The sequence below is a fragment of the Terrapene carolina genome, unplaced genomic scaffold, assembly GCF_002925995.2.
Source record: "Terrapene carolina triunguis isolate 2854851 unplaced genomic scaffold, T_m_triunguis-2.0 Scaffold58, whole genome shotgun sequence".
NCBI classification, from domain to species: Eukaryota; Metazoa; Chordata; order Testudines; family Emydidae; genus Terrapene; species Terrapene triunguis.
The window spans coordinates 96027147-96099235 of NW_020664409.1; the positions used below are offsets into that span (position 1 = coordinate 96027147).

At 44.7% G+C, this 72089-nt stretch overlaps 1 protein-coding gene across 2 annotated transcripts; it reads left to right on the forward strand.

Annotated features, from left to right (window-relative positions):
* The first annotated feature begins 13872 nt into the window (after positions 1–13872).
* Positions 13873–39157, forward strand: MYC (MYC proto-oncogene, bHLH transcription factor). 2 transcript variants are annotated; one of them, XM_029913270.1, is made up of 3 exons: positions 13873–13892; positions 36004–36694; positions 38063–39157. In XM_029913270.1, the coding sequence occupies exons 2-3, from the start codon at positions 36019–36021 to the stop codon at positions 38605–38607; spliced, it is 1221 nt and encodes a 406-aa protein (XP_029769130.1). In that variant the 5' UTR covers positions 13873–13892; positions 36004–36018; the 3' UTR covers positions 38608–39157. The 2 variants fall into 2 exon arrangements, with proteins under 2 accessions (XP_029769130.1, XP_024065371.1); XM_024209603.3 differs by lacking the exon at positions 13873–13892 and adding an exon at positions 34764–34806.
* Positions 39158–72089: the final 32932 nt, after the last annotated feature.

Below are 72089 nucleotides of genomic sequence, written 5' to 3' on the forward strand. Positions count from 1 at the left end.
CTGGGGCCACACACACCCCGCGGGGCAGGAGGGGGCTGCGTAGGGCACCAAAATGGCTAGGGAGGGCCCTGTTGGAAAAGGCCAGATCCAAAGCCTACTGGAGTCAATAGCAGTCTTTCCACTGACTTCAACCATTTTTGTATCATGTCCTAAACCAGTGATATTCAGACTGAGGTTCGCGAGCCTCAAATGGTTCTTTATGTGTTTCCCATGGCTCTTTGCAGCACATGATATTAAAACAGTATGTGACTTAATTATTAACCAACCTAAGTTATTAACCAATCAGAATTCTTTTACTATGTTATTAACCAATTGTAGTTGATAAAATAATACTTGGTCAGTCGTTTTGCTGTGAGAAATTGAGGAGTACAGAGTAAATGATGGAAGTCCTATTACTAAAGAATTCGCAGATTTACCTGAAGATAAGGAATGGAAATGTGAGGAAAGTGACGGAGAATCGTCCAGGTTTCCTGGTGGTATAAAGGAAGTGATGATAAAGAAGAATGTGGCTCACATGAAAAGAGAGTAATGACAAAGAAAAATCTGGTTTACATGAAAAGGAGAGAAACAATACAGAGGAGTCAGCCTCGCATGATGACAGAAACAGAAGTGAGAAAAATTGCACTCCACAAATCAATACATCAGATCTTGAATTATGGCCGGCGATCCTAAACTCTGTCGATATTGATCATACAATTTTGAATGGGCCGGGGAAAATAGAGGATATTATGTATCCAGTAAAAGAGAAGAAGCAACACTTCTCAAAGTCACACTGCGAAAGAGTGCTCGTGAATGGTGAGAAACTGAATCGGCGTTGGCTAGTTTACTCGAAATCAACTGACAAAGCATTCTGTTATTGTTGCAAAATATTTGACAAGAATGCCAGATCGTTGCCAATGCTTTCTGGGTACAATTACTGGCATAACTTAGCTGAAGCTCTGAATCAACATGAAAAGTCACCTGGCCATTTTATCGCCTACTCCAAATGGATGGCGGTCGAGTCCAGGATCAAGCTGAATAAATGCATAGACACAGAAAACCAGCACATTATTAATGTAGACACCCAGCATTGGAGGAAAGTGCTCGAGCATCTGATCTCAATTACCCTCTTCTTTGCTAAGAAGAATTTGGCTTTCCAGCACTTGTTGAATAAGTTTCTCACTGAACATAACAGTAATTTCCTTGGGAGATATGATGATGTCATGCGTGAGCACCTACGTTGAGTAGTTCATAAAGAAGTTATGGACCATTACTCCAGCAAAACAATTCAAAATGAATTGATTGAAAAGATGTCATTTATAGTAAGATTTGTTGACGAGAATGGTTGTATCCAAATAAAGGAACATTTTATCTCTTTATCTGTAAGTCTGTGGATGACTCTACTGGAAAAGGCCTAACAGAATTGATTATGAACATTTTGAATGAGAATAAAATAAAGCTTCAGGACTGCCACAGCCAAGGCTATGACAAGTATGCTGAGTTGGGAACCACTGCACTTTTTGTCCCAAGTTCACAATTATTCTTTTAGTTGAGTTAATGTTGAAAGCTTAGCTCAATGATAAGAATGCATTTCTTTTGTATCTCAGGAGTAAAGCACTAACATTTTGTCCCATTCTAAAGGAATTAGTCTGTTAAGAAATCCATTTTCTATTAAAACAAGCATTAATAAAGTGTGTCTAGATACACCCTACTAATTACCAGCATTTCCTGTGATTCCATGCATTATTCACACACACAAAAAACAACTCATTAAGGGGTGGAGAGATAGCTGCGAGGCTCATTTACAGATTTGGACTACACACATGAACATAGAGGCGCTCCCCTTTTCATTAAGCTGGGAGCCAGATTGGAGACATCACAAGGAATTTTGCAAGACTTCCTTCCCGCACAGATGAAAAAGATTGCTAATTATTCTGCTGTGAAGTTGAGACCAGGGAAGACAGGAAAATCCAGGATAACAAGGTTATCCACACCCACAACTTTTACTAGAGGACAAACTCACAGGCAACTTTTGTCCTACCTGCCAGTTGCTCCTACAAAACTATTTATTGCAGCTGGATCTGAGACCACTATGAGAAATTGTGGGGAGAAGGTATAGTCATCCAGGACCCAATCCATCTCCCACTGCAGTCACTCATCCTAATCCTCAACTGGTGATTTCAATGGAGCGGATTTATACCAGGTGAGGATCTGTCCCAACTGACTTCATATTCTATGGCTTACAAAGCATCACACTTGTTTGTGGCACTATATAAATGAGAAATAAAACAACAACAAAATGATAATGAAATGAGTAAGTCCAATGAATTACATAGTTAGAAATGTCCTCACACACACAGGGCTCTTGCTCACATGCATACCAGAAGGCCTAGATACTCCCCAGGGGACACAGGTACTTTTAGTCTGGCAGCTCTGGAGTGGTGTAGTTTCAAAGACATACCTGGCATGTCCTTCAGCACAGAGGTGGTTAACCAGGACATCAATAACCTACTCAGCTCAGGACTCAGGAGATTCACCTCAGCTGCTTTCTCCCTTGCAGTTGGATTCCAGAGGCATGAAGCTGGTTTCTGGCTGAGTCCTACTATAGGAACATCCTGGTGGCCTGGTGGCCAAGGAGGCGGACTCCCGGCTGCCTGGGGGGGTGAGAGGCACAAGCACCTGAATGTGAATTTCTTTTCTGGCTTTGGCTCAACTCTTCTATTTGTTTGCCTTGGTGTCTCTAAAACAATCAGCATTAATCTTTCCTTGCCACCGTTGCTAGAACAGTTTAAAGAGTGAAAGGAGACAGCAGGCCAGAGAAGTGGGCAGTACTGAAGTAATAATCAGTTTGTTCTGGCAGCAGCAGACTGTAGACTTGATTCTCCTCTGAGTCGGGTTCTACATTACGTAAGCAGGGGAATGGTTCCACTATCGTGGGGACCTTTCCTGGCTTATCCACTTCCCCGGTGGGATTGGCTGGCGAAAGGATCCGAGTCCTCGCTCTAGGGTTACCAACTGTCTAATCACACAAACCGAAACACCCTTGCGCCACCCCCTGTCCCACCCCTTCCCCAAGGCCATGACCCTGCCCTGCCCCTTCTCCGATGCCTGCTCCCCCGCTCACTCCAGCCCCCCTCCCTCTGTCACTCACTCTCCCCCACCCTCACTCACTTTTACCTGGCTGGGGCAGGGGTTGCGGTGTGGGAGGAGGCTCCGGGCTGAGCCTGGGGCAGGCGGTTGGGGTGCAGGAAGGCATGCAGGCTCTTGGAGGGAGTTTGGGTGTGGGAGGGGGCTCTGACCTAGGGCAGGTGGTTGGGGTGCGGGCTCTGGAAAGGAGTTTGAGTGCGGGGGGGGCGGGTTGGGGTGCAGGAGGGGGCTCCAGGCTGAGCCGGGGGCAGGGGGTTGGAGTGCAGGAGCGGGTGAGGGGTGTGGGCGCCGGGAGGGAGTTTGGGTGCGGGAGGAGGCACAGGGCTAGGGCAGGTGGTTGGGGTACAGGCTCCGGTCGGGTGGCACTTAGCTCAGGTGTCTCCCGGAAGCAGCAGCATGTCCGGCAGCGGCTCCTAGGCTCAGGGGTGGCCAGATGGCTCTGCGCGCTGCCCCTGCCTTCATGCACCTCCCCCACAGCTCCCACTGGCTGCGGTTCCCTGTTCTTGGCCACTAGGAGCTGTGGAGTTGGCGCTCGGGGCAGGGGCAGTACACGGGGAGCCGCTGCTGCACATGGCGACCACTTCCAGGAGCGGCGCGGAGCCAGGGCAGGAAGGGAGTCCTCCTTAGCCCGCTGTGCCACCAATATGACTTTTAACGGCCTAAAATCTCCTGGATTGGCTTCAATAGTCTCCGGGAGATCGGGCCTGATTCCAGGAGACTCCCAGCCAAACCGGGAAGGTTGGCAACCCTACCTCGCTCCCACTTCCTTTACCCAGAGGCCTGACTGACCTTGAGGGCTCCCCTTCCACTCTCCTGTGTGGCAGAGTCCTCATAACTCCAGGATTCCTGGGAGACTCGGCCCCAAACCTTGTCGTGGTCGCTTAGGACAGGGGCTACGGTGTCCCCACTGCGGGGTGCTCTCTCTGCACTGGACGCTTCCCTGACCCACTGATCATTACATAGAGTTCAAAGCAAATACAATTTATTAAACAGCAACCAATTTAAAAAAATAAGGAAAAAATGGAAAAGGTTAAAAGAAAACATCACCCCACTCTGTGGCACGGGGTCATCACAACCAGCGTCTCTGGAATGTCAGGGAAGTTCAGTCTGTTTCTCACAAGTCCCAGGCCTCCTTCTCAGGCCCTGGCTGGGCTGCAGGGTTGCTGTGGGTCGAACACTTGCTCTGACGGTGGCCACACGCCTTCAGACTCTAGGTGGCAGGACCCTTCTTCCCAGCATCAGCCCCTCCATCGGGGTTACGATTCCCCTCCAAGCTGTTTTTCTGGGCTGTTTTTCTGGCCCCTCTGGCTCTGGTTGCTGCAGTTCTCCTCCCAGCACAGGTCTGCTCTTTTTGCTGCTTCTGTGACTCTGCTCCCAGCACTGACCTGCTCCCTGGGCTGCTTCTCTGGTTCTCTCTGGCTGGCCAGGCTCTGCTCCCAGCTCAGCATAGGCCCCTGCTATCTCCTTAGCTCGGCCCCACTCTGTTCCATGCAATTCCAGCTCACACAGAGGATGGGACCCACCCTGGCCTCCTGACTCCCTCATTAGCCCGCCCACCCTGTCAATCAGGCTGACCTGGAGCATTGGCCTCTCTGCATTGCTCCTGGGGACTGTTTGTCTCAGGGTCCTGATTTCCCATCGACCCTTCCCCTTTCTTTTGGTACAGGGAGCTAGGCAACCAAAAAAACCTCACTGAGTTTTAGTAAGGGGCCAACAGTTCCTTACAATTAGAATAGGTTTGCCTGGATAGCTAGTTAAACCTGGTTTATATAGGCACAAGCCAAACCATATAAACCAGGTTTAAATCAATATAAGAGTATCCACACACAAAGTTGCACTGGTTTAATTAAATCAATTTAAAAATCACATCTTTAGTTAATTCAGGACAATTTTGTGTGTAGAGCCGCCCCAAATGTAAGATTATTGCAGCATATTGTGCAGTCACTAGATGTCTCTGTGTGTTATACAGTGTTCCAGCCAGGATGTGGTCCCTGGTAAACAAGAAAGTCAGAGCTGGAACTCAAGCTGTGTGGAAGCTTATTTATTTGTGTCTATAGTTAGTGGTTGGTTTCTTTAAATTAATGTCTTTTGTTTAAGAAAGACTGTGATTCTACATAACATGACACCAGAAGTGACCAATGATTCATCTATTTTATTGTTTACAGGAAGTAGGCACTGGTTCATGCTTTATATGAAGGCAGGGAATGAAACATAATGTGCCTGAACATTTGTAAAATTGACGGAGACCAAATGTATTCCCGATCTCAGTTGTTGATCAGTAGGGCTCTACCAAATTCCTGGCCATGAGAAAGGCTTCATGGACCATGAAATCCGGTCTCCTCCCATGAAATCTGGTCTTTTGTGTGCTTTTACCCTATACAATATTTTGATCCATGTGTAGCGGGGTGGTTACCCCACTCCTGCCCTGAAGGGCTTAAAACAGCCCTGGGGGAAGGTTGTGGCTGGGAGCTGCTAAGCTGGGCTGATTGGGAAGCAGCTGCAGCTGGGCCACACCCCAATCAGGCCTCAGCTGGCCCTATATAAAAAGGCTGTGAGCCAGAGGCCAAGTAGTCCCTCTCTGCCTTCAGAGGGGGAAGGGTCTGACTGTAGTGAGCTAGAGACAGACTACCTGAGTGGAGCAGGGCTGGGGAGCTCCAGCCTGGAAAGCCCCAGGCTGTGGCCTAGTAGGAGGCCAAAGGGTACTGGGGGTTGCAGAGGGCAGCCCAGGGTAGGCCAAGGCAGCAGGTCCAAACCCAACCTTGCCTGTGATGAGTGGCCTATACTGCAGTCTGCCCCAGGGAGTGGGGGTAGTTGGTGACTGGCAGTGGCCTTATTTTGAGGTGAGGTAGGAATAGTGGGTGGGGGTTGCCTGGGGAGGGGAGACCCTAGTAGTGAGGGTTGTACTGCCAGGGGGCAGCACCCCAGATAAAAGGGCACTGGGGTCTGGGAGGACATGGGGGGGCCAGAGGACAGGCGGACCACTGGCCTGCAGGGGGTGCTCCAATGCTGAAATGAGCTAATTCCCGGAGATGACCAGCAGGAGGTGCCGCAGGGGTGAGTCCACTCCTCTACACCATGCAATATTACCCTATACAAGATTTCACAGGGGAGACCAGTGTTTGTTAATTTGGGGGTCCTGACCCAAAAGGGGTTGCAAGGTTATTTTGGGGGAATCATGGTATTGCCACCCTTACGTCTGCACTGCTTTCAGAGCTAGGCAGTCGAAGAGCAGCAGCTGTTGGCCAGGCGCCCAGCTCTGAAGGCAGCACCCCGCCAGCAGCAGCGCAGACGTAAGGGTGGCAATACCATACCATGCCATCCTTCTGCGCTGCTGCTGGCAGAGGCTCTGCCTTCAGAGCTGGGATCCTGGCCAACAGCCCCCACTCTCTGGCCACCCAGCTCTGAAGGCATCACCACAGAATAAGAGTAGCAGTATTGCAACCCCCCTATAATAACCTTGCAACCCCCTCACCCCAACTCCTTTTTGGGTCAGGACCTCTACAATTACAACACTGTGAAATTTCAGATTTAAATGTCTGAAATCATGAAATTTATTTTTAAAATCCTATGATCGTGAAATTGACCAAAATGGACCGTGAATTTTGTAGGGCCCTATTGGCTCTGAATCATGAAGACTGAAGCTAGATGATCCTTATGGCCATAAACTCTATTACTATGTAATTGTCACTACTCTTCTGAGCATAAATACAGACCTATCTTCTGTATTTCTATAGCTCCCCTTCCCCAAAAGTGGCCACTGACTTTGGCTGCCTCCATTTTTAGATGCCCAGGTTGAGGCACCTGGTATAAAGCGGCTGCAGTGTTGGGGTGAATCCCTGCCTATGTCTGTAAGTTATCCACACTCACCAAATGCCAGATCAACGCAAGTCACACTGCTAGCCTGACCACTTACACCTGCCTTCTCAACCAATCAGGAGGGGGTGACTACCAGGGTGTGGGTTATGGCTCCCTAATCTCTGCCTGGTCCCTACCCTGGATGCATCTTAGAGCAGCCTGGAGGGTGCTATAATATACACCAGCTGGCCAGAGTCCCCAACAAAATGTCCAGCAACTGACCATAGTTGGCATGGCATGTGCTCTGGATATACCTCCTCCTCACCCCGGCATGTGTCTTGCATCAGTGGCTGTAAGGAGGGTGGTGTAAGATATAGCCACACTGGATCTAGAGTCTCTGGGGCCTCCTGCATGGTGGTAGAACCTGAGCTTGGCTAATATAGCCAATCTCTACTCCCTTTGCCTGCACAGTACAAAGGGAACAGTGCAGGACAGAGAACCTGCCCTCCAGTTTCACTCATACCTTAGTTTAGGGTGTGTCATTGCTGAATCTGGCCGTGGGTCTCCTCCTCTCACTCCTGGGCCTTAAATCAGATGCACTCTTCCACCCCACAAGCAGATAAACCCATACTCCAAATTCACCTACCCATAAAACGGTGGCATAAAGGATAAAAGCAAAGAGATGAATTAGAATTTCCTTATCCCCAAATCCCTGCAGAAATCTCTTCTTTTCAGCATCTGTGAAATATACCTTGCCATTCCAAAACTGACCAGCAGACATTTGTGATTGTGGGCTCAGACTAGTATCCACACAAACATGACTCTTGCTGTGTTAAGGTCATAGATTTTAAGGCCAGGAAGGACTGTTGTGATCATCTAGTCTGATTCCTGTATAATGCAGGCCATGGAATTTCACCTGGTGAATCCTGTCATCATGCTCAGAAGTTCTGGTTCCTTATTTTAGCTTGTGGCGTGTGTGATCCTCCTTCATTTCAGTGGGATCTTTGACTGCAATAGTGAGGGCTTCCTTATATTTCTGTCCAAAGCAAAGGGTGAGGAGTGATGGACAGGGCCGGCTCTGGCTTTTCTGCCGTCCCAGGCAAAAAAGCCTCCCCCCCCCTCCCCGCGGGGGCGGGGCGGCCGGACCCCGGCGGGAGGCCGGCGAGCCCCGGCGGGGGCTCCGCTCTCCCCCCGGCGGCCGGGGAGAGGGGGCGGGGGGGGGGGGGAGGGCGGCCAGAGCGCCCGGGGGGAGGGCGGTGAGCCCGGCCATGGCCCCGCTCTCCCCGGCGGCCGGAGCACCGCGCCGCCCCCCTCCAGGTGCTGCCCCAAGCACAAGCTTGGTGGGCTGGTGCCTGGAGCCGGCCCTGGTGATGGAGGGCAGTGGTTTCATTATTATTCTTTCCCGTCCCCAGCCCCTCCCCCTCAAAAAAGAGTTAGCATGGAGTTCTCTGCAATTTGCATCTCAAACGCTGGCATTTTACGAGAGCTGCTGTAAAGTGGAACATGCCGGGTGACGACTCCGTACGGGAGATGTCGCAGCTCCCAGTGGACTTGTATTAAAAAAAAAAAAAAACACAAAGCCATAATACACGTAAAACTCTAATGGGCCTTCAGAATTACCTCATCTTTTATTTAGAGGTTATTCCGCCCTTGTCTGTCTTTATTGCCCTTTATATGACTGAAGAGAGGAAGCAGGACAAAATGAGGCAATTTAGGTTACTAAGTGGGACTGGGGTTTATGGCCAAAGTTAGGCACTGGAGGAAGAATATTGTTTTCCCCCCCTTTAGTCATCTTTATTTTAATAGATCCTCTGCCCCTTCTCTGTCTGGCGATAAGGCTGTTTACAAAGAGGAAAATACAAGCGGGAAAGTTATAGCGGGTAGCTGAATGCATGATAAAAATAACACCCAACCTTTCAGTAGTGGCATCATTAGTACTATTAGAGGGAAAACGCCGGCACGGATTCTGTTAGAAAATCTGGCGTGCCCCTACTATAGGTGGCTGTGAGAATGGTGGTGTAAGATCTAGCCACGCTGGCTTTCACTGCTTTCAGGGGGTCTGTACCTCTGAGGGAAAAAATCACTCAGGATTATTATTATTTATGTGTATTATCATAGTACCTAAGAGCCCCAGTCCTGGACCAGAAAACCCTATTGTGCTAGATGCTGTACAAACAGAAAACAAAAAGACAGTGGCTGATGCAAACAGCTTACGGATATTCAAATCTCAGCAGCAGAGGTGTTGTGTGTTTTTAACTAAATTTGAAATATTTAGGGCCTGATTCCAAGCCCACGAAGACAATGGAAAGACTCTACTGGAGAGGCAGTGTGGTCCAATGGGTCGGGCACTAGTCTGGACTCAGGAAACCTAGATTTACTCCCACCTCTGCCACTGACCTGCAGAGTGATGTTGAGCAAATCATTTCACCTCTCTATGGGTATGTCTACTCCGCAAATGAAGGTGTCATTGCAGCGCAGATAGGCATAGGTTGCTAACTTTAATCTAACTGGCACAGGAAGGAGTGGGGAGCGAGGGCGTGGTGGCACAGGCTTCAGCACTGCCTAGCCACCCCGGTATAAACCTGACGAGGCCTCAGGGTATGTACTCAGGTTGTGGCCTGTGCCAAGGTCCATGTTGCATCTTCAGTGCTATTGTTACCTCCACAGCTAGATCAAAGCTAGTGAAAATATTCCTCCCACACTACAATCCCACCTTCATTTGCAGTGTAACCTCCGTTTTCCCTCCCAGAGCCTCGCTCTTGTCTATTCTGAGGCTCTTTGGAACAGGAACTGTCTGTCTCTATGTGTTTGTGCAGCACCTGGGACCCTGATTTTGACGGAGGTCTCTCAGTGCTATTGTAATACAAATAACAAAGATTCCAGTTGTCTCCACTAGTTTTGGATCAGGCCACATGTCCAGTTGACTAATCTGATGTTAAAAAGCACCTGCTGAAAAAGAGAAGCCACTGACTTTAAATTATTATTGGTATATCTGGAGCTCAAAAATTATCTCCTTTTTTCAAACAGAAATTGCACAGGACACTAGGATGGTTTCATTGAAGGAACAAACTGGTAAAACATTATTTTAATTCCCCTCCAGAAAGTTCTCCATATTCCTGCATCAACCCCCATGCTTCTGGGCATAAACCAACCTCTAATTTGTGGGAGTCAGGAAGAAACTTTCCCTGGTGCAGACTGTGCCACAACTGTCTATTGCAGCATTATTTGCCCTTTCCTCTGAAGCTGCTAATATTGACTATTGTCAAAGGCAGGATACTGGGCTAGATGGAGCATTGAATGGTAATCCCCACTCAATTTAGCAATTCCTATGTTCCTGTTCTATCTGTTCTATTCAGGTTGCTCATCCTCATGGTATCTCATCTGTCAATGTTATCACTGACTTTTCCCTCACATTGGGCCAAATTGTGAAACCCATACTCAAAATGATGAGGCAAGTAATCCACATTGGCTCCTGTCTCTTTAATGGCTGAACCAAGACTCTAGATCTAAACACCCTCCCCTAAATTTTGGGAAAGTTCAGTTACAACTTGGATCCAAACTTTGAGGCTTGAGCCCATGTCTAATTTATATGCAAAATGGTGTGTCCCACAGGCTCCTGGTAAATTACCAATGCACCTCTCAGGCATACACACAAACTACAAATTTAACTAAAATAGTTTCCAAATTGATTTAGTTAAATTGGTGCAATCCCCTTGTGTGGACATTCTTAAATCAGTTTAGGAGCAGTTGATATAGATTTAACTTAATTTGATAACTAATTTAATAATATATTTGGATCCAAAAACCAAATTAAGCTAAATAGATAGCCACTCTTAAACTGGTTTAAGAGTGTCCACACAAGGATATGGCACCAATTTAACTAAATCAATTTCTGTGTGTAGCACAGTCTTCAATGATGCAGAGTTTGTCCAACCTTATCCTAATGTTAAGTGATCACATAAACCCTTTCCTGATGCCTGCATGCAAAGGGCAGAGATAAGGGTGATATGGAAAGGGAGGGGAGAAAGCAGAATGAGTGAGTGATAAGAAGGAGGTGATGGGAGAAACCTTATCTCTGAATTTCCAAACTTTGGTAAGAAGAGCTGACTGGAATGATCAGAGGTATGGAAACACTGCAGTATAAGGAGAGATTTAAAAGATTAGGACTGTTTCATTAACAGAACATATGAACAAGAGGGGACATGATGGAGATACACAAAATAATGAATGATATAGAGAAGGTAAATCAGACCTTTCTATCTACCACGTCTCATAATACAAAAACAGAGCCATCCAACAAAACTGAAAGGCAACAAATTTAAAACTGATAAAAGGAAATGCTTTTTATGTATTGCATAATAAACCTGTAAAACCCATTGCCACTAGGGATCACTTAGACCAAGAGATTAGCAGGATTCAAAAAAGTATTAGACATGTATCTAGATAATGAGAACATCCAGCTACATTTGATAGGATAAGGAAAATTTAAGGGAACTGACTGTTGTGGGTTAGGAAGAAACATCTTCTATTGGCTCAGTTCCTCAAAGATATTTAGGCTCAGTGGAGGTTAGGACCCTAAATACTCTTGGGGATCTAGGCTTTTATTCCTAACTGTCCTTTCCAGCATTTCTTGCACCTTTCTCAGGAGCAACTGGCACTGATCACTGTCAGAGACAGGATACTGGACTAGATGGACCATTGATCTGATATGGCAATTCTTGTTTCTATATTTCAATCTTGAAACTAGTAGCTGTTAATATATATATTTTTGGATGAAATCTATTTTTATTCCTATTGGTTAGCTAATAATCCCAGACCGCACCCTTCATATACAAAGGCCTGAATGCACAAAAGGAATTAGACTTTGATACTGAGGGCAGGTCTTCACTACCCACCGGCTCGGCGGGTAGTGATTGATCTATCAGGGATCGATTTATCGCATCTAGTGTAGACACGATAAATCAATCCCCGATCGCTCTGCTGTCGATTCTGGAAATCCACTGCCGAGAGGCAGAAGTGGAGTCGATGGAGGAGCGGCGGCCGTTGACCCCGCGCCATGAGGACGAGAGGTAAGTCGACCTAAGATACGTCGACTTCAGCTACGCTGTTCTCATAGCTGAAGTTGCGTATCTTAGATCGATTCCCCCCCGCAGTGTAGACCAGGGCTGAGTGTCCCAACACCTAACTTTTAGGCACATGGAAAATCACTGAGATCCACAAAGCCTGAGTTAGGTGCCTAAGCTCCCATACAAGGAATGGGGAGTAGCTAGGCACCTTTGACTGGGATTCACAAAAGTCAGCATGCTAGGCAGAGAGCCATCTAAGCTCGCCAATTGGAGATGCCAGCCAGAGAGGTGTGTGTTAAGGCCTGCACCTCTTTTGGAGACAGGCATCTAAATCCCAGCTGCATGGAGGCATCTAGCTCTGCATGGGATTCTCAGCTGCAAACCCTCTCCTGGCATTAGGCACCGATACCGTTAGCAAGAAACTGAGGAGTGGGAGGCGATGAGACAGAGCTCCCTGATAACTTTTAGCCCATTGGTTAGTGTACCCAACTGAAATAACAGAGACCCCAATTCAAGTGCCCCTCTACCCAAAGGGGAGAAGGGATTTGAGCAGGGAACTACCCCTTTTCAGGTGAGTGTTCTAACCACTGGGCTATGGGACATTCTGATGTGAGGCTCTCAGTCTCTCCTGTTGAAGATGTTACACTCTGGAAACATTGGAGCAGAGAGGCTGGATATTGGGTCTCCCACATCCCAGGTGAGTATCCTAGCCAATGGGCTAAAAGTTCTGAGGGAGGTCCTCTTCTTCATTCCCTACCCCCGGGACTCGATCTGGTAGGCACCCTCCAAGCACTCCTACTGAATGGAGCCCTGCACACAATTTAGGTGGCCAAACACCTATCTTCCTCCAGTCTTTGAATCACTCTGGGGCTTAGGTGGGAGCAAGGCACCCAGGCGCCTAGAGGGAGGCAGCAGTGTGCTTGCTCAGAAGCAGAAATATAGGTGCCTCCCAAGGGCTGGTCTACACTAAGGGGGGGGATCGATCTAAGATACGCAACTTCAGCTACGAGAATAGACTTAGATCGACTTACCTCACGTCCTCACGGCGCGGGATGGATGGCCACGGCTCCCCCATCGACTCCGCTTCCGCCTTTCACTCTGGTGGAGTTCCGGAGTCGACGGGGAGCGCGTTCAGGGATTGATCGCGTCTAGACGAGACGCGATAAATTGATCCCCGATAGATCGATTTCTACCCACCGATCTGGCGGGTAGTGAAGACATACCCCAAGTAACATTTACTACAAAAATGTAGGCGCCAAGTGAGCTTAGGCACCTACAGGGTTACAGTGGGAGGTTTGTGCATCACAGTGGTCCCACAGGGCCTTAGACACCTAAAACAGGGATTTGGGGAACATTCAGGCCCAAATCACTTAATCTGCCATTCTTTATTTTTTTTTAAAATGTGGGTTTTGTTTGGTTTGGTTTTGTTACCCAGTGTTGCCTTTATCTATTTATGCCAATCAAAATGATTGTATCATAGAAAGTGTTATGATGTGCCATTTATCAGAGGCAAGCAGGCACATCAGAGAGGAAATGCAATAACTGCTCGGATTCATTCACACATGTTTCTGCCCCAAGTTTGACCCGGGGTATAAATATAGATAACACGATGGGACATAAAAGGAACTGCTGTCCTGTTGACCCAGTTTTCATAGATAGCTGTATACATAATTATTTGGCCACCTGCTGCTGATAAACCAATCCGACATTCAGGTTAAAAATTATCCAAATGGTTTGCTTGTGACACAGTAGAGTACCAAATATGTTGCTAGGGCTTACCCAGAGACCATTGGGGTAGGGTTGCCCACACATTCTCTTATTACAAGGGATGTCCCTGATTTCTTCATCTCTGTACAACAAGATCAGGAGTTGCTGAGTGCACAGCAAGAAATATCACTGATTAATGTGAGTACCGCTTATTAATTATTATTGATGATATTATTATCATCAATCGGGTGGGGTGCTAAAAAACAGTCCCTTATTTTTAAAATAAAATGTTAGCAACCCTAATTAAGGAGCACTAAGGAGATTAAGAGAAAAAGAATGCAGGCTGCGGGCCTGACTCTGAATTCACAGCCAGTTTATACCAGTGCAGCACCACTGATTTCACTGGAGTTGTTCTGGATTTACACCAGTGTCAGTGAGATCAGTATCAGGTGCTGAGCTTTCTTATGGGACAAGAAGCACATGGATACATTGTGTGGAAAGAGAGAGCTGAAAATCTGGCTACGGGCGTAGAGAAACGGATTCCCAGTCCAGGCAAGGCCTGAGGCACTTGTGGGTTGGTTCTGTGTTTTCCTCATCTGTCAGCAGCAGGAGTGGAACAGGCAATTCTCTGTGCACCCCTGCCCTCTGGCAATGTGATTGGATGGTGAAATAGCCAGTGAAGGCTTTAAAACATGTTCACCTTCTTAGGGTTCAACTGGAGAACTGTACCTTCGGGCTAGTCTACACAGACTTGCACCAGTTTAATTAAACCAGTTTAGACCGACCAGTGCAAATCCCTTTATGGAGTCTACGGCCTTGTCTACACCAGGAAATTGACCAGAATAGCTATTCTGCAATAGCGTAACATGCGGACACTATATTCCAGAATAAAAATCACTTTATTCTGGAATAATTACTCCACTTTGGAAGCACACTAATTTTTCTGGAATAAAAGTGATTTTTATTCCAGAATAGAATGTCCACACGAGGAGCTATCCCAGAATAATTTATTCTGGAATAGCTATTCCAGTCAATTTCCGTGTGTGAACAAGCCCTAAGAATGACTTATTTCAGTTTCAGTTAAATCAGTTCCCAATCCGTTTAAGCTAACTGGAATAAGTGTGTACACCCAGGGATTTGCAATGGTTTAACTATATCAGTTTAAATTCACACCTTAGGTATATTGGTGCAACTTTCTCATATAGACAAGGCCTCATTCCGGGAATGGTGAACTGCGGCCACTGGGAGCTGCAAGCGGCCGTACCTGCGGACGCTTAGGTAAACAAAGCGTCTCATGGCCTGCCAGGGGCTTACTCTGAACAAGCCGTGACCCAAGTTTGGGAACCACTGGTCTAAGGGTATGTATACACCGCAATTAGACACTTGCGGCTGACTCAGGGTCAGGCTAAGGGGCTGTTTAATTGAGGTGTACAGGTTTGGGCCCAAGCCTGAACATCTACACTGCAGTTAAACAGCCCCTTAGCCCGAGTCCCACAAGCCTGAGTCAGCTGGCATGGATCAGCCATTGTTTTTTAATTGCAGTGTAGACATACCCTAAGTGTTGCAGTCTCTGTTCATGCATGGCTTGCATTCTCCTGCCCACACCTTATTCCAAGAGCTCTTTAGAGGAGAGAATTCAAAACATGTAGCAGACCTGTGTAATTTTCAAACACCCTTCTTTTTTCCCACACCCAGACCTTTGCACATATGGCCCCATGAGGAATTCGCAATGACTTCTGCAGCTAGTCACTACCATAATGCTCATTGCATTGTCCCTCCCATCCCCACTTGGCTGACACTAGCTTCAATGACCCATTAGGCCATTTCTCCCACAATCATCTCCGTGCCACTCCCTGTGGGGATTGCTCTCCAAAGCCCAATCCATGCTAGCCACTTTCCATTTCAGTCCTTCCTAAAGACTCACGTCTTCCAGAATGCCCACAAGAAAGGGACATCTATGTGAGGAAAAGCAGTACCCATTTTTCAGTAATGGTCCAGTTCTACCAGTGGTCTAAGGCGTGGTCTACATTTGAAAGTTGTGCCAGTATAATAGTGGGTATGTAAATACAGTACAATCGAAGGCATGATTTCAGCTCATGTAGGCATCTCTGTGCTAGCTTTAATCTAACTAGTGCTGCTAAAAATTGCAGTGAAGACACAGAAGCACGGACCCCAGTGCAGGCTAGCAAAGAAAGTCCTGTGTGAGTTTGTACTGCCCATGCCAGGGTCTGCACCACCACATCTTCACTACTATTTTTCACCACACTAGTTAGATTAAGGGTGGATGGATATGCCTTGACAAACTGAAATCAGTCTTACCTAATGTTTGGTAGAAAAATCATACTCCTACCTGTAGAGCTTTGCTGGTATAAGCCTGAGGGCTGGTCCACACTAAGCCCCCAGTTCGAACTAAGATACGCAACTTCAGCTACGTGAATAACGTAGCTGAAGTCGAAGTATCTTAGTTCGAACTTAAAGGTACTTACTGCGGGTCCACATGCGGCAGGCAGGCTCCCCCGTCGACTCCGCCTACTCCTCTCACGGAGCAGGATTACCGGCGTCGACGGCAAGCACTTCCGGGATCGATTTATCGCGTCTAGACAAGACGTGATAAATCGATCCCAGAAGATCGATTGCTTGCCGCCAAACCAGCGGGTAAGTATAGACGTACCCTGAGAGTGGATGTAGTTATATAGGTATAAATCAACAGAGGGTCCTGTGGCACCTTTAAGACTAACAGAAGTATTGGGAGCATAAGCTTTCGTGGGTAAGAACCTCACTTCTTCAGATGCAACAGGACCCTCTGTTGCTTTTTACAGATTCAGACTAACACGGCTACCCCTCTGATAGGTATAAATGTGAGCCTGAGTACTAGTGTAAACAGGGTGAAGGAGTTGTAGACCAGGCCCCAGTGGTTAACTTTAAAACATAAGTCAATATACAGTAGTTACAGTGCTCAGGAATGTGAAAAATTTACACCCCTGAGCCCACCATAGTTAAACTGACCTAACCTCTCAGTGTAACTGTGGCTAGGTCTCTGGAAGACTACTTCTGTCAATTTAGCTACCACCATTTGGGGGGAGGGGGAATTATCTACACTGATTGGGGAAAAAAACCTTGCATCACTGTAGGATGTGTCTACACTATGGTATTACAGTGGCATCCCTGCAGTGCTGTAGCTGTGCCACTGTAATGCCTATACTGTAGCCATGGTGTGGGTCATGAAAACCCCTGAGCCCTGTCTACACTAGTGCTTGAAAGAGTACAGCTGCAAAATGGGTACTGCTTTTCCTAGTATTGATGAGGCTGGAGCAAGTCAATAACTATAATAATGTAGGGTTACCATATTTCAACACTGAAAAAAGACGACACTCCACGGGGGCCCCTTCCCCGCACCCCAACTCCACCCCCACCCCTGAGCACCCCGCATTCCCCCTCCTCCCTCCCGCCCCCCGGGCTCCGGCTGCTGCTGCGCTGGGGAAGTTGCTGTATTTTGGCTGCTTAAACTGCAGAGTGCTACTAACATATTATACAGAAGTAGATATTAGCACAGTATGTATGTGGGCTTGCATATATATGTACATAAGCTACTAATCACTTATTTAGAGTCTGATCTTCAGAAGGGCTGAGCACCCACAATTTTTGTACCAACTTAACTATTTCACTGAGGGGTATGATTTTCTACCAAAATAGTTAAATTGATACAACCCTTAGGGTATGTCTACACTGGCAAGTTTCTGCGCCACACGTTATACCACTTTTATTAAAACACAGGAGCTCTTGCAACGGCAAAGACAGCAGTGCACTGTGGTAGCTATCCCACTGTGCAACTGGACACGGTGCTTCGGGAGGGGTTTGCAATGCCTCATGGGGCAGGCACAGTGTCACATGATGCAGGTTTCCCAATCCCATTGTTCCATGGGCATCCTACTACATTGCCAGCTGCTTTTCAAATGAAGTGGGGGAGGAGAGAGTGTGTGACGGGGGCTTGTCTACACTGCGACGGCGTCAACAAAACTTTTGTCTTTCACGGGTCCTTAAAAAAGCCCCCTTGCGAAAGACAAAAGTTTTGCTAACGCAAGTGGCAGTGTGAATGCAGCGACAAAGCTAATGCCGCTCACAGTGCTGGAAGTATTTTGTCGGCAAAAGTGCCGACAAAATACCGACAGACAGCCTTGTTGCTAAAAGCTGCGTAGTGTACACAACGTCAGAGTGTGTGTGTGTATGGGGGGGGGGAAGAGACAGAGTGTTTTGGGGGACAGAGTGTGTCAGTATGCTGTCTTGTAAGGTCAGACAGTGGCAGGAAACAACCAGTCCTGAGGCAGGGGGAGGGAGAAACCCCAACATCAGCCCCTGCCTCCCTCCCTGGGCTTTCTGCATGAGCATTCCACATTAATGGTTTGCTTTGGCCTTGGCTACACTTGCGAGTTACAGCGCTGTAAAGCCTCCCCCAGCGCTGTAACTCACTCCCCGTCCACATTGGCAGGGCACTTACAGCGCTGTATCTCCCTGGGTACACCGCTGCAGGTACTCCACATCTGAGAGGAATAACAGCTGCAGCGGAGTGGCTACGACTCACGGGTGTGAGTGTAAACGCTTGCTGTCAAGTGCCAATCCTCTCCATTGTTGTGACCGGCTGCAGGAATGCGGAAGTGCCGGTTTCAAAGCTCATACAACAGAGAAAAAGCAAACATTTTGCTGTTTGCTTTGAGTGAGTGAATGAATGAGGAGGGGGCCGGGAGTTTGGAACTTGCAAAATAGAGAGCTGACACGCTCCAAAAGCACTCTCTCTCCCCCCACACTCTGTCACACTCCATCCCACCCCACCCCCGGTTTGAAAAGCACATTGCAGCCACATGAATGCTGGGATAGCTGCCCATAATGCACCGCTCCCAACACAGCTGCAAATGTTGCAAGTGTGGCCACGCCACTGCGCTGTCAGCTGTCAGTGTGGACAGACTGCAGCGCTTTTCCCTACTCAGCTGTACGAAGACAGGTTTACCTCACAGCGCTGTACAGCTGCAAGTGTAGCCAAGACCTTTGTGTCCCGGAGGAGATCAGTACAGCACCCAATAGCTGTCAGAAATGGGGGTTTTGAAAGGGGAGGGGTGCATGTCTCCAGGGCAGCCGAGTTCATTATGGGACAGCTCCGGAGGCCAATTACAGCGCGGAAAGCAATCAAGTGTCTACACTGGCAATAGAGTGCTGGAGCCAATGCACAAATAGCCTTACGACTCTCGTCGAGGTGGTTTTTTTGCAGCGCTGCAACTGAGGAGTTTCTGCGCACAAAGTGGCTTGGCAGTGTGAACACGGCTGCAGTTTGAGTGCAAAAAAGCTGCTTTACTGCGCAGAAACTTGCCAGTGTAGACAAGCCCTTAATGTGCACCCAGCTACAGCGGTATAGATGTGCTTTCCCATATGGAAATAAGCTGTACTGATATATGCACCTTTATACTGATATAACTGCATCCACACTGAAGAGGGTTGTGCTGTTTATCTATACCACTGTAGTTAAAGCGGTACTACTTGTGTGCAGGCAAGCCCTAACTGAAGCCAGCAGGAGATGGGGGCACTCAATACTTCTGAAAAGCAGAGGCAATGTGGTCCAGTTTAGGTATCTTGAATTCTATTCCTGGTTCTGCCACTGACCTGCTGTATGATCTTGAGCCATTTAGCCTCTGTCTCCCCTCTCTCCTTTTACCTGTCTTGTCTATTTCAATTGTAAGCTCTTTGGGGTATGGAGTATCAGGGGGTAGCCGTGTTAGTCTGTATCTACAAAAACAACAAGGAGTCTGGTGGCACCTTAAAGACTAACAGATTTATTTGGGCATAAGCTTTCGTGGTGGCTGAGCTTTGTGACTTTGTCCTCACCCACAACCACTTCAGATTTGGGGACAACTTATACCTTCAAGTCAGTGGCACTGCTATGGGTACCCGCATGGCCCCACAGTATGCCAACATTTTTATGGCTGACTTAGAACAACGCTTCCTCAGCTCTCGTCCCCTAGTACCCCTCCTCTACTTGCGCTACATTGATGACATCGTCATCATATGGACCCACGGAAAGGAGGCCCTTGAAGAATTCCACCTGGACTTCAACAATTTCCACCCCACCATCAACCTCAGCCTGGACCAGTCCACACAAGAGATCCACTTCCTGGACACTACAGTGCAAATAAGTGATGGCCACATAAACACCACCCTATACCGGAAACCTACTGACCACTATACGTACCTACATGCCTCCAGCTTCCATCCAAGACACATCACACGATCCATTGTCTACAGCCAAGCCCTAAGATACAACCGAATTTGCTCCAACCCCTCAGACAGAGACAAACACCTACAAGATCTTTATCAAGCATTCGTAAAACTACAATACCCACCTGGGGAAGTGAGGTAACAGATTGACAGAGCAAGACGGGTACCCAGAAATCACCTACTACAGGACAGGCCCAACAAGGACAATAACAGAACACCACTGGCCATCACATACAGCCCCCAGCTAAAACCTCTCCAGCGCATTATCCACGATCTACAACCTATCCTGGAAAATGATCCCTCACTCTCACAGACCTTGGGAGGCAGGCCAGTCCTCGCTTACAGACAACCCCCCAACCTGAAGCAAATACTCACCAGCAACTACACACCACACCACAGAAACACCAACCCAGGAACCAATCCCTGTAGCAAACCTCGTTGCCTACTCTGTCCCCATATCTACTCTGGCGACACCATCAGAGGACCCAACCACATCAGCCACACCATCAAGGGCTCATTCACCTGCACATCCACTAATGTTATATATGCCATCATGTGCCAGCAATGCCCCTCTGCCATGTACATTGGCCAAACCGGACAGTCCCTCCGCAAAAGAATAAATGGACACAAATCGGACATCAGGAATGGTAACATACATAAGCCAGTAAGTGAACACTTCAATCTCCCTGGTCATTCTATTACAGATTTAAAAGTCACGATCATTGAACAAAAAAACTTAGAAACAGACTTCAAAGAGAAACAGCAGAACTAAAATTCATTTGCAAATTCAACACCATTAATCTGGGCTTGAATAGGGAGTGGCTGGCTCATTACAGAAGCAGCTTTTCCTCTCCTGGAATTGACACCTCCTCATCTCTTATTGGGAGTGGACTACATCCACCCTGATTGAATTGGCCCTGTCAACACTGGTTCTCCACTTGCGAAGTAACTCCCTGCTCTCCATGTGTCAGTATATAATGCCTGCATCTGTAACTTTCACTCTATGCATCCGAAGAAGTGAGGTTTTTACTCACGAAAGCTTATGCTTTAAGGTGCCACCAGACTCCTTGTTGTTTTTGGGGTATGAACTGTCCCTTCCTATATGTCTGTACAGCACCTAGCACAATGGCACTGTTACATGCTAATCACAGAATTGTGGGGCTGAAAGGAACCTCGAGAGGTCATCAAGTCCAGCCCCCTGCCCTGAGGCAGGACCAAATAAACCTAACCCACCCCTCACAGGTGTTTGTCTAACCAGTTCTTAAAAACATCCAATGATGGGGATTCCAAAACCTCCCTTGGAAGCGCCACTATCCTTATAGTTTAAAAAGTTTTTCCTACTAAAATCTCCCTTGCTGCAGATTAAGCCCATTACTTCCTGTCCTACCTCTAGTGGACATGAAGAACAACTGATCATCATAGTCTTCATACCAGCCCGTAATATATTTGAAGTCTGTTATCAGGGCCCCCCTCAGTCTTTTGTCTAATGTAACACAAATAGTAATAACAGGAATTTTAGCTCATTAATTACTTCTTCCTTCCACCCTAGGCCGGGGTGTAAATATTGTTCTCATCACCTAGATACAAAAAATACCCTGCCCTCTCTGAATTAGGTGATAAGTAGAAAGAAGAGAGAGACTCTTGATAGCTGGTCACAAGGGAGAAGCCCTGTTAGCATTATCCTGGGAACACCTTATTTACCAATTGTTTCTTAAACTGTGGAGTGTTTATAAAGATCCCTCTTAACAGAGCTTTCAACCATTGATGGAGTTAACTGAAGAAGTTAATCCCTTTATATCCAACAGCACAGACCCAGATTTCACAACCAGGCTCTTCTCCGCCTTGTGAGCCCTTACTCTGCTCACCCCTATTGGGCAAAGGAGTTTTGCAGTTTGTCCTTTGATGGGAAGCAGGGCAAGAGTGGCGAAAGCAAAGGGCCCGTCTACACTGCCAAAAATGACTGGGGAACTGTGTACAGTCTTACAGTGTAAACAGGGCTGAGCAGTATTACCAAACTGCCAGAACTCTACCAGTATTGTTTGTATTATGGCAGTGGCTCTCAAACTTTTTTACTGGTGACCACTTTCACATAGCAAGTCTCTGAGTGCGACCCCCCCTTACAAGTTAAAAACACTTTTTTATATATATATTTAACACCACTATAAATGCTGGAGGCAAAGCGGGGTTTGAGGTGGAGGTTGACAGCTCGTGACCCCCCATGTAATAACCTTGCGACCCTCTGAGGGGTACCCCCAGTTTGAGAACCCCTGTATTATGGCAATACCTAGAGGCCCTAACCAAGATCACCACCCTATTATCATATGCACTGTACACACAACAAGAGACAGTCCCAACAAAAGACCGGAAGGGAAAAGGAGGCACAGGGAGGTGGACTCGTGACTTGTGCAAGGTCACCCAAGCTCAGAGCCAGGATTAGCACTCATAAGAATAGTCTGACCCGGTATGGCCAATGGGCCATCTAACCCAATATCCTGTCTTCCAACAGTGGCCTCTGTTCTTCAGAAGGAATGAACAGAATAGGCAATCGAGTGAACCATCCTCTGTCATCCACTCCCAGCTTCTGGCAATCAGAGGCTAGGACACCCAGAGCATGAGGTTGTGGCCCTGACCATCTTGGCTGATATACATTTATGGCCCTATCCTCCAGGAACTTATCTAATTTATTTTTGAATCCCGTTATACTTTTGGCCTTGAACATCACCTGGCAAGGAGTTCCACAGGTTGACCATGCACTGTATGAAGAAGTACTTCCTTTTGTTTGTTTTAAAACCTGCTGCCTATTAATTTCATTGGGTGACCCCTGGTTCTTGTGTTATGTGACGGAGTAAATAACACTTCCTTATTCACTTTCTTCACGCCAGTCATGATTTTATAGACCCTCTTAGGCTAGGTCTACACTAGAGAGCTTACAGTGGCACAGCTGTACCAGTGCAGCTGCGCTGCTGTAAGAGCTCCTGTGTAGCCGTTTTATGTCAACAGGAGAGAGCTCTCCCCTCACCATAATTAATCCAACCCAACAAGCAGCGTCAGCTATGTCAGCGGGAGAAGCTCTCCTGCCAACATGCACTATGCACACAAGTATTTATGCCAGCGTAGAATCATAGAATATCAGGGTTGGAAGGGACCTCAGGAGATCATCTAGTCCAACCCCCTGCTCAAAGCAGGACCAATTCCCAACTAAATCAGACCAGCCAGGGCTTTGTCAAGCCTGACCTTAAAAACCTCTAAGGAAGGAGATTCCACCACCTCCCTAGGTAACCCATTCCAGTGCTGAGTATTCACACCCCTGAGCGACATAAATTTTGCCGATATAAGTGGTGGGGTAGACATAGCCTTAGTTGTCTCTTTTCCAAGCTGAAATGTCCGAATCTTATTAATCTCTCCTCATATCGAAGCTGTTCAATACCCTTAGTCATTTTTGTTGTCCTTCTCTGTACCTCTTCCAATTCTAATATAGCTTTTTTAAGACAGGGCAACCAGACCTGCACGCAGTTATCACGGTGTGGGAGTACAATGGATTTATATAGTGGCATTATGAGATTTTCAAACTACTTATCTATCCCTTTCCTAATGGTTTCTAACATTCTGTTAGCTTTTTTGACTGCCGCTGCACAGTGAGTGGACGTTAGCCATTCACTCAGGCTTCCTGAATCACAGACCCATGCGCTGTCCACTGCCAGCCTTGGAGAGCGCATGTCTACAGCACAGTGTAGACATGGTGTGGTTCTGTCTATGCTTAAAGCCCAAACAGTGTTTTAACCAAGTCACGAGATAACTATGTTGTAAGCATGTCCCCTGATGCAGTTGTTTTCGCAGCACAGGCCTGAAATATCCCACTGTGTGTAGACTGTAAGAGTGTAGAACAGAGGTTCTCAGCCTTTTCTTTCTGAGCCCCCCACCCCACTCCAACATGCTATAAAAACTCCACGGCCCACCTGTGCCACAATAACTGGTTTTCTGCATATAAAAGCCAGGGCTGGCATTAGGGGTTGGCAAGCAGGGCAATTGCCTGGGGCCCCATGAACTACATTGCTCAGGCTTCAGCTTCAGCCCTGGGTGGCGGGGCTCAGGGCCCTGGGCTTCAGCACCATGCGACGGGGCTTTGGTTTTTTGCCCTGGGCCCCAGCGAGTGTAATACTGGCCCTTCTTGGAGGCCCCCCTGAAACCTGCTCGAGACCCCCTAGGTGGCCCCGGACCCCTGGTTGAGAACTACCGGTGTAGACAATGCCATGCTGGATCAGACCATTCATCCATAATCCAGTATCCCATCTTTGGAAGACACCTATCTTGGATGTTTCAGAAAAAGGTGAAACTCCCCCTCCTTTAAAATGTACCTCTTTAATTATGAAATTCTATGCCTTGGGGGGGTAACTGTCTTGCCCTGCCTTAGGCCATGAAGTAAGAAGATTCAAATCCATTATAAATTTTATTCTAGCTAGTGTATCTTCAGATATTATTATTCATTCAAAATATCATTACTTTCTGAATCTTACTAAGCCATTTGTTTTTTTATAATAAACTACAGCGGGGAGTTCCACAAGTTAATTATAAATAGGTTTTTAAAAGGCATTTCCTGCAATGTGTTTTAAATCCATGCCCCTTAATTTTATTTGATGTAGCATATGTCTAGTAGAACAAAGGAGAGCTGCAACTTTATTGCTGCTATCTGCCGGATGAACATGTTCATCTCTCACAGTGGAGCAAGGGAAAAGTCCCTTATCTGATATGGAGAGACAAGCACACCCTCCTTCTTATCAATAAACTGAGTTATCAGTCAAGTGAAGTAGTTTTATTGTGGCCTTTCTGGCTGCATTTATTTTTTTTTTAATCCATGCTGGTAGCAAATGTTCATGGATGTATTTTCATCTCCCATGCTATTTTTAATATGCAGCAGTCACTACTGATTAAAAACTGTTCATCTCCTCAAGATATTTAGTTGACGTGTTGTTAAAAAGTTTGGAGTTTGTTCTGATTGCTTGTAAACTAAACTACACTGTAGCAGCAAAAATGATGCTAAAAACAGTTTTGTAAATAGATTAGAGGAGCATATAGGCTATTACACCCGAAAACTGATGACATGCACTGATTTGCAGCCTCATGTAGCAATCTCTAAACATTTAAGCGTGTATTTTCAAGGTTGCTTATTAACTTTGGGTGCCCTACTTGAAACAACTCAAGTCATATTTGTCAGATATGTACACTTTGGGACGCATAGGCTAGGGCCCAGGGCAGAAAGCTGAAGCCCCGCCTCGCAGGACTGCAGCCTGGGGCCCTGAACCCCACCACCTGGGGCTGAAGCCATAGCCTGAGCAACTTAGCTTCGCAGAGCCCCTTGTGACACACACGGGGCCTCGGGCAGTTGCCTTGCCTCCTACCTCTTAACGCCGGCCCTGGCTTTTATATGCTGAAAAACAGTTGTTGTGGTACAGGTGGGCTGTGGAGTTTTTATAGCATGTTGGTGGGGATGGGGGGAGGCTCAGGGAAAAAAACGTTGAGAACCCCTGGAGTAATGTGCAGTGGGAGGAGCAATTTAAATTAAGCATATGTACATATACACGAATGGATTCTGAATTAACTGTAACTGTTTAGGAATCATTATGGCAGCACCTAGATTTATGTATTTACAAAGCAGTAGCACCTAGGAGCCCCGCTCATGGACCAGCACCCCATTGTGCTAGGCACTGCACCAACACAGAATAAAAAGACAGTCCCTGTCACAATGAGCCGACAATCTGACATCCGCACAATGCGCAGTAGCCAAATGCATGAACAAGCAGTTAGGTGAGAAGAGAATGAGAGAGAAAATACCAGTATTATAATTTCACTGTAAGCAGTAGATTGATGGCACATTCCTAGTCTGATGTGATGTGTACACCTCCTCTTAAACACCGTGTCAACAATACTGTATGTAATGGTATTTGAACAAGGCTGTTGGCAATCACATGAACTGAACCAGGATTGAATGTGGGTTAGCTGTAAGTGCTGGAAGGAGAAACCATGTTCGGTATCATTTTGACCAAGTATGTTTGGAGGGTTTAATCACAGTTATGCAGAACATGATGATTGTCTTTGGCTGCTCTTACACTATGTTCAGCTAACACCATATTCAAACATGATTCAATTTTGTAATCTTAACTAGGGCAAAGAAGACATGATAGCAGAAATAGAGTCCAGAGACAGACAAGAAAAGTCACTAGAAACAGATTCCTTGGTTACTACCTATGATACCACTTCTCCAAGCTTACCTTCCTTCCTATTTCTCACTAATTCTCCATTCATAGGGGTACCTTCATTTCCCAGCATGCTTTTCTGGGACTGGCCTTTCAAATTTGGTAGAGGCAAGCAGCAGTTGCCCTTAAGCATCCATTTTGCAACTATATGCTGTATAGTGCATCTTGCTCTTGTCCAGCTAGTGAGTATTGTTCATTCCTGTTATGCTTTTAACTAGTTCTCTCTGTTATGCCTGTGGAGATGTCACATTCTTACCTAGGGAGATGAAAACTAAGGCACACAGACAGAGGCACTAATTTGCCTAGGGACAAGAACACAAGTGATAATAATGGTAGAACTGAGTTTAGAACCCAAGAGTCCTGTTTCTAGCCCCCCGATTCTACCAGCTGACATGCTCCTGCCCTCAGATAACAAATGATATATTCAGGCGCTTCTTAAGCGGCAGCCTCCTATTTAGCGCCATCAGAAGAACGACAGCCAGTGCTCTTGGGTATACACCAAACCTAGAAAGTTGGTGAGGGACTTGTTCTTCCACTGAAAGGAACTAGAGTTATAGCAAAGAACTTTCATACTGCAATACTACATTCTACTTGTCTAACCACTTCCAACTGGGGAACTCCAATCACTTCGCACGCCCTAATGAATTATGGCTCAGAACATCCCATGGCAGGCAAGGCCCAGATTTTCAGGAGTGTTTTGCTGGTCCTTCAAGCAGTTAACCACATGCCTTGATTGTCTATAGGACTGGAGCCTAATGTCAGATGCTTCCTGTTTGGGGTGCCCAATTTGAGACACTTTAGGGTGTGATTTCAAGAAATATCAAGCACTTACACTGGATGGGAGCTATAGTGAACAGCACCTCTGTAAGTCAGGGCCAAGATGTCAGGTTCCATACCCAAAAACGGAAGCATCCGAAGTCAGTGGCTCCTTTTGAAAACTGGGCTGCCTACCTGCCAGGATCCTGACAAACGAAGTAAGACAGGATGATGTAAAATTGTGCATTTGTCTAGGAATGCCTCCAAAGGGTGGGCTTCTGTATAAAATGGCAGTGATTGTACTTGCTTGTTTATCATAGTTAAGCTGTTCTTGCACCTTTTTAGCTTAGTGAAGAAAACATATTTAACAAAGCACATGGATTGAACTAGCATACAAATCCCTGTTCTATTTCTGAGGCCTTTTCTTTCCTGATGACTTGCCCCAGTTGTAGCCATCAGCATAAATGGAACATAGAGACATATGATTGGAAGGGACCTCCTTGGTCACGGGGGTCAGTCCCAGCTATTCCAGACAACCCTGTCATATACCCCATTCATAAATGTATCAAGCTCTACTTTAAAACTAGCTAGATTTTGCACTAGAGTAACCCCTAGTGTGACCAGTCAAAGCCACCGTTTGCTCAAGTACAACCTTCTTCTGCTTGACACCAGGTTAAATTCCACCAATGCAAATGGCTACTCTTGGAGTTTGCACTGGTGCAGCTGGACTGTTTACTCAACCCCAGCTGCTTATCCTCAAGTAGAGACAGTCTTAATGCATCCAAACACCCACTCAACACAGCCCTGGCCTCCAAATATTGAGGATAAACTAAGGTCTGGCCTGCTCCCTTGTGTATGGAATTCTTTCTTACAGAGTGCATTGAAAAGTCTGAAAGTGAGACTTGCAGCTCTTTCCATGCAGAAAATCACTACAGGGAAGGCTAATGTATTTTTGCTAATAGACCGCAACAATGTTATGTAAGTTATGATCAACATCTATAGCTGAGGCCCCTTAAATTTACAGCCCTATTAGAATAGCTTAACTGTCTTAAATATATGAAAGAAGAGTTAATCAACTAGTGTTGTGCTATTTTGGCAATCCAATAGTGTGTAATAAGATTCAGGGAATGCATGACAAGCCTTTCAAAGTTGATAGCTCTGTTACTTCTTCTTCTAAAGAAAGTTTTGAATAAAATAACAGTTTATCTTTTACAAGAGCTTTGAACATCTCTTTTTATTATGCATTCAAAACAGTGCAGTTTTCCTTTAATCCAGCCCTGCAGGAAGCACTCTCCAGTCAAACAATACCAAAAGCACTGGTGCTAACTCATCCCCTTCCCATTCATTAACCTCAGCCAGGTGTTAATTTAAGTGTTAATATAATTAAGGGTGTGATCCAAAACCCGCTGAAAGCCATGAAACTCCTTTGATTTACTTCAGTGTGTTCTGAATTCGATAACAGGTAATAGATTTAAAAAATAATTAAATGGCTATTATGAGGTAGCCAGCATTGAGATTTTTACTCTAAAGAAATCTAATATGATTTAATAGAAATGTTTCCACACACAAATACAAAAAATTCAGAGAATGCATGTGTTTTTAATGTAAACGGTCCTTTGTAATGTTTATAGCCCTAACAATTTTGAGTTGCAAGAGAACCAGAGAATGAAATTGACTGAAAACAAGCAAAATTAACTGATTGATTATTTTCTAGATAAATGCAACATGTAAAGAGCATAGCCTTGAAAAGTAAATTAGATTTTTAAAACCCTCTTACTTTCAGCAATCAAAGATGTAACACGGGGAGAAGTCAACATTTTTAATTACTTCTTAGCTGACAGTGGTTTCTAATATTACTTTCAGGTATAGCAAGATACAGAGGTGGATTACATACCAAAACCACCTTCAAAATAAACCTTTTAAAATGGTTTTAAGATCTTGTCACTGAGCTCTTGATTTGACACCTCCCCCACCACCAGCTTTAAAAACAAAACAAAAAACTGAATTGGGATCAAACTTGGATGTTATATTTATTTTTAAATATCCACACCCGAATACAATCTTCAGAGCCTGATCCTGCAAAGAGAACTGCAGGGGATGGACACCCTACACCTGAGGTGAAAGACCAGCTCCACTGTAGCAAAACACACATCAATGGGGCCAAGATCTCACCCTTTGGCTTCAGTGGGTTCCAGGTGGGTGTGAGTTCTTTTTGCAGGACTGGAGAATCATATCTAAAATTAATATGCTATTTAGCACTTCCCCCTCCAGTCCCTTTGTTTTGCTCGTTTCATTTTGTTCCCCTCTCTTATTTTCTATTAGGAGTAAATGAATTGAATGTCTGTTTAAAAAGGATTATAGGGTGGAGGATCAAGAGAAGCCTGGCCAGGGCAAAGAACCTGCAATGTTTGTTGTAAGCACTTTTTGGACAAATCCCTGAGCATTAGGGACAATAAAATGAATAAATTATACCAGGTGCTACATTACCTGACCCCACAACATAATTGTGGGAAGGGCTATTGGCAAGGTTACAAGAGATACAACCATTGCTTCCAAAAGCAGGCAATGTTTTATATTATCTTAAAATGAATAATTATTCCTGTTTCTAGCATTAGCATAGTTCAGATTAACTGAAACTTCTGTAGCATGTATTCATGATTAATATTATCACTTTCCCCTGTGACTCAGTCTATATTGGCATATGGAAGCCCTGTAATTCACCACCATGTTCACTGGTGCAGCAGCAAGACTGGTGGTAGCAATGGTCTACTAGAAGCTCATTTACCACCAAGTCATATACGTCTACTCTGTCAATTTAAGAATTATACCTCTGTCTGAATCTTATAACCTATTGTTAAAGAAATTATTCAAACTGAAAGAGATGAGAAAATGGGGAGGGGGTGTTGTTTCCTTTGTGCATTTGGTAGACAGCACCTAATAGAGTGAAACTGACTCTTTCTCCTGTATAAGCAGTATAAGATGCCTGATCTTGCATCTGGGCATGCTACTGAACCTGACTATATAGATGCAAGGGCTCACATTAATTGATCTGAGTGCAGAATTAGGCCTTAGACACTGTCCCCATTTTGCTTGTGTGAGTGTTTTACAGGGGAGAGAAAAATATTTAGGGTGTACTGAATAGAAGATTAGTGAGCTGCACAATTACATGGAGTTGAGGTGAAAATCTCCTCAGAATTTGTCTGCAGTGGAGGCAGATTTGTGTTGGCTCCAGTAACATACGGTACATTAGTAGCAAAACAATTAAGCAGGCATTCCTTGAAAATATATTTTTATGCAGTGTTTAAGTAAGGTACATAGAACATGGCAAAATGGTTTACAGTTTTACTCACACACGCAGAGATGGTACGTAGCTTTTTCCACAATCTTCAACTTTTCCTTGTTTTTTTCCCCACAAGTTTCAACTATCCCTGCTCATCTGTGTAAATTCCATGCAGATCATTGGCTCAGTCCTCTTCCCATCTCTTATTTGGCATTAAGCTCTCCATGGAAAAGGCATCACCTCTGTAACAATATACTTGTGTGTTTATTCTTCCAATCTAATGGCTATTCTGTCAAAAGTCTTTCTACTGGAGATTTATATTTCTCTCTCTTATCTTGCCCCAGGTCATTCACAACCTGGAAGGATGTAGGATATAGTAGCCAAGTATCCTGCTATATCTAAGGTGAAGTTGTCATGTAATGCCTTTGTGCTGGCTACCAGAGTCACATCTATTATCTGTAGGAGACATGCAGTCACACATAGAACACTTTGGAAAACATTTTATTTAGAGACCGTATTGCTTCAATATCATATTTCTTTCTCCTCCCTTGTTTTTTGACTCCTGGGGAAACAGGGTGTTTGCTAAGTAGAGGTCCTGCTCACTTCAAGTCATAATCACCTGTGATACTGCCATTAATTGCTCTGCATTTGATGATGTCACATCACAGACAGATTTATGACTCTCAACTCTTTCTATAAATTTCCCAAAGTTGCCAACACTGGTTCTACTCCACTGGGAGCTCTAGCATAGATGGGGCATTTTGTATTTCTGTTGTTTGGGAGGAGGTTTTGTTGTTTTTGAGTTTTAAGACACTATATATTTCAGGCTTATTCTGAGCAGAGGTAGATGACATGGTCCTTAAAATGTCTGGCAGCAAATGACCCATCCACATGAGGGCTCGCCCAGTGTTGCCATGCTGATGTAGATGGAGATTAATGTGTGTAAAAGCTGGTCTGCGCACAGAATTTACCTTGTTTTAACCAAAGGGGTATGTGTTTTTAATCTGATTGGTTTGCACAAATTCAGTCCAATGTAGACACACTTATCAATTTAAAACTGATTATAACAATTTAGCTTGTGCCTGTAAAGCCTTGGCTGAACGCAAAAGTTGTACCACTTTAACTATACCATTATAACTACGTCCACACTAGGGGTTGTACTGGTTTGCCTACATTAGTAAGAAATTACATCCCTACTGATTGTAGCTCAAGCCTAACTTGTTTCAAACCCACCAACCCTACCCCCTGTGGACAGTTAAATTGATTTTAAGACACTCAAACTGATTTATCTTAAGGGCTGGTCCACCCTTAAAATCTTATTGAAAAGCTCCTCTTCCAATACAGCAAAAACTAGACCAGAACAAGGCACCTTTATACTGATATAACTGCATTTCCACTAGGGGAATGGTACTGTTTAACTCTCCTGGTAGAGTTAAAGCAGTACAACTTTTTAGTGTAGACAAGGTCTAAATTGAGTACAAACTGATTTAAACTAAGATGATTTAAGACACTCTTAAAACTGTGCAGAGATGCTCTTAAATCAGTTTATCATCTGCTCACTGCAGGAACTGACTCTAGTTCCTCACACCATATTCTGAAGCCCTTTGCCAACTCTAGAGAGTCAAGGACAATGGAGATTCCACCACTTCCTTTGGCAGGCTATTCCCTAATCTATTAAATCCTGAGGCTTTCCTGACATTCAGCTGGTTTTCTTTTTTCACTTTTCATCCTAGTTACATAAACCTCTTCTATCACCATAAATGATTATTTTCCCTTCTTGGGGTGAAATCCTGGGCCCATTGAAGTCTATATGGCAAAAGGTCCATTGACTTCAATGGGGCCATGATTTCACCCTTGGTATTTCACTAATAGTGATACATAGTGATGATTACAAAGATTTACTACTCTTGGTGGTGGTTTAGCCAAGCTGCACATATCTAGCGGTTTTAATCTTTCTCCATACATCAGTCCCATCTATTAATAGGCTATAGAAACAGAAGTGTCTCTAACAGAATGTTGTCTAAAGTTTCTCTTGGGACCAAGGTGGTTCTCTGAGGACAGGTGTAGGATCATGTGTACACACAGGTGTTTGTACATTGGCTATGAATTAACTGAATGAATAGTAGGAGCTCGTTTTAAGGAGAGAAAAATAGTGGTGGTTGATGATACCTGAATGTGTGAAGACAAAACTACAGTGGAAAAAAAGTATCAAACACTAGGTAAAGATCAAAAGGTATCTGACTCAGAGTAGATCCCCATCCTGTTTTGAGAAGCCTCCACTCCTCCGTCCCTCCCCACCATTGTGGTCTGGAGCTACAAAGAGACACAGCAGTAATAAGGAGCCTCCGCGCTTATCATCAAATCTGCACCCAACTGCGTGATTCACACATTCTCCACAGCCTGCCTCTCCCTTTTTATAATTCTCTCCTGGTCATCTTTGAGCCAGTAGAGGGCGCAATTACTCCGCTACCAGTGCGGAGGGACCAGGCGTGAGAATCGTTTTTGCAGCCAAAGCCAGTAGTGGTGCAGTACTGAGTCCCTGGCTAAGAATTTGCGTTTCCTGCAGCGAACCAGAGGCCTCTGATTTTTTTTTTCCTGCAAGCTATGAGTGTAGCAGTTACACGTCACAATACCTATTTGTTACAATGCAGTTATGACAGCACTTTCCCCCCCTAATTGCTTCCCCGAGGTTTGTTTGTGAGTGCATAGGAGGTAAAGGAAAGTTTGTTAAGAAGACGCAGGGAAAGGACCTGGCTCGTCTGAGCCTTTGAAGCCCGCTGCATTTTAAAATGGTGCAAATCACTCTCAAGTATTTGGTCTGTCTCTCCCTGGTTGGCTGTAAAAGGATCTCATGCCAACCAGGTTAATACGTAAGAGGCAAAACAGGCGAGAAAAAGCGTAACTAGGGGACAACCAGGTGAACCTGTGAACAGGGCGGGGTAGTGTGAAATAAATGGCCTGTTGGAAATCCCAGGTGTCTGGAATAACTGGGCAGTTAGAGGATCAGTAGCAAAGAATAAAGGAGCCGACAGCAGGCGGGGATCTTTTGCGTGGTAGAGAAAGGAAAGAGTTAACGGTTTTCCCTCCCTCCCTCCCTCCCTTTACCTGGGAGATGAACCTGGCGGAGCCGCCCGTCTGCTGGGATAAGGACAGGCTGAGCCTGGATCCATTTCCCTCTTTGCCATCTCCACTGAGAAAGCTTTGCACCTGAGTCTGTCACTTGGGCGGAGCCAGCGGGTTTATTAAGCGCCCACTATTTTTTTTTTCCAGGGGGGGGGGGGAAGATACTTTTAAATTAAAAAGGACACAGAGGCTGCGGCGGGGACACCAGCTTGCAGCAGCTATTTGGGGAGTAAAACCAATTGTCTCTTGCCCCTCTGCTTGGGTTTGCTCCGTCTAGTAACCTCCCTCGGCCAAAGCCGGTAACCTCTCTCCTTCTGCTTTTGAACCCTTCTGTGCAGGCGCTAGGGAATGCATGCAGGGGATAACCACCTGGGGAGACGTGCTCGAGATACCCGGGCAATAAATGCTCCTTCTGCTCTGATAACATTTTAATATTTCCCTCGCTTACGTTTTCCTCTCTGCTGCCTTTGCTTTTGCACCAGCCCCTTTTGCCAGTGGCCCTGCAACCTTCCTTTCCACGCACACCTGAGGAGCGCCTCCTCCCAAACAGCTCCAGCCTTTGTTTAACAAAGCGGCCAAATAGCAATAGATGGCTTATGCCTCTGAGATGAAAGCCGGGGAGGTGTTAGGCGACGCCGGCTTGCAAATAAATAAATAAATAAATAACCCTCGCTCCAGCCCCATGATCGCGGCGGGAGAGGTGGTCACCGAGTGACCTGTGTCTGCACGAGGATGGGTTGTGTTTTCTGTTGCCTGGGTGGAAAGGGGGTCAGGGGAATGTCCGCTGGGCAGGAGCCATTGCAGCGAGCACTTTAATTCATCTCGGCTGCTCTTACTATGTTTACTTCCGTTTCTCTCGCTTCTCGTAGCGCCGGTTATGGTACAATGCAGCCTGCCCCCCCCCCCCCCCCGTCCCTTTCCCCGCTAGCTGCCTCTCCTCCTCGCTTTACACGCTGCTGCTGCGGCGGCGGCAAACAAAATAGTCCTCGTAATGCACCAATCCCACTCCACCCGCTAGTCCGGAGCGCCTCTGCTTTGGCGGGAAGGCGGAGCCCTGTTATAAAAGCAGCAGTGTGGGGCGCCCGCCTGCTCTTTGCAGTGGCGAGAGGGAGGGAGACGGGCTCGCACGGTAGCAAGTCGCTGCGCCGCCTCCTAGTCAAGCCCCCTCCCCTCTTACGCCGGCCGGCGCTTCACAGCCGAGCGAGCGAGCGAACTTCCGACTGCCCCCGGACACGGCGGCGCTGCCTTGGACTTACAATTCCCTGCGCGAGGGGCCGCCGGGAAAGGCGCTTCCCCCCCTCCCGCCTGCCGCTTTTGTGGGATAATCATTGCGGGACAGGGGGGCGCTCTCCCTTCCCCGCCTTCGCTTTTTTTTTTTTTTTTTGCCCCGCTTTTAACCCCTCCCCCGCTGCATATCCCAGCCGGTGCATCGGAGGAACCGGTGAGTTTTGCAAAGACGTGTTCGCACCTTTTGTTGGTAGGGTTCTCCACCGGGAGGGGGGGGGTCTGCCCTGTGTTTGCACCCTCGGGGGGGCGAGGCTAGGTGCCCCCTTGGTAAAGCGCTGAGCTCGAGCGGTGGCTTAGCTGGGAAGTGTGTATAGACGCGGTGACACAAGGTGTGTAGCAGCAGCAGCCCAGAGCTGCAGCACGGGCAGCCGGTGTGTAGGGCGCGCTCTGCCGTCCTCATTCATTGCACTGGGGTCTTTAAATCGGGCTTTTCCCCTGGCACTGCAGGGGCTCCAGCTTGCAGCCCCGGGCGGGGCAGAGGGGTGCCCTGAGGGCTGGGTTTGTACCCAGCCAGTGTCCCGGTTGGGTGCTGGGCACACGGGCAGCAGAGTTTGGGTTCCCCCTGCTCCTTTGCAGTCCAGGGGGAGCGAGGCTTGGGCCAGCTGGGTAGGTGGGGAGCTGCCTGTCCTGGAAGCCGCTGGAAGGATTCGCTCCGCTTTTCCCCAGTTGCTGGCTCCGGCTCTTGACCTGCCGGGGAAGTGGGACTGGTGCTGGGCAGAGGGGTCCCTGGCCGGGCGCTGGCTCATTGTCACCGCTCTCCAGCTGGGCTGGACGGGATCTGCGGGGACCAGGAGCCGGCTCCCGAGGAAGGGACGGAGCCGAGCTGGCCAAGACCTGGGTCCGGGCGGGGAGGCGAAGGGGCGGAGAGGAAACCGGAGGCGGGCGGCGACGCAGGGGAGAGAATCCCGGGGAGCCCTTACGGGGGGGGGGGGGGGGGAGTGCGCAGCGGTCGCCGCGCTCTGTTAAGGTGGTTCCGGCTCTAAGGAGGCGCCTCAGCCGCAGCGCCCGCTGTCCAGCCCGGCGCACTGCGGGTGCGGGCGGAGGGGTCTTTTGCTCCCCGTTTTGCACCGGAGCGAACTGCGGGCTTGTAGTGTGCCCCGTATGTCCTCTGTTGATGGGGGGGTCGGTGGTTGCAGCCCACTCCTGCGCCGTTTGGGGGGGGTAGGTGACCCCTCTTCTCCACGGGGGTGTCCCCCTGTGTTTGCACCCCGTTTATTGGGGTGCTCCGGGGGCTGCACCCCGTTTATTGGGGTGCTCCGGGGGGCTTCACTCACTGTTGCATGGTGGGGGGCTGCACCCCGTTGTTACCCCGCGGCGCCCTGACCCGTGTCCCCCCTCCCTTGGCCCTCAGGCACCAGCCGCCGCGATGCCGCTGACCTCGACCCTCCCCAGCAAGAACTACGACTACGACTACGACTCGGTGCAGCCCTACTTCTACTTCGAGGAGGAGGAGGAGAACTTCTACCTGGCGGCGCAGCAGCGGGGCAGCGAGCTCCAGCCGCCCGCCCCCTCCGAGGACATCTGGAAGAAGTTCGAGCTGCTGCCCACGCCGCCCCTCTCGCCCAGCCGCCGCTCCAGCCTGGCCGCCGCCTACTTCCCCTCCACCGCCGACCAGCTGGAGATGGTGACCGAGCTGCTGGGGGGGGACATGGTGAACCAGAGCTTCATCTGCGACCCGGACGACGAATCCTTCGTGAAATCCATCATCATCCAGGACTGCATGTGGAGCGGCTTCTCCGCCGCCGCCAAGCTGGAGAAGGTGGTGTCCGAGAAACTGGCCTCCTACCAGGCGGCCCGCAGGGAAGGGGGCTCCGGCTCCCGGCTCTGCCCGCCAGCGCCGCCCTCGCAGCCGCCTAGCCTGGCCCCCGCCTCCGCCAGTACCTACCTGCACGACCTGGGCGCCGCCGCCGCCGACTGCATAGACCCCTCCGTGGTCTTCCCCTACCCGCTCAGTGAGAGATCCTCCAAGCCCGGCTCCCCCAGCTCCAGCCCGGCTTCCCTGCTGGGCGATGACACCCCGCCCACCACCAGCAGCGACTCGGGTGAGTATCAACCCACCCTTCTTCTCTCAGCAGACTGCCCCACCGCCTAGCCAGACGGGGGGGCTTCCCTGGGGAGATCGGCAGGGGCACAGCCCGGCTGCTCCTTGCCTCTTGGGGAGTCAGACATGAAGGTAACTGGCCCTGCCAGGGAAGACACCAGGGACTTCCCCTGCCAGGCCCTTTATGGCTCCAGCTTCCCGTTCAGATAACTTATCAAACAACGTTTGCCGGCCCCACGGTAAGCGCTGAGCAATAGCTGCTCCCTCTGTGCGTTTTGGGGTGCACTCTTGTCCCCTGAATGTACCCTTGGTATACCACTTTAAAAGTTAACCGCTCTGCATGTACTAGATGACAATCCTCTTGGGTTCTGTTGGGTTGTCTTGTAATTTGCTCAGGGTGAAGGTTTAAAACACGAAGGGCTTGGGCAGGACACACAGTTTGGTTTCCTGCTGAAACTGGTGTGTAACTCCTCCCACCCTAAGGATTTCAGTCCCCCTATTGCATGTGCTTTTTTAAATGCCACGTTAGCAAGGCACGCTGAGAGGCTCTGCGCGAATTAAATTCCCTGGGAAACCAGCCCATTGGGGTGGGGGGAAGAGAGAGAGGAAGGTGTTAACTTTCATAACAGGCTCTGAGTCATTCCCCAAAGCTAGAATCTTATCCAATTGAATCTGCCCTCCAGTGACATTCATGGGATGGGGTGGGAGGTGCTAGTGAAAGTAGTTGAAAAGAAGTAAATGGGTCTGGGAAAGCTTTTTTTTTTTTTTTTTTTTTTTTTTTGGCATGCTTATTTATCTTTCAAACAGTTTGAGACACAAACCCATGTATAGTCAGGGACTGAGTTTATCTGCCCACGAAGTTTATAGTGGGTTTTTTTTTTGTTTGTTTTTTCCCCTGGATTACCCATGAATAATGGGGGGAGCTTCTGAAGGTGCCCCTAAAAATATACAAGTGTTAAGTAATCTTTGCTTTGGGGTGTTGCCAAAGACTCACTAAATATTTATGGATGGCTTCCATGATTTGGGGGGATTAATTTTTTGCTGGGGTGGGGTTATGCTGTAACATCTGCTGTCAGCATTCAACTTCCTTGCTGTCTGTTCAGAATTACGTAACTTGCTATCTGGGAGGCAGGGTTTGGCTGTCTGGGATGCAGAGTTAAGAATTGCAAAAGAGGAGTCTGTTCTTTTAACAGTATTTCTGTTGAATGTTGGATTTCTCAAAGAAAACATTTTTCAGGGAAGTGCAGGTTTAAGAATCAGATTATATATAAAGCCACCTTATTCTCCATTATCTAGCAAGGAACACTTACAAACTGATTTTTAAATGTCCCTACAAGTTGACTTACAGCAGGGGTGTTTTTTCTTCCAGAAGAAGAACCAGAGGAAGATGAAGAAGAAATTGATGTTGTGACAACAAGTGAATCCGAATCAATCACACAACCAACAGAAGAGCACAGTAAGCCACACCACAGCCCACTAGTTCTTAAGCGGTGTCATGTCCCCATCCATCAGCACAATTATGCTGCTCCTCCCTCCACCAAACTTGAGTATCCTTCAGCAAAAAGGATAAAGTTGGACAATGGTAGAGTTCTCAAACAAATCAGTAATAACCGAAAGTGCTCAAGTCCCCGCACATCAGACACAGAAGAAAACGACAAGAGGCGAACACACAACGTCTTGGAGCGCCAAAGGAGAAATGAGCTGAAGTTGAGTTTCTTTGCTTTGCGTGACCAAATACCTGAGGTAGCCAACAATGAAAAGGCACCCAAAGTTGTCATCCTTAAAAAAGCCACAGAATATGTTCTTTCTATTCAAACAGATGAACACAGACTGATTGCAGAGAAAGAACAGTTGAGGAAGCGGCGAGAACAGTTGAAACACAAACTTGAGCAGCTAAGGAACTCTTGTGCATAGATTAGAATAATCTAATCCAGACTGAAATAAAATATTAATATTTCTAATCTTACTCATGAACTATGCCAGTTCATAAAGTATGGAACCATTACAATTGCATGCTGTGCAAAATAACTCAAGACTACACAACCTTGGCTGGATCTTCGAAAGGTTTAGCCATAACCTCAAAACTGCCTCATAATTAATACTTTGGGCATAAGGACAAATGGGACTTTTCTTCATGCTTGGGGATGAACTTTTCAATTTTGTTCTTTGAAAATTTTGTATTTAAGTCATTTTTCTTAAGACAATTCCAAAAAGTTGTCCTCAAATGGCTGTATATATTTACATACCTTATTGCTATGTACATACTTTTAATAAAATCTTTATAGAAAAATGTGCAACATTAATACTCAGCAGTTATGGCAACTGGGTTTATACTTGTCTTGAACTTCTGTGCCAGAACATTTCACCATTTTGTGGGTTTTATTTAAATACATTTTCTTTTAAAAATTTATTTTTATTTTGTTTTTAGATAAATAAATATTTGCCTAAAATATAATTAGTTAAACCATGTGTAAAGACTTTGCTTCTTCTTCCCATATTGTCATCTACAGCTCACAGATTCGATGTCCTTGTAATAATGCTAGTAATCTGACATAACTCAAGGGTAAATTAAGATTTTAAATTTGAATTTTTTGTTTTAAATAAAATACATTTGGGGAAGTTGCCAGATTAACAGTCCTTAGTTGTCTACATACATTTTCAAAGCAGGTAAAAGCAAGGTTTTTAACCTTGCCTCATCAAATGACTAGACCACTGCTTTTAGTGTTTTGTATAGCTGGGCAGTCTAGTTGTTGCTCTTTTCACTATATCAAAAATGAGTTATGATGGTGGCTTGCAATGTGATCACCTTTCTATTAAGAACTAAACTAAGACTGTCTACACTTAAAATGGTAGCAGCACTTCAGTATAGATACTCACTGTAGCCAGGGGAGGGGTTCTCACATTACTATGGTAAATCCACTACCCTAACAGGCTGTAGTTAGGTCAACCAAAGATGTTGACCCAATGCTGCCTACAGAGGGACTTAAGTCCTTTGTAACTAAGCCAGTGGTGGGGGTGAATTTCTCATACCACTGAGTGAGATAGCTGGGTCCATAATTTTCCTGGTGTAGACTGGACCTGAACGGAGTCATTTTTGCACCAGCCAGTCCAGCGGCTGTGTGGGCTTTCTGTACCTTTCAAACCATTAAGCTGTTGTTAATAACTCCAGAGCTAAATAGTAGGGGCAGGATTTACTATGCATTTTCATTTTGCACTAAGGACTGGAATTAATTATATATTCATCTTACAATACAATCCTACACCAATAGTGGAGGATACTAGTGTAAACTCTACTACTGCTTCCTGTATTTATCAAAAATAAGTGGTGGAACCAAATCAAAATTAAGGAATACAACATGGTAAAAAACAAATGAAACTACTATTTTGTCTACTTTGAATGGTGGGGTTCTGAAATGAACATTTCTAATTCTGTTATTCATAGCAGACAATGTTTTAGCTCTAATGAATGTAAGAACGAAGTGGAAAAAAATCAAAAAACTCTTCCAAGAACAAAAACCAATTTTACTGACGCATAACCAAACTACACCAATAGTTATGCCTTCATTTACCTACTCTACAAATTACGGCGAAGAAAGAAAACACTAATTTCTTAACTGCAGATTAAATCTCTGACTGAATCTGACCCAACAGTTTAACTGTCTTGTCACATGACCTCTAAAATCAGGAATTAACTCAAATTATGGTTTTTGTCTCAAGCCTTGGAGAAAGTCCCCATGTGTGTAACAATATAGACAACTAGCTGCATTAGTTAGACAACCTCTTCCCTCAAACATTTTAGGTTCATACACCCCCCCCTTACTCATGTCTGCCTCCCCCACAGGAGCTGGGAGCAGGGCTGTGGCTACCTGGGATGATAAAGGGGCTGCAGCTGGGGGCAGAACTGGGGCTGGGAGCAGGACCATGGCTGGGGCCAAAGTGGAGCAGAGCTGGGTGGTGCTCCCTCCACAGCTGACCCAGGCCCTGCTGTGCCCCCCTGAACATTTCTCTGTGTCCCTTTAGGGGGGGGCATGCCCCACCGTTCAGGGACCTCTGCTTTAAAAGTATGTTTTAAGGTGGCAATCCTTTCCCCCTTCTGCTGCCTGTGTGCTGAAGCAGCCTGAGTCAAACCAAGAAACAAATTAGGCATTGGATCGAGGAGGGGGGAATTATTTTTTTAAATGAAAGCCTGTCTCTGATCATCCTGCATTTACAAAAAGAGCATTTCAGAAGCACTGGTCTGAAATTTGCAGTGATTGTATGCGGTGCAGTTGTAGCCCATGTTGGTTTCACGATACTAGAGAGTGAAGCTGGGTGAGCTGTAACTCTGTGGCTCAAAAGCTTGGCTCTTTCTCACCAACAGAATTTGGTCCAATAAAAGATATTACCTCACCCATCTCGTCTTTCTAATTTACAATGCTAACATTTGTAAGAAGACTTAAATGCACCTGTAACAAACAAGCTGCTTGATTGCTGGATATTAGAGCAAATAACCTCTGCTAGACAAGATACCTCATGTATCTCCCATCGTTTTCTGACATTCTAACATTTCCCACCAATCATCCTGTAAGGTCGGGTTGTGGTTGGACAAATCATATTTCATTTCTACATTGCCATAAATATTAATATTTGAAAAGTTGACAAGGTCCTTGCTCTGAAGCACTTACAATAAAAGTTGTTGTAGCACACTGCCTATAGGTGTGCTGTCTGGGATTTCCAGTGGGGCCTATGGAAGGTAGGTGCCCATATCCCATTGAATTTCTACAGGTGTTGGGTGCTTAGGATCCTTTGAAAAATATTGGTCTTTGTTAAACTTGTCTGGATCCCTCTTAGTAAGTTTCTAAAATGGCCTGCAGTCACTTTTTTGAGGATGTGACATGAGCAGGTTAGATATTGGTGAACAGAAGACCATGAAATGAAACTTGAGCAGTTCTGTCATGTCAGAACCATAAGTAGGGTGCTTTCCACTACCTGTGACCCTTAGAGCAATTTCTACGTTCATAAAGCACTCATTGGGGGAGGTAGCTTTATTCACTTTAAAAAAAGTATGTATTTAATACTTTTCTGCCCTGCATTATTTCTGGGTTCCAGTAATAATTTGCACAGCATCTGTTGTCCAACAATTTCAAAATGCTTTTCAAATCAGTTATGTTAGCCTACACACTTTACAAATGGATACATATTCATCCAGCAAAGAAGAGGCAGGGTTGTGGGTTTGGCTCCAGGTCCCCTGCATTAACAACATTCCTTTTATCACCTTTGTTCCCATTAATAAGTTCAGGACGCAGAGACTAGGTAGCAGAGTACCTCTTACATACAGCTTTCCTAAAACCATGGGAAATATTTGGGAGATAGCAGTCCTTGCTTTAGCTACAGACATGAAGGTTCCCAATCTTTTAATAAATTGGATTTTTTTTTCTTTACTCATTTTCTGTACTAATCTTCACTTGGGCCATGCGCCGACCCACTGCCAGAACAGTAAAACAGATCTTTATCATACTCCAAATGGACCTTTTTATCTGCTTTAGGAGATCCCAAGGATTTATGGGTGTTTCCTTGTTTTAAAACGATTGTATCTAAATGCCATAGCAAAAAGTGGGTTAAAAATAGTACCTGAGGTCAAGAAAAAAACTGCAAGCTGTCATAAAACCATTGCTGCAGCAAAGAAGAGGTTGTTTCCACTCCTATAGTTCGTGTGACAGGTTGGGAATAAACGAGATATCCCAAAGGAGTTTCTGGGATGGATTCAGTTAGTGATGCATTAGAATCATAGGGTTTGAAGGAACTGCCAGGGTCATCTAGTCTGACCCCCTGCCAAGATGCAGGATATGCACTGTATATAGAGGAGGAAGTGTTAGTTTCTGCTGCTGTTTTTGGAGCAATAAAGGTTGATAAGCTTGTAAAAGAAGGCACTGGGTCTTGAAATGTAATAAGCTTTCACACCGCTTGCCAAACAGCTGTACCACAACAATGTTTAAAATACCAGCAGCATTTTTATCTCCATCTCTCTGCTCTTCCAGTTCTACCTGAGCATTCAAACAATATCTGTTGCAAAAGCATGAAGCAGCAAATTGTGCTAAATTGTGGTAAAAAAAACAACTAGGTGGCACTCAGAAATAGTCCTTAATAGTGAGAATAAATTTGCCTGCAATGACACGCTTTGGTAATTAAAATGTAACAATACGGGTCTTTAGTATTCCATCATTTCTTTCTCTAGCACATCATTTCTGTCCAGCCAACTAATTATAAATATGTATCATCATATAATGTTTTAGGACACATGGTTAGGATTTTCAAAAGCACTGAGCATTGACCTAATTCTGTGCCCATTAAAGTCAATGGCAGTTCACCATTCCTTCAATTGAAACAGAGCTGGGCCAACACTGAGCACTTTGGAAAATCTCATTGTGTATGTATATAGAGATCATTCACCAACCACTAGAGTAGCTATTCCCATGGTGGACCATGGCAGCCAATACTATTCCATGACAGCTTGGGGGATGGAAGTGAAGAATAATATGTCCAATTTACATTAAAGGGAAAATTGGAGGTAGGCAGACTGGAATCACCCTAAACTGGAATTAAGATAGAACACTGAAGTTAACTCACCAATTTAACTCACCGTGGGATTTTTAATTACCATGCATATCCAGAGCTTAGGTTATACATCTCATCAGAAAGACAGCACCTTCAGCTGTACAGTGCCTCCTAGAACCATGCTGCTGCATGGATTCAGGAGTGATTCTGAAAGAAAAGCACCACTTACTGAAACAACAACACTTGCTTTCCCTTTGAGGTTTACTCACAGACCAGGCCTAAACCTGCTTAGCTCAAGAGATCTGGAAAGATCAGAAAATAAGTTGGTCAGGCTGCAGGCTTTGGTATTATACTCATGCAAAGTAAATGTAAGTATTTTGTCATTAAAGTATGGTGGTTGACTGAAAAGAGACAATGTAAAAATGGTATTAACTGTATTGTAAATAATAAATATAATAAAAGGGTCAGAGTTATCTTTCATCCAGCTGAGAACAAGGATTGGGTGAGACTTTGGCCAGAGTCGATCAATGCTGCTCCCTTTAAGGTCTTTTTCACCCTCCCATACAGGAGCCAAGCGTGTAGCCTCTTCAGTGTCCCCAGCCTCTGCCATGCAGGGAAGTCAGACTGATGCAAAGTTAATTTTAGTGGCAAAATAAAGATGTATCCAACTTCATCATTAGGTGCTGTATTTGAACAGTGGTCTGTTGCCAGCTTTTGGGATCCCACACTCGCTATCTCAAAGTTATTTATATGTAGCTATCAAATCATTCTGGTCCTAGATCACCTTCTGTGTTATGGAACCCAAGCTACAAACTAGTATCTATGTGTTGTTTGTTCCCAATGCTCCTCTGTACAGACTAGAACCTATGCCCACCAAATTCAATGGCAAAACTTCCACTGACTTCAATGGCTAAGGAGCAGACTTTTCATTGCACAGCCACTGCTTTGAGTTATATATACACACTGTAACACTATCTTCTTCTATACGGATCTGGGAGAGAAAGGTAGGTCATGAAGTATAATACTGTTGACATTTTGTCCATCTGAGTTTCAATGCAAAATCTTCCCACTGTTTGCCTTTTGTTTTTAATTCACCTTTCTCCACACCCATCATGATTTTACTCATTGTTTAGCCATGGTGGCATTTTTTTGGTCCTCTTACTATTTTTTTTAATTATTATTTGGGGTGCACATTTAGTCTTATGGTGTTTATAAAATGTCTCCACGCAGCTTGTAGGCATTTCACTCTTGTGAGAGTTCCTTTTAATTTCTGTTTAACCAACTTCCTCATTTTTCTGCTGTTCCCTTTTTGAAGTTAAATGCTACGGTGGTGGGTTTCTTTGGTATTCCCTCCCACCCCAATGATATTAAATTTAATTATATTATGGTAACTACTACTGAGCGATTCAGCTATAGTCACCTCTTAGACCAGATTCTGTGCTTCACTTGGGATTAAATCAAGAACTGCTTCCCCCTTTGTGGGTTCCAGGACTAGCTACTCCAAGAAGCAGTCATTAATGGTGTCTAGCAATTTGATCTCTGCATCCCATCCTGAGGAGACATGTACCCAGGCAATAAGGGAATAGTTGAAGTCCTCCATTGTTACTGAGTTTTCTGTTTTTGTAGCCTCTTTAATATGCCAATCACAATCACCATCACCGTCCTGGTCAAGTGGTTGGTAGTATATTCCTACTGCTATAGCTTTATTATTCAAGCATGAAATTTCTATCCATAGAGATACTATGGTACAGTTGGATTCATTTAAGATTTTTCCTATATTTGTCATTCCTATAGATTTTATATCCTGGTATTACTGTGTCCCATTGATTATTATCATCCCACCAAGTTTCTGTATTGCCTATTATATCAAAATCCCCATATAATACCAGGCAGTCAAGTTCACCCATTTTAGTATTTAGACTTCTAGCTTTTGTATACAAGCACTTACAAAATTTGTCACTATTTAGTTGTCTGCCTTCATGTGACTGGGTTTTTTTTTTTTTGCAGTTTCTACTTTATCAACTTCTGTCCTCGCCGCTTTATTAGGATATAGAGTAACCCCTTTAACAAATCCTCTCCTAAGGGATGTCTCTGTCCAAACTGTCTGCTCCTCTGCACCTGTTGGCTTTCCTCCAGCTCTTAGTTTAAAAATTCTTCTATGACCTTTTTAATTTTACATGCCAGCAATCTGGTTCCGTTTTGGTTTAGGTGGAGCCTGCCCTTCCTGTATAGGCTCCTCCTTTCCCAAAAGTTTCCCCAATTTCTAGTCAACCTGAATCCCTCCTCCGACCACCATCATCTCATCCATGCATTGAGACCCTGCCGTTCTTCCTTTCTAACTGGCCATACACATGGAACTAGAAGCATTTCAGAAAATGCTACCAGGGAGGTCCTGGACTTTAATCTCTCGCATAGCAGCCTAATTTGGCCTCCAGCACCTCTCTCCTATCTTTCCCTATGTCACTGGCACCTACATGTACCATGACCACAGGCTCCTCCCCAGCAATGCTGCGCAAGAGCGTTCTCTCACAAAACCAAGTATAAATTCTAGCTAAAACTTCACTGTTCCAGTTATGTGGAATTATGATTTCCCTGTAGGATCAAAAAGAAAAAAAGGATTAGGTGCTATGACTGAAGAGGTTTTAAAATATAAGCTGTAAAAATGGAGCAATCTCACTGGATAATAAAGAGTTTCAAGCAATGAAATTAATACAGCACAATTCCCTGCTTGGAACTAATTAGCCCCATCGGCTTCCTTCATGTTCATATACCCATGATGAAAGAGGACTGAAATAGCAGACAGAAAAAAATCTTCGAGGTATTATACTTTATACAACCATTGTGACGGCTCTGGGGTTTGAGTAACCAAAGCCACACAGCTACTACAGGCTCTTTCACTGAATGGAGGTTAAAGAGAGTGAGTTGTGTGATGTGTTACTCTGGCCTGGTCTACACCTAAAACTGAAACATTTCATGCTCTGTGTGATGTGGTTAGGTCAATCTAGCCCCCAATGTAGACGCAGCTGGGTTGACAGAAGGATTCTTATGTTGACCTAGCTACCGCCTCTCGGAGAGGTGGATTTACTACCACGACAGAAAGCCCCTTCTGTTACTGCAGTAAGTGTTTATACTAGAGCAGCACAGCTGCAGTGCTGTAGACGTACTGCTGAAGCACTTGTAATGTAGACATAGCCTCAGGCTAAGGCCCCAATCCTGCAATCATATCTCTGTGGGAGCTCCCTTATATCTATGCAAGTCCCTGTTGTAATGTAGTCCCTTGTTTTGCAGCATCTATTACTCAGTGGGGCTACAGGCATGTGCAAGGGTCTGTTTGTGTGGCTCCAATTGCAGGAGCAGGATCTATGCTACTTCCTCAGCCACCCTATTTCCCATTATTTTCCTGTCTACCTTTTTCCTTGATGGCTCTAGTCTCTATATTTTTCACTGATATTTATCCCACAAATACACAGTAGAAAAACCCAAAACACTGCATATATATATATATATATATATATACACACACATACATACATACATACATACAACCTGACTTCTCCAAAGCAATGACGTCTAGCAAGCATGCATTTGGAAAGACTGTCTCGATATATTTAAAATCAGACAGGACAACCCACTACAGAAGGGCTGAAGGGGCTGGAATATATGAGAGATATTTTCCATTCCTAATTTTGTATGACTTTTATTTCATTATTTCACATTTTTTATCATTTTCTGCCACTGATTTGCTTTTGTTTTCACTCCAGTGAGGCTTCGTTATTAAATCAGGAGTAAAACAGTGTCCAGAGGCTAAAGTGAGTAAATCAATTAATAATACAATAATACTTTGTATTTATCTAGCAAGGTACTTAGCAAAGTCTGTGCCCTGTCCTGCTTTCCTTGCATACTCAAGGCTCCCACTGAAGTTTTCAGAATGGAGAGAGGTAAATAGTGGTGTCCCCCAGGAGTCTGTACTGGGAGCAGAGCTATTCAACATATTCATAAATGATCTGGAAAAAGGGGTAAACAGTGAGGTGGCAAAATCTGCAGATGATACAAAACTACTCAAGATAGTTAAGTCCCAAGCAGACTGCGAAGAGCTATGAAAGGATCTCACAAAACTGGGTGACTGGGCAACAAAATGGCAGATGAAATTCAGTGTTGACATATGCAAAGCAATGCACATTGGAAAACATAATCCCAACTATACATATAAAATGATGGGGTCTAAATTAGTTACCACTCAAGAAAAAGATCTTGCAGTCCTTGTGGATAGTTCTCTGAAAACATCCACTCAATGTGCAGCGGCAGTCAAAAAAGCGAACAGGATGTTGGGAATCATTAAGACACGGAGAGATAATAATACAGAAAATATCATATTGCCTCTATATAAATTGCTGGTACGCCCACATCTTGAATACTGTGTGCAGATGTGGTTGCCCCATCTCAAAAAAGATATATTGGAATTGGAAAAGGTTCAGAAAAAGGCAACAAAAATGTTTAGGGCAGTGGGTCTCAAACTTTTTTACTAACGACCCCTTTCACACAGTAAGCCTCTGAGTGTGACCCCCCCCCCATAAATTAAACACACTTTAAAATATATTTAACACCATTATAAATGCTGGAGGCAAGCCGGGCTTGGGGTGGAGGTTGACAGCTCGCGACCCTCCATGTAATAACCTCGTGACTTCCTGAGGAGTCCCGACCCCCAGTTTGAGAACCCCTGGTTTTGGGGTATGGAACAGCTGCCATATGAGAAGAGATTAATAAGACTGGGACTTTTCAGCTTGGAAAAGAGATGACTAAGGAGGGGATATGATAGAGGTCTATAAAATCATGACTGGTGTAGAGAAAAAATAAATAAGGAAGTCTTATTTACTCCTTCTCATAACACAAGAACTAGGAGTCACCAAATGAAATTAATAGGCAGCAGATTTAAAACAAACAAAACAAAGTCTTTTTTCACACCGCACAGTCAACCTGTGGAACTCCTTGCCAGAGGATGTTGTGAAGGCCAAGACTATAACAAGGTTCAAAAAAGAACTAGATAAGTTCATGGAGGATAGGTCCATCAGTGGCTATTAGCCAGGATGGGCAGGGATGGTGTCCCTAGCCTCTGTTTGCCAGAAGCTGAGAATGGGTGATGGGAGATGGATCACTTGATGATTACCTGTTCTGTTCATTCCCTCTGGGGCACCTGGCATTGGCCACTGTTGGAAGACAGGATACTGAGCTAGATGGACCTTTGGTCTGACCCAGTATGGCCGTTCTTATGTTCTTATAAAGAATCCAGAGCTGGACTCTGCAAGGTCCGAAGTACAGTCACCCTTTCAACTGTTAAACAAGACCCCACAATGCTACACTACAGTTAAAACCCAGCTTTGAAAGAGCAAAAGTAATGTTTCTTGCCAAAATATTCTTTTTCTACTGTAATCAACTTTAATTTTGTTCACTACAAACGAATAAAAAATAACATCAGTTGCTAATTGTTATTTATTCATCATTTATTGACTATAGACATTGAAATTCATAATGGATTCAAAGACATAAAATCATATTATGTTGATAAATCACACTGTTTTATAATACGAATTCAGCCTTGCAAAATTCCTCTCATCTGAGGAGAGTAATATTTTTCTTTGAGCACAAGTAAAACCCTGTTAGGCTTTTTCATTATCATTAATCATTGTGTTAGAGAGTGAGATAATATTATTGTATTGTGCCTAGATGGTACATTTTCAAGACTGTTTTGAAAGGCTGTAATGAATATCTTATGAAGGGACTGTGAAATGAAATTGACAGCAAAATTATTTGTATGTGCAACGTATCGTGATTAAATTTCCCTCTCTGTAAAATTAGAATGTTATTGAAAAACATTTTTCCCCATCTGCTTTTGAGAAAGTGGAAGAACTTTATGATTCACACACCGACCTTTGTAGATTAGAATGGAATTCTTCTATGTCTTCTTATAAGGGTTTCTGTATTTATCCGCACCCTAGATTTTATTAGAGTATTCATGTGTTTGATTAGAGATGAAATTAGCTGTTCCAGTTCTGCTTTCCTAAATCTATAATCTCACTATTGTATGTGACCCCCCAATCTTACTCTTGCAGAATGACAAATCAGCAAATATGCCTCAAAGCTTGAAACAATTGCACTATGACCTGTTCAGCAGCAAGAGCAGAAGAACAAAGGGCTAGTTGACTTCATTGTGGCTAGGTCTACACTACAGCGGTGTTCCGACCTAAGATACGCAACTTCAGCTATGTGAATACCGTAGCTGAAGTTGCGTATTTTAGGTCGGCTTACCTGGTGGTGAGGACGGGGGAAAGCCGACCGCTGCCGCGCTGCCGCCGACTCCGCTGCCGCCTCTTGTCGAGGTGGATTTCCGGAGTCGACGGCAGAGCGATCAGGGATCGATTTTACCGCGTCCTCACGAGACGCGGTAAGTCGATCCCCGATAAACCGATTGCTACCCGCCGGATCGGCGGGTAGTGAAGACGTAGCCTGTGACTCTGTGCAGGTGCAAGGTATGCTGATGGAAAGCAATTTGCAGTATCAGGGCCGTGGGAGGTTTTTATTATTATTATTATTTTATCTTCTTTTCAGGCCAGCTCCTGCTCTCATTGAAGTCAATGGCCAAACTCCCATTCATTTCCACGGGAGCAGAATAGAGTCCTAAAAGTTAGAACCCTTTTTGTCAGTTGATGGTTTTATCTCAATTATTTTGTGAACTTTTTTCTATTGCTAGCTGTCAGGCGGTGTTTGTTTTCTGTGATTTGCTCACCCAGGCTTCTTACTCCCTATTTATTTTTCTCTTGGTAAAGTATCCTACAGTTTGTGACTTTTCTTATTTTGCTTCACATTGAGAATGAAATCTTGGCCTCGCTGAGGTGAGGTGCAAAGCCCCCATTGACTTCAATAGGCCCAGGGCATATAACCTAAAGTTTATAATCTTTATTTAAATCTTTATCTTCACCTTACCTTAATTCATTTATTTTTGATAGCATTAGCTAGACTGCCCAGTTCATCTAGCATCCCAGAATTTATCTCCTCATCTCTTCTCAATGGGAGCATTTTGTTTCCTTTGCAAACGTTCTAACTGCCTATCTCCACTACAGAGCCTTCTTTTAATCTCTGCATTGAAGCAGGAATTACTGGATGAATTTGTATGGCCTGTGATTTGATGGCAGTCCGACTAGATGAGCATAATAGTCCCTTCTGGCCTTAACATCTAGGACATTTTCTAACTGGTTTTAAAATCAGCGCAGCTAAACCAATTTGAAAACTGGCTTGAGCTGTAGTGTGGACACAATTTAAACAGGTTTAAAAAGCCTGATGCATTTTTACTTAACTGGTTTCAAGACCACCTTGGGATGGACATAGTTCTAAACTAGGGCCTTGTCTGCACTGGGGATTTTCCCTGACCAGGCAATTATACAGTAGCAGTGGTAGAAAACCCTAACATGTGTGGGCAAAGGCACTTTAATCCACAATTTGCACCAGTGCAATTTACCTTGGTTTCAGGTAGAGATGGGCTGCACTGGTGCATATTTTTTTCCTGTCTACACAAAGGGTTTGCAGTGGGATAGCTGCATTCATAGCTGGCCACCAGTGGTGCTATTCACAGTGTAGACAATAGCTGAGGCTTTGTCTACACAAAAAAACTGTGACACTTTAACCAAACTGGTGTATAACTAAAGCCGTATAACCCCTCTAGCATAGGCAAAGCTATATTGGTATGAAAAATGCTTACCCGGGTCTAATTTATTCTCATATAGGAAAGGGAATAAGTGATACTGGTAAACATACACTTATACTGGTATAACTGTTTCCACACAAAATCCCACCCCTAATCACTATACCAGGACAAAAACTAATTAGACCATACCTAAAATTGAGGGTTTAGCTGCCATTGGAGGTAGGTTGGTTTTTTTTTGTTTATTTGTTTATTTTTATGTTTAAATACATAATGACTCCATTCTCAAAGGCACTGAGCACGTGCAGCTCCCATTACCATCAATGGGATTTACAGCTGATCAGCAATTCTCCTTAGTAGGCCAAAAAGACCCTCCCCTTTGGCTTTGTCAGCTAAGGCAATAAGGGTTTCAGGCTGAAAATATCTATATCCATGGGGAATGGATAGCTCAGGGGATTAGCAAAAAATCTACTACCTGCCACTGTTCCAGGTATGTTTAAACTCTCTCGACTGCTCAACCTTTCTGGGTAGAATTTACAAAAGCTCCCAGATTTCAGTGGGAGCAGAGCTAGGCCAATGCTGAATGCATTTGAAACTCCCAACCTATTGACTCCTCTGTTGTCGAATGTGTGGCTCCACATCCTTAAAACATATCCATTCTGATTTCTGATCTGATTTGTTTCATCTCCATTCCTTTGAATGCATTGCAACCATTGGGCACAAACTATTATAAACAGAGAAGCAGCATGACTTTAACATTGTGGTTTGAGAACAGAAATTAAACATTCCTTCTAGATTCTGAAACCAGAAAGTGGATGCTGGGGAGAAGGCAATTAACAATGCATAACATCTGTGAGGTGTCAGTTATCTGGAATTATGTTATATTTATGCTATGTTCTTTTTACAAAGCATCTTTTTTCCCTACACATTACTGTTGAGATGATGCTATGCAGCATGACATCAAAAAAAGCTTTCTTCCTTGCAGATGAAAGATCTTTTCCCAGAGCAGACAACAGTTTGCTTAGATGTGTGGTTCAAAATGAGATGTTGATATTAACAAAGACTGATGATCAACATCAATACACCGGCTGCCTAGCTTCTTTGCTGGATGCTCAACAGAAATACTAGCAAACCTTAAACAATTGTATTGTGTGTTGATTTTAGGATTAAAAGCTGTCTATGGAAGAGTGCACTGAAAAAATGTACTGAGAGTTTCCACTGAAGAAGCTAATTCGTAGTCTAGTCAAGTATCTGTATAACCATGTCTGTCATGGAAATTTGTAATCAACATACTGTTTAAATCACAGATCAATGCACAGTGATTTCTGGCAAATCTAATTAGATCTGATGGGAAGAATGTGCTTGTATTTTTAGAATCTGCAGTTCTCATCTCATTACTTGTTATTTCTGTTTTGATCTGTTTAATGGTGATTAAGGGTCATGAATCATGATACAGTTTGCAACATCAACTAGAATTATCTGGGTAATTTGCTCAGTCCTGTCTATAGTCCAATGCTGAGAGTAGGAAACTGGGGCGGGAGGGAGGGGGCAAGACTCCTGGGACTCTGATTCTCAGTTACACTAGTTTTATGTCAGTGGGCTCTATTGCTGCTTCTGCTACGGACTTGCCACTTGACCTGGGGTAGATCCTTTATGTCTCTGTGCGTCGTTTTACATCTCTGCATGCTGGATGTAATAATACTTGCCATCCTCATGGGGCATTGTAATAATTAATTAGTGACTGTTCTAATTAATGATTGTAAAGTGTTTCAGATCCCTGAAAGTAAGTTGATTTGTATGTACAAAACACTGCATTAATTATTGACATTTATTACATTGTGGAGAAGCAATACCGATATTTATATTTTTAGGTAAGTGCTGTGATTATTTTTTATTGCTATTATTTATTAAGTTGTATTACTGTAACACTCATGACTCAGGACCCCATTGTGCAAGAGGCTGTACCAACACAGAATAAAATGGCAATCCCCGCCCCAAAGGTCTTACAATCTAAGGGTACGTCTACACTACCCGCCAGATCGGCGGGTAGCGATCAATCTATCAGGGATCGATTTATCACGTGTAGTGTAGACGCGATAAATCGATCCCCAATTGCTCTCCCGTCAACTGCTGAACTCCAGCTCGGCGAGAGGCGGAAGCAAAGTCAGCGGGGGAGCCGCGGCCGTTGATCCCACGCCGCGAGGACACGAAGTAAGTAATTCTAAGTCGATCTAAGATACGTCCACTTCAGCTACGCTATTCTCGTAGCTAAAGTTGCGTATCTTAGATCAATCCCCCCCGCCCCCCAGTGTAGACCAGGCCTAAGACAAGAGACAACAGATGGAGGCAGACAGATGGGGGAGTAAAAGAAACAATGCGACAGTTTTACAGGCATCACACCAAAGGACAGTTTGAAGGAGGGCTTTGAAGGAGGATAACGAGCTAGTTTAAGGGGAGTTTCTCCCAAGTGTGGGGGCAGCATGGGAGAAAGTATGAAGGTGCTTGTTTGGAGGTGAGCGATGGAGGCTGACATCATCGACCAACTGGAGGCAAGAGTGGACCTTTCAATACTGAGTGAGAGAAGGTGATAAGTTGTGAATGACATTGAAAGTGAAGACAAGTAGCTTATGTTTGATGTGATAGAGAAGAGGGAGCCAGTGGAAGGGGGTGCAAAGAGCGAGGTGACTTGGTTACAGCAACGGGCTAGAAAAATGATCTTTGCAGCAGCATTCTGAATTGATCCTTTATTACTTAAATCTGCAACTGGTACAATTATTTTTGCAATGTATTTGTCAGTGGCAGACCCCTTCTTTCTAAACAGAGTGGTTTAAATATGCACCCACTAAACATTATAGGCCAAGTCACGGTCCACCTTGCATGGCCATCCAAAGAAGTAAGGTGGTATAAGGCTCTTCCCTGTGGGCAACCCATCTCATGGGTAGTTGAGCCAGGAGGAGAGCATCTTCCTCAGAGCTGCTGTGTCCCCACTTGGTGTGTAAGAGGGAAGGGGCAAGGAGTGGGCAGCACATTGGCTCCACCCCCAATGTGTTGGCCAGCATAGTTGCACCTGTGTCCTGGGGACCTTTGGTGCACGACGTGTAGACTTGGTGCAGGGTATTACCCCACCTACCACCCCCGGAACAAGGCAGAAAGCAGGAGAAAAATTGTAAGAGTTACTATCTACCTCCCACTCTGATACTGGGCCAGCACCACAAGGACCTGCCTTTGCTCAGGGCGTGTGACAAAACCATGAGTTAGCTCAATATCAGCAAACTGTGATGGCAGTTCTAAAGCAGGCTGTGTTATTCTCTTTGGAAAAATAATGCATGAGAATGTTATATGTTTGTTGCAGACAGTGAGATTAAATTAAATGAAGGATCATAGAGAGAGGGGGACACCACAATGGTTTATTGCCAGATTGGCTGGCCCAACCTGTTTATTATGTTTAATGCAATCATGGATGCAAAAGAATGAATGACAAATTCAACACATCTATCTTTGCAATTTAGGAACAGGAAAGGCAGGGTCCCTTCTAGCACCAATGAAAGGAGAGGTAAAGTTTCTCCATTGTTTCTAGAGATTCCATGCTCTGAAATAATATAGGCCTATTGCCTACAATTAGTCAAGCATTGACACCATCTCCACGGTAAGTATTTTCCTAGGAATCTAACACCCTAGCAACAGAATGTCAGAAAACAAAGGTGCTCTTTGTGGGGCCACAGCATTTAATCCGCTGTTTATATGTCATCTTCGTCAGACGGCTCAAAGAACCAGATCTCTGTCTCCAACTGCAGTGTCATATCTCCTATTATGTCTCAGTCATTTCCTCATGGACGTCCCTCCAATATCTTAGGATATCAGTGTGACACTGTATCCCATATTCTTCATAGTGATATTTTTATGATATGGTCCCATGGGATGCATCAGGCGAGGTATTTCCAGTAGAGATAAGGAGGTGTTAGTACCGTTGTGCAAGGCACTGGTGAGACCTCATCTGGAATACTGTGTGCAGTTCTGGTCTCCCATGTTTAAGAAGGATGAATTCAAACTGGAACAGGTACAGAAAAGGGCTACTAGGATGATCCGAGGAATGGAAAACCTGTCTTATGAAAGGAGACTCAAAGAGTTTGGCTTGTTTAGCCTAACCAAAAGAAGGCTGAGGGGGGATATGATTGCTCTCTATAAATATATCAGAGGAATAAATACCAGATAGGGAGAAGAATTATTTAAGCTCAGTAACAATGTGGACACAAGAACAAATGGATATAAACTGGCCATCAGGAAGTTTAGACTTGAAATTAGATGAAGGTTTCTAGCCATCAGAGGAGTGAAGTTCTGGAGCAGCCTTCCAAGGGGAGCAGTGGGGGCAAAAGACATGTCTGGCTTCAAGACTAAGCTTGATAAGCTTATGGAGGGGATGATATAATGAGATTGGTCTTTGACTATTAGCAGTAAATATGCCCAATGGCTTTTGATAGGATGTTAGATGGGGTGGGATCTGAGTTACTACAGAGAATTCTTTCCTGGGTGTCTGGCTAGTGAGTCTTGCCCACATGCTCAGGGTTTAGCTGATCGCCATATTTGGGGTCGGGAAGGAATTTTCCTCCAGGGCAGATTGGCAGAGGCCCCAGGGGTTTTTCGCCTTCCTCTGCAGCGTGGGGCACGGGTCACTTGCTGGAAGATTCTCTGCACCATTAAGTCTTTAAACCATGATTTGAGGACTTCAGTGGCTCAGACACAGGTTTGATACAGGAGTGGGTGGGTGAGATTCTGTAGCCTGCGTTGTGCAGGAGGTCAGACTAGATGATCATAATGGTCCCTTCTGACCTTAAAGTCTATGATTCTATTATAGCATAATTCTGATGCATTTTATGCAAGATAAGTCCTGTGAGGTGTCATTGGAAAAGTTATGGTTTTCTGAATATGATTATCCTATTTGTACTCATGTATCATTTTTGTATCTGAAGTTATAAATATTGACTATGTATCTGTATTGCAAATGTAGTTACACCTGGGTAATGCCCTTTAGACAAGATGCTTTCAGTCTAGATAGTGGGTGGGAAAGGGCCTATTTGGGGCAATGGGCCATTAGGAAAAAACAATGGGTCTTAAGAGAAGCTTATCTCACACCTGGTGAGCCCTCCTGTGAATGCTCCAAACAGCCTGTGAGTGATGGCTGCTATGACTCTACAAGGAGGCGTGATCAGACCTCGTGTCTCTGGACTCCATCTTGGGATGTCAGTGTTTTTCCACAGACTGGTGTGGGAACCAAGCTTTGGAATAAAGGGTTTCTGCCATATGCTAAAGCTATATAAGGCAGGGAGTGACATCATCTGTGGTTCTGCACTCCCCACACAAGAAGACTCCTGGAAACACCTGAGGAAAAAAGCCTGAACTAGGGGAAGTGCTGGACCCAGGCTAGAGGGTTTTCTAGCCTGTGAATGATACACCTGGGGATTCCAAGCTGTAAAACAAATGCAGCTTGCCCCTTAAGAATCTGCAGCCTGCTTGTATCATCTCTTAGGGTGAAAATCTGCTAATTCATAGCCAATCTTTCTAATATATTAGGCTTAGTTTGAATTTTTTATTTGCTAGGTAATCTGCTTTGATCTATTTGCTATCCCTTACAATCACTTTAAATCTATCTTTTGTAGTTAATAAACTTGTTTTTTCTTTATCTAAACCAGTGAGTTGGAGTGAAGTGTATGGGAATCTTAGCTCAAGGGACAAAGACTATTGCATATTCCTCTCCACATTGAGGGAGGGGCGAACTTTATGAGCTTACGCTGTACAGGTCCCTGTGCAGCACAAGATGGTATAATTTTGATTTATACTCATAAGAACATAAGAACATAAGAACGCTCGTACCGGGTCAGACCAAAGCTCCATCTAGCCCAGTATCCTGTCTACCAACAGTGGCCAATGCCAGGTGCCCCAGAGGGAGTGGACTAACAGGCAATGATCAGGTGATCTCTCTCCTGTCATCCATCTCCATCCTCTGACAAACAGAGACTAGAGACACCATTCATTACCCATCCTGGCTAATAGCCATTAATGGACTTAACCACCATGAATTTATCCAGTTCTCTTTTAAACGCTGTTATAGTCCTAGCCTTCACAACCTCCTGAGGTAAGGAGTTCCACAAGTTGACTGCGCGCTGCGTGAAGAAGAACTTCCTTGTATTTGTTTTAAACCTGCTGCCTATTAATTTCATTTGGTGACCCCTAGTTCTTGTATTATGGGAATAAGTAAATAACTTTTCCTTATCCACTTTCTCCACATCACTCATGATTTTATATACCTCTATCATATCCCCCTTTAGTCTCCTCTTTTCCAAGCTGAAGAGTCCTAGCCTCTTTAATCTCTCCTCATATGGGACCCGTTCCAAACCCCTAATCATTTTAGTTGCCCTTTTCTGAACCTTTTCTAGTGCCAGTATATCTTTTTTTAGATGAGGAGACCACACCTGTACGCAGTATTCGAGATGTGGGCGTACCATCGATTTATATAAGGGCAATAATATATTCTCAGTCTTATTCTCTATTCCCTTTTTAATGATCCCTAACATCCTGTTTGCTTTTTTGACCGCCTCTGCACACTGCGCAGACATCTTCAGAGAACTGTCCACGATGACTACAAGATCTTTTTCCTGACTTGTTGTAGCTAAATTAGCCCCCATCATATTGTATGTATAGTTGAGGTTATTTTTTCCAATGTGCATTACTTTACATTTATCCATTTTGCCATTTTGTTGCTCAATCACTTAGTTTTGTGAGATCTTTTTGAAGTTCATCACAGTCTGCTTTGGTCGTAACTATCTTGAGCAGTTTAGTATCATCTGCAAACTTTGCCACCTCACTGTTTACCCCTTTCTCCAGATCATTTATAAATAAGTTGAATAGGATTGGTCCAAGGACTGAGCCTTGGGGAACACCACTAGTTACCCCTCTCCATTCTGAGAATTTATCATTAATTCCTACCCTTTGTTCCCTGTCTTTTAACCAGTTCTCAATCCATGAAAAGACCTTCCCTTTTATGCCATGACAACTTACTTTACTTAAGAGCCTTTGGTGAGGGACCTTGTCAAAGGCTTTCTGGAAATCTAAGTATACTATGTCCACTGGATCCCCCTTGTCCACATGTTTGTTGACCCCTTCAAAGAACTCTAATAGATTAGTAAGACACGATTTCCCTTTACAGAAACCATGTTGACTATTGCTCAACAGTTTATGTTTTTCTATATGTCTGACAATTTTATTCTTTACTATTGTTTCGACTAATTTGCCCGGTACCAATGTTAGACTTACTGGTCTGTTATTGCCAGGATCACCTCTTGAGCCCTTTTTAAATATTGGCGTTACATTAGCTAACTTCCAGTCATTGGGTACAGAAGCCGATTTAAAGGACAGGTTACAAACCTTATTAATAGTTCCGCAACTTCACATTTGAGTTCTTTCAGAACTCTTGGGTGAATGCCATCTGGTCCCGGTGACTTGTTAATGTTAAGTTTATCAATTAATTCCAAAACCTCCTCTAGTGACACTTCAATCTGTGACAGTTCCTCAGATTTGTCACCTACAAAAGCCGGCTCAGGTTTGGGAATCTCCCTAACATCCTCAGCCGTGAAGACTGAAGCAAAGAATCCATTTAGTTTCTCCGCAATGACTTTATCGTCTTTAAGCGCTCCTTTTGTATCTCGATCATCAAGGGGCCCCACTGGTTGTTTAGCAGGCTTCCTGCTTCTGATATACTTAAAAAAACATTTTGTTATTACCTTTGGAGTTTTTGGCTAGCCGTTCTTCAAACTCCTCTTTGGCTTTTCTTATTACATTCTTGCACTTAATTTGGCAGCGTTTATGCTCCTTTCTATTTGCTTCACTAGGATTTGACTTCCACTTTTTAAAAGATGCCTTTTTATCTCTCACTGCTTCTTTTACATGATTGTTAAGCCATGGTGGCTCTTTTTTAGTTCTTTTACTATGTTTCTTAATTTGGGATATACATTGAAGTTGGGCCTCTATTATGGTGTCTTTAAAAAGCGCCCATGCAGCTTGCACGGATTTCACTTTAGTCACTGTACTTTTTAACTTCTGTTTAACTAACCCCCTCATTTTTGCATAGTTCCCCCTTTTGAAATTAAATGCCACAGTGTTGGGCTGTTGAGATGTTCTTCCCACCACAGGGATGTTGAATGCCATTGTATTATGGTCACTATTTCCAAGCGGTCCTGTTATAGTTACCTCTTGGACCAGCTCCTGCACTCCACTCAGGACTAAATCTAGAGTTGCCTCTCCCCTTGTGGGTTCCCGTACCAGCTGCTCCATGAAGCAGTCATTTAAAGTATCGAGAAATTTTATCTCTGCATTTCGTCCTGAAGTTAAATGTTCCCAGTCAATATGGGGATAATTGAAATCCCCCACTATTATTGGATTCTTAATTTTGATAGCCTCTCTAATTTCCCTTAGCATTCCATCATCACTATCACTGTCCTGGTCAGGTGGTCGATAATAGATCTCTAATGTTATATTCTTATTAGAGCATGAAATTTCTATCCATAGAGATTCTATGGAACATGTGGATTCACTTAAGATTTTTACTTCATTTGATTCTACATTTTCTTTCACATATAGTGCCACTCCCCCCCCTGCACGACCTGTTCTGTCCTTCCGATATATTTTGTACCCCGGAATGATTGTGTCCCATTGATTGCTCTCAGTCCACCAGGTTTCTGTGATGCCTATTATATCAATATCCTCCTTTATCACGAGGCACTCTAGTTCACCCATCTTATTATTTAGACTTCTAGCATTTGTGTACAAGCACTTTCAAAACTTGTCACTGTTTATTTGTCTGCCCTTTTCTGATGTGTTAGATTCTTTTTTATGTGAATGTTTATCATCTGATCTGGCCCTTACATTATCCTCCTCCATCCTCTGCTCCTGACTATAACCTGGAGATTCTCTATCATTAGACTCTCCCCTAAGAGAAGTCTGTCCGATCCACATGCTCCTCTGCAGCAGTCGGCTTTCCCCCATCTCCTAGTTTAAAAACTGCTCTACAACCTTTTTAATGTTTAGTGCCAGCAGTCTGGTTCCACTTTGGTTTATGTGGAGCCCATCTCTCCTGTATAGGCTCCCCCCATGCCAAAAGTTTCCCCAGTTCCTAATGAATGTAAACCCCTCCTCTCTACACCATCGTCTCATCCACGCATTGAGACTCTGAAGCTCTGCCTGCCTACCTGGCCCTGCCTGTGGAACTGGGAGCATTTCTGAGAATGTCACCATAGAGGACCTGGATTTCAGTCTCTTCCCAGAGGGGGTGCCTGCCTGGGGAGTTGGGACTTGCCTTAGCTGTAGCCTTTCCATTGTTGGTTCATTGCAGGGGCTGGACAGAGAACCTGCATGTAACTGCAGCTGGGTGTGTCCCTACCTGTATGAATGCTGGTCAAAGTGCTGGCTGGAGAGCTTTGCACCTTGTCACAGCAGTACAGTGTGAAAAGGAGCCCAGGCTGGTGGGTCAGGGGGCTCAATGGTACCCCAGTTCCAGGTGGCACCCCAGGGGGAATCCATCACAATCTGATTGAGTGATGGTGCCACAGCACTGATTTTCATGGAATTCCACTGACCCTTGTATGTCAAGACCATAAATTCTTCTCTCTCAGCCAAGGTTGTCTCTATTTCCTGACTTTTTTACCCCTGTGGACAACTCCACTCTCCTTCTCCTCTTGAAGGCTCAAGCTCTCACTAAGGACCCAATTCTCCAGCTCTCATTTGCTTCAGTGGAAGCTGGTTTGGGATCTAAATCCTGTTGCTGCTGCTTCTCTTGTATCAGCAAAATCTGTCCCTTCCTCTCCATCATTGCTACAAAGTCCCTTGTTCTGACTTTGGTTACCCCTCTGTGACAGTGCTAGGAGCCTAGAGCTGACCCAGCACTCTGGTCACTAGCGTACTAACTATTCCCCCGCCGGAGTGGACTTAATTGGGAAATGGGTGCTCAGTGGCTTAATTAGGCAGTAGGCTGATGAGCTAATGAGAACAATCAGCCCCTCAGCTTGGAGCAGTTAAGGGACCCAAAGGAAGCACAAAGGGAAAAAGCTGGCAGGGGTTGGGGGATACAGGCTCTCAGGGTGAGGAGATCTTCCCCTTCCTGGAATGTGGGCTAAGGGGGAAGTTTAATGTCAACTTGTATGTTGCTGCACAAGGGTGAAGCGGGGGAGGAGACTAACACACTGGTGCTTATAAAGCTGGAAAGCATCCAACCTGCTTGAGGAAGTCCAAGAGAGCCCTGTTACACCCTTCCCTTGAACTGCACCGTGCAACTCTGTCTCTTCATCTCAGTGGTTCTCCTGCCCTGTCTGGCTAATATAATGCTGCTAAAGTTGTCTCTTCACTTAGATAATTTCTTCACTGGCTTCCCATCATTTGCTATGTCATAGTCAAGCTCTTTATTCTCTTCTTCGCGGCTCTGCATCACTTCGAAGGGGAAAGGGCACAGCTCTCAGAGCAATTGGGTCAGGCTCTCTGCAGACTCAGATGGGCACCACTGCGGTGGGGCATGTTTTCAATCTTAACTTCACAAATATGAGGGCGATATTTTTTTACATGAAGCTGAGATTTTGAAGAATAGCCAATCACAGCCGCTGCAGGAGGCAGGCGGGCCGCTTCCCCCCTGTCCCCTCAGGAACAGAGAGAGTTTTTGAGGGAGAGCAACAGGACAGTATTTTCTTAAGAGGAGAAGGGAGCAGCAAGAGCCCAGCAGCTCAGGGCCTCTCTGCTCTTCCTTCTTCATCTGTGAAAAATGAATTGGCTCCTCTCTAATGCTGGAACTCAAGCTTGGGAAGGAGTCACTCAAGCTCCCTTACAGCTGCCCTCTCCCTAGGCTGGGGTGGGGGGCATATGGAGAACCTCTGGAGCTGCCCTCATCCTAAACCTGGGGGGAATGTGATGACCCCCTGCAGCTAACCTCCTTCTAGGCCTGCGTGTGGGTGAAGAATCTACACAGCTGCAGGCGCAGAGGTGAGCTGGGGGCGGTAAGGGGTGTAGCACTGTTGTGCAGCAGGGTGGGCAGAGTTGATGTGGGACAGGGGGCTGGAGCACTACACATTGGGGACAGGGGTTAAAAGGTCGTAAGACAACTCAGAAACATTACTTTTTTGATTTTATTTTATTTTTTTAAACTCGTCATTTCTGGGCCACTCTCATGATTTTTGTGGTTGGCCTGATCTAACACTGCCTCTTACATCTACTTACACGTGCTTAGCGATGTTTAATTAACACCATCTTACCCTATTGATTTCAGTGGAGTTACAGGATTTCATCGAAGTCACTCTGGGAAAGAATCAGTGATTTTAGAGATGATTTTCTTTGATGATGTCAAATGCGAGCTACTTTCCAAAGTGCCTTGCCCCCAAAACACAGGCAAGCAGCAGGGTCTCTCCTATTAATTTGGTTCTTGATGCTTTATCATCTTAGGCAAATTACAATTGTAGATGCATGTGCCTCCCCACATCCCCAGCACTAGGTTTAAGGCTGTGTTAGTGTTCACTTTTACAAGTCGGTAGTGCTGTGAAAAATTACATTATTTTGGGCTAATGTTTGATGCAGGGTTTTTTTGTCACAGGGTATTTTTTTCTTCCTCTAAAATGTGGTAAGAAATTAGTAGAGGGAGGGAGACTATTGAGAAGGAAGGCACTAAAATCCCTTTTTCACTGCATGTTGATATGTTAGGAACGCAGAGTCTGTTTTTTACTCCAGCTGCCAGGAGTTACAAAGCCAGCCTAACCCACATATGGGGAATCCTCAGGTAGCGCAGAGCTGGTGTAATGGTTTTATTCCCTCCCTTGCCAAGCCCATGGATTAGAGAAGTTTTTGGGGAAAGGCCTGTGGTTTATTTTCTTTGGCTGCCCGAATGGCTCCTTGGAGTAAAGTTCTGATCAAAGCCCATTGAATTCAATGGGAGCCTTTCTATGGACTTCAGTAGGGTTTGAATCAGGCCCTAAGGCCATTTACCAGTGAACTGTAATAGATTTAAAATCTTCAAGACTCCAGCCAGCACCAGAATCTGGGTTCATATCCTCTGACAAGTGCAGCTTGGCCGGATCTGAGAATCTCGTCCTAGACCAGGGGTCGGCAACCTTTCAGAAGTGCGGTGCCGAGTCTTCATTTATTCACTCTCATTTAAGGTTTCGCGTGCCGGTCATACATTTTAACGTTTTTAGAAAGTCTCTTTCTATAAGTCTATAATATATAACTCAACTATTGTTGTATGTAAAGTAAATAAGGTTTTTAAAATGTTTAAGACGCTTCATTTAAAATGAAATTAAAATGCAGAGCCCCCAGGACCGGTGACTAGGACCGGGCAGTGTGAGTGCCACTGAAAATCAGCTCGCGTGCCTCCTTCGGCACGTGTGCCATAGGTTGCCTACCCCTGTCCTAGACCTTTAGATCTACTTGACCAGGAAAATAAAGGCGCTGACACATCCAGCTGTGAAAGCAGTGCCAAAACCTAGTGAAGCTGCAGTAGCCCAGATCTGACACTTTGGAACAAAAATATATGTAAAAAGAGAGTTAGTTTTAGTTTAGTTTAACAGGTTTACAAATCCTAGCCATATAAATATCAGAGACAATACAACAACCATTAAAATAAGCTTTTTGTTTAGAGAAATGTTATACAGTAATATAATTATCAGATCTCTCTATTTAATACGGTGTTACCATATGACAGAGTGAGCATCTTTACATTGCCCAGGACATGCCATTTCTAGCGATTTTATTAAATTGAGTGAAATCTCTGATTACATATATGCAACAAACCAGGCATGTGTATCAACGGACACTTGGATCTTTCCAGATGCAGCCAAATTTCATACCGTAGCATTTAATTTTTGCAATAGAACTGATCTAGCACATGCAGATAATCACACGATAGGTGGTTTGGGCACATCAGTTCTTGATTGAGATGTTAAAGCAGCCTAGAGGACTTGGACACACACCTTCCATTAATTTTAAACACATTTTAATGGAAGACAGATGTCTAAATCTCCAAGACTGCTTTGAAGATCTCAGTGCACTGGATACTGATTCAGAAGGATGGCTACATTTGCTGTCTATCTAGAAGGTAACACTTTGCAGATCTAAATGAAAAAATGGATGAGATCTTGCAAGATCCAGGTCCATATCTGGATTCTTCAATTGTTCATGAGCAAAGATGTATCTGAGACCAGATTTTCATAATGGACTTGGGGCAGCTACATTTGGTCTCCATTTATGCTGTAGAAATTAGAGGTGTTTGGTCCCAAATTTTCTGGATCCAGCAAGACCCACATAGCAAGTATTTGTTTTTTTTTTCATTGCTCTTTCCAGAGGTGGTTTGGGGAGTAGGTATCAAGTCTTGGATTCTTCTGGTCAAGTAGGAGTGACAATATGGTTTGTCTATATTGAAAGTACAAATTGAGGTTTGAGACCATAAAATAGTGGAATCCAGCAAGCTCCAGGTATAGGACGTATGTCTTTACAGTGCTTTTGAGATAGAATGCATTGGGATCAAGATTTTCATAGTGGAGCTGGAACTGCTACACTTCTCCTCTAGTTAGATGGTAGAATTTTTGGGTTGGCATAATAAAACTAGTTGGGATCCAAGTTCTGGATAGACGTTTTTGCTCAGTTAGTAGCATGGTCTGGATTTTTGGTGTGCTAATGGCCAACTACGTTACTTTCTCTAGTTAGACAGTAGGGTTTGGGGTAGGGTGACCAGATAGCAAGTGTGAAAAATCAGAACAGGTAGTGGGGGTTATAGGTGCCTACACAAGACAAAGCCCTGAATATGTTGTTGGGAATGTCCCTATAAAATCGGGCATCTGGCCACCCTAATTTGTGGGCTGGGGTTAGAAATGGCTGATTGGCCATCTCTTGTAATGTAATTTGGTCCTGCTAGTGAAGGCAGGGGGCTGGACTCGATGACCTTTCAAGATCCCTTCCAGTTCTAGGAGATAGGATATCTCCATTAATTTTTTTTTTTAATTGCAAGTCTTGCTATATTTATTATTTTTCATTCAGTGCCAGCTTTTGGATTCCTGAGACTCTCAACCTTCACTTTAAAAAAAGGAAGAAAGGCTTGTAAATGTGACCTAAATTGACTCTTAAGAGTCAAAAACCATAAGGCAAATAAAAAGCATACAATTGTTTTGAATTCAATGATTTTAAGCCAATGTTGTGATTTTCGGGGTGGAGGGGCTGACTCATGATTTTTGAATGTGTGGGGTTTGCAATGCTTTAATTGACAGGATTCTGCAGGATGTAGGTACTTTTTTCAGAGACAGTGGAACCGAGAGGGCAGGGGGTGCTAGGGACCCTGCAATGGAAATATTGTGGGTGAATCCCTATGGGCAGGGGTGGGGAGGTAAGTGCAGAACCCAGAGGGGTGGAATGGGCCCAGGAACAAGTAGGAACCTCCAGGACTCTCCTTCCTTGCTCCCACCACCGAGTCTTAGTATGTCTCCTCACTCCCCTTTTTATCCCTTCACTGCCCCCCTCCCTCCATTCACAAGGAGCTTATGCCCTTATCTGTGTTTTGTTTTGTTTTTTCCCCCCAGTGCTATGTATGTCAGGATGCCCCAAAATCCAGATTATACCATTAAAGTAAGAGTGGCTACACTTCTTTTCTATTTCCACATTTGCAGGAATAAACTAAACTTCTATAACCACTTTATACTGGTACAAGTACATCCACATATGGGGAGGGGGGATTAACAGCTGGTTTCTAAACCAATATAGTTGGTACAAAAACTAAATCTAAGAGCTGATCTACAATTTGGGGCCCAAAATTATTAAGATTCAGATACTGGATTTGGGTTTTTGCAACATTTGTGCACAAGGGTACATCAGGGACCAGGATTTTTTGCTGCAGTAGGAAGGAGACCTAAACTTGTTCTCTATTCATGCCAGGGGATTTGGGACATGAAGGTCCAAATCTGGAGGGATCTAGCAGACTCCAAATGCAGGGTCGGCTACTATGGTGCTCATGCCCAGAGGTGTCAGGGTGCAGAGTTTTGCTGGTGCAGTAAGAGGGTCCCTGGCTACCGTCCAATCCAGGCCGGGACTGCTGCAGCTGAATGGGCATACCGTGTGCAGCTATGAAGAGCTTAAGGGGGGAGTGGAGTGGACTTGTTCAGGAAGGCCATTCACAGTTTCTCAGAACAGCTGGGCGATGGGAAAGGGTGGGAGTCCTTCAGTGGTGACTCCTGTTCTGCCATTTAATGTGCACAGGAAAGACCTCTGGCTGTTAGTTCTGTGACTGACTGGTTCATTCTAAGATGACATTATCTCTGCTGAGTTTCTTGCCAACACAGCAAGGTGCCTATCAGCTTGTGTACAGCAAAAACACAGATTTCCTTTCAATCTCATACTTTCGCATATTTTTAAGGTGTCAATAAAACTCCCATTTTGAAGAAGAAAAAGAACAGCCAGATATATTGTCTATTCAGGCATTAGACTTTGGGAGTTTGGGGCCAACATTTGGCTGGATCCAACGTGATCTAAGTGCTGGATGTGGGTTTTCCTGGCACTCCTGCTCTGGGATGCTCCAGGATGAGGGGGTTGTTAGTGCAGTGAGAGCAGCTGGGTCTGTTCTCTGCTTTCATGGTACAGCTTTGGGGTCCCGAATTGGCAGGATCCGTCAGCTCCAGCTATGGCCTTTCCCTCCTGTTCCTTTGCACGTCCCCGGTGCTGGAGGCGGAGGCAGTAATCAGTCCGCTCCGCCTAAGGCTGCAGCCTGCGGGGCAGGATCAGCTGCTGGGGGCAGTGACGTCACAGAGCCTCTTGCCAGCGCAACGTTCTATTGAGGCGAGCGCGGAGCGCGTGCTCCTGCGAGCACATGGGCAGCAGGCTGAGCTTCTTGCTGCAAAGCGGCCGCGTTCGGAAGCCCTTTTTTGCACCGCTCTGGAATGGATTTTATGGTGGGAAACAGCCTGAAATTGCCAGTAAGTTTGCACTAGTTAGGATTTCGTTGGGACTCCTTCTTGCAATCCAGGGAGAGATGCGCAGTGAGTTGCTAAGGTTGAAATAAATGGGGGGTGGGGAGGGGGGAGGGGAGGATGTTTGTTTTGTTTTGTTTTAAATATATACCTAAACTAATCGCACTCCTAAGTTGCCAGGGTGTTTGCAGGTTTCGTGGGGTCATCGCATTCTTTGTGCCAAGAGATAATTCCTCGGTTTTAAAGCACTTGGTGAAAGATGGACTAAAAATAGAAATTTGGAAACAGAAAGTGCAGATGCAGCAAGAAACGATCAGGATTGTTTTTAAACATACAAAATCACCATAATAAGATCGGTAATGTTTGGGGTGTAGATTGCATTGAAATGACAAGGCTTGATTTGCCCATCCCCCATCTCCCTACCGCCCCCCCCCCGCCTTGTTCAGATTACAGTATTTTCCAAATACATGATAGCTAGAGAGAGAAATCAATGCACGCAAACTCCCTCTTTTACTTTTGTAGCTGTGCAACTTTTACATTTTGTTTTACATTTGAGTCAGGGGAGTGGTGTGTCTGAGTTTAAAGTGTGCATGTTTTAGTAGATTGTTGATTTGCTTTCTCTACCAGTTACATTTATGCAGGCTGTTGTTCGGTCAAAGTGCAGATTTGTATTAGGAGCGATTTTAGTATTGCTTCTATACGTTTTATATTAAGTATTCAGATTCTAGCCTGCAGATCTGGAATGTCGGTGCTCATACCATCTTTAATATGAGCAATTGAATTTTGCTGGATGGTGCTTCTTCAGGGCCCTGTAACTAAATGGACAGGGAAAATACTTTATAGCCTCTTAAAGGACATTTTTCCAAAGGGGCTCATTTCTCCAGAGCCATGGCAATGCATGTTTTTATAAGGCCGCGTATTAAATGTGTGTGCATGCATATTTAGAGATCTTTGTAGATACAACATATAAAGTGTTTAAACTATTGTGTAATTGGTAAATGAAATAACATCTTAGAAGAGCAGCATGGTGAAGAATCACAGAATGAGATTTGAGAGTCTTAGTAAAGCCTTTTTTTTTTTTTTTTTATTTTATTTTAATCATGTTCGTATCGACAAGTTTAGACATGTTCACTTGTCCATATTTATGGTCAGGTACAATGAGTAATTCGTGCTTACGGATGTAAAAGGTCCATCAGTTCCTCTTAATGAATACATCCCCATTTAAAAAAAATATTTTAAAGCCATAGCTCATTTGAATTATGTGTCTTTGGGGTATATATTACAATAAATTAGCCACCACTATCTGTATGTTTAATGTCATATGTAAAATGTGCATATCCTATGGTTTCTAGAATGTGAGGATATTGTTTTCCTCCTATAATGTCCCATCTAGCTGACATCACCATGATGCACTGCATTTCTGCTTGGCGATGAAAGTTATAAATATTTTGTAACATTTTATATATTTTTAGAACAGCCGGGCTTAAAAATATTGAAGTGACCTGTAGAAATTGATGCAGTCGATGTTTATTATTCAGGGTACTGTTATAAAGCATCATATGCAGTGTTGCTTTCCCCCGTGCATTGTTTATATTATTTTATTAAACATTTAAATGAGGCCGAGCATGTTAAGGCCACATTGTGCTAGTAGATGATTGCTCCTGCCCCAAAGAGCTTCAAAGGATTTTGTTTTGCATTTGTCCTTATACCACAATAGTACTCCAGCACATACAGCGCACTGTCATTGAAACAAAAATATTGTGCATAATTTAAAACAAAATGTTCTGTTTGTATTTATTTCTCAGACCTTTTCTGTATTTTCCCCCGTGGGTGCATCCCCCCGCCCTCCCCCAGTGTTTGCACGTATAAAACCAGTGTAGAGACCAGGCCATATACTGGTATAATATCCGTTATGGATGCAGGTTTTTTTAAAATTTATTTTATCACTAATATAGTTGTATAAGTACAACCCGGAGCCTATATGTGTGCTTATAATGGTATAGGTGATTCCTTTGCCGGAATAAAATGTACTGAAACATGTCTGTAGTTGCTGTATTGCTTTGACTAGGACAGGATAGTTAAAGTGGTACAACGTTTTGGTGTTTTAGACCAGGCTTAAATTGTTTGCCATAACTCTGTCAAATCCACATGCTGATGTCTTTATGATGCCTGGGGAAACTCGGTAGCAGAGAAACTCAGTCCTCCTCCTGTTGAAGTCAATGGCCAACCTCTTTTGATTTCAGTGACCTAGGCTCCTGAATCCGCACCTACTTAACTGAAGCAGTTTCTACTTTAAAATAAAAGACTAGTTTTTTGTATGAACGTGTCTCACTTGCATAGGTGTTAACCGCTTTATAAAATGGTTGTGGATGATGTCTCCTACGATGCAGTTGAATCATGGGGTTCTGTTATAATTCATTCTCTTTCTTTTTGTAACCTAGGCATAGCCCTCAATCAAATTAAGGCCCCGAGATTTCAGATTTAAACACACATTTAAATCTTTGCAGGATTAGGGTCATATCTCTTTTGAAGGACACTCCCTTCACACCCATCGAAGAGGAGCTGTGTACACAGGTCTGGGTGGTGTATTGCAGTAATTTTACTGGTGGAATTCCTGGAAGGGAAGGCCACAAAGAATGTGAACCAAGGTTAGCAATAATTAATATTCTCTGCACTTCTAAAGCACCGTCCAGACAAATATGTCAGATGGTTTACACCACTATTTGTTTACAATGACCTTTTTCTTAAAACTTCTCAAGTTGTTCTAGCACCAGTGTAGCTTCACTGGAAAGAGCAAGAGTGGGAGTTGTCGTGTAGCTAAATTGCGGTATCCACCAGGGTTTTTTCGACTGGATATGTAGATCTTCTCTGAATAGAATTAGACAACACAGTAGTAAACATGCTGGCTTGCTTTCATGGGATGCCGTGTCTGGAACCTGGAGCAATTCTGGGAGTTTGACCTCTGCTCCCACAATCCCTCTGGGTGTGCGGGAGTCATCCTAGAGGATTGTTCAGTCACCCACAATGCACCACAGTTTGGAGTGGTGCCAGGAATTCTGGGATTCATTACCATAGGTCGCTGTTGCTAATGTGATTGAATGCAGCACTAGTGTGGATGAGATGCTGAACAGCAAGTCCACTAAACACAAATAGGAATACCACATGAGGATGGACTGAATCATGTTTGCATGAGTTGATTCAAGTAACACAAGTTATGCCTATCCTACATTTAATTCAATTATATATATCTCTTATTCCAGTAGTGTTCCCACTGTTAGCACTGTGGGACTGTGTGGGTAGTTGTGCATCAGTGAGAAATACTGAGAAAGCACAGTGAAGATCTTGATGTTTTTTGCGCTGGGTAAGGGATAATAGCATGTTACAAGATTATTCTTTGTGAAATAAGCAGAGTGCAGTACAAAATAGAAGCGAGGAAAATGCATTTCCTGATTGGGAAGCTATTGAACACTTAGAGCAACGGGCTACAGATTTGATTTTGGAAGTGTTTGTTCCAGTCCCTGGAAAAATCATTGAGCAGGTCCTCAAGGAATCAATTCTGATGCACTTGGAAGAGAGGAAAGTGATCAGGAACAGTCAGCATGGATTCACCAAGGGCAAGTCATGCCTGACTAACCTAATTGCCTTCTATCATGAGATAACTGGCTCCGTGGATGAGGAGAACGCAGTGGACGTGTTATTCCTTGACTTTAGCAAAGCTTTTGATATGGTCTCCCACAGTATTCTTACTGGCACGTTAAAGAAGTATGGACTGGATGAATGGACTATAAGGTGGATAGAAAGCTGGCTAAATTGTCGGGCTCAGTGGGTAGTGATCAATGGCTCCATGTCTAGTTGGCAGCCGGTATCAAGCGGAGTGCCCCAAGGGTCAGTCCTGCGGCCGGTTTTGTTCAGTATCTTCATTAATGATCTGGAGGATGGTGTGGACTGCACCCTCAGCAAGTTTGCAGATTACCACTCCTCCCAGTTTAGTGTCGATACGCTGGAGAGTAGGGATAGGATACAGCGGGACCTAGACAAATTAGAGATTGGGCCAAAAGAAATCTGATGAGGTTCAACAAAGACAAGTGCAGAGTCCTGCACTTAGTCTATAGCAGTGCATGGGATTCTTTTGTCCTAAGGACTGAATGGCTAGGCTGCAGTTCTGCAGAAAAGGACCTAGGGGTTACAGTGGACGAGAAGCTGGATATGAGTCGACAGTGTGCCCTTGTTGCCAAGAAGGCTAACGGCATTTTGGGCTGTATAAGTAGGGGCATTGCCAGCAGATCGAGGGATGTGATCATTCCCCTCTATTTGGCATTGGTGAGGCCTCATCTGGAGTACTGTGTCCAGTTTTGGGCCCCACACTATAAGAAGAATGTGGAAAAATTGGAAAGAGTCCAGCGGAGGGCAACAAAAATGATTAGGGGTCTGGAGCACATGACTTATGAGGAGAGGCTGAGGGGCCTGGGATTGTTTTGTCTGCAGAAGAGAAGAATGAGGGGGGATTTGATAGCTGCTTTCAACTACCTGAAAGGGGGTTCCAAAGAGGATGGAGCTCGGCTGTTCTGAGTGGTAGCAGATGACAGAACAAGGAGTAATGGTCTCAAGTTGCAATGGGGGAGATTTAGGTTAGATATTAGGAAAAACTTTTTCACTAGGAGGGTGGTGAAGCACTGGAATGGGTTACCTAGGGAAGTGGTGGAATCTCCTTCCTTAGAGGTTTTTAAGGTCAGGCTTGACAAAGCCCTGGCTGGGATGATTTAGTTGGGGATTGGTCCTGCTTTGAGCAGGGGGTTGGACTAGATGGCCTCCTGAGGTCCCTTCGAACCTTGATATTGTATGATTCTAAGATTTTATTGTCTGTCTCCTCCCTTGCCTCCTCCATGCCTTACAAAGAAATAACTGTTGTAGTTAGTGTACTTATGTATAGAACTGTATCAGGGCATTTAGTGCAGTGCCTACGGATATAGTTTTAGATGTGCAGCTATACTTGATTAATTTCTGCATGGAGATGGAGTGCTTGCAATGTACTTGTTGTTATTTACCCAGTTCAGTGGAGAAAGTGATCTTTTTGGCTTTATCACTACTGTAAGGTCAATGCAGCCTTCTTGGGGAAACCTTAAATTCTTTCACTTTGCAAATGCTGGTAGTCAATTAGGAGAGAACTTGCTGTGATCTGATTTTTCCTCCATTGTTGA

Bases quoted from the DNA above. Each gene is read 5' to 3' on its own strand.
- MYC (XM_029913270.1), top strand. From the start codon at position 36,019: ATGCCGCTGACCTCGACCCTCCCCAGCAAGAACTACGACTACGACTAC. The intron at 36,695-38,062 runs GTGAGTATCAAC...TTTTTCTTCCAG, and splicing joins CACCACCAGCAGCGACTCGG to AAGAAGAACCAGAGGAAGAT.